This window comes from Spinacia oleracea, chromosome 1 (assembly GCF_020520425.1).
Source record: "Spinacia oleracea cultivar Varoflay chromosome 1, BTI_SOV_V1, whole genome shotgun sequence".
Taxonomy (NCBI): Eukaryota; Viridiplantae; Streptophyta; class Magnoliopsida; order Caryophyllales; family Amaranthaceae; genus Spinacia; species Spinacia oleracea.
Genome location: NC_079487.1, coordinates 67,014,690 through 67,086,778, shown reverse-complemented (window position 1 = coordinate 67,086,778; position 72,089 = coordinate 67,014,690). Strand labels below are relative to the sequence as shown.

The following is a 72,089-nucleotide window of genomic DNA, read 5'->3' as shown; positions in this document are numbered from 1 at the left end:
AGCGCTAATACCCTGGCTACGGATTTTTGCAGTTCCGATTTTCAATTTTTAGCTTTATTGTTTATTTCGATGTTTTGAAGCATTTTTGGTATTATAACAGCGTTGTTGACCTTACACTAGATGTCTGGTTTCGTTAGTTCTGCATAGAACATAAGATTTTTACACAAAACTAAAAACGAGTATGGATTCAGATATAGATGCGCATTTAGTTTTATGCTAGTCTCTAAGGTATAATAGGTTGGGTGTCAAAGTGAACCAAACCTATCGCCAATTCCCTAACAGGCCCTTGTCAGAGTAGCCAGGTTCATGACGAATTTTATCAAAGCCTATCCGATACGTGCTGGAGTGACATATATCGTGAATGGACTTAAGAGATAAGCGGTTTAATTTTGGTGGATGTACGTGCTACATTGCGAACGTGTCGTGTGGACAACATCCGAAGCGCATGCATCCCCGGGCTGATAGGTGTCCGTATTCCCAACTTTCGAGATGAAACATTCCAAGGAAGCCAATATTAGGTATGCAGTTATGTCGCTATCATTCGTCACATTTAATATTCAGGTCGTCCCAACTTAATAAGGAAATAATTATGGCATAGAGTTTGATTTATGCTATAGAGCTTCCTCACCGACGCACTACTTGTACAGATTATTTCAGTATTGTCCACATCGGATTCGCCACTGTGAGGGGGTCGAAAAACATAACTCGTGTTTTAAAATAGTATACGGCCTGCACAAATTTTCCCTCTCTGGATGTGGCAATCATATTAAGTAAAGAGGAACTAACTGTGGGCGAGTTACCCTCTTTTTACTAGTATTTAGGAGTCGTCATTCAGTTTTACAATCACTTTGCAAAAAATTGACAAAACCCGGTTATCGTAATATGTATGGAATGCAAACATATTTGAGTCACAATGGCCATAGGTTCCCTTGTGATCCCTCTTATGGAGATCGCTCAACGTACATCCAGTGGAGTAGAGATTGAGAGTTCGGGGGACGTTTACTAATACGGGGAGTGCCCAGCATTAGCCCACGTGGTAGTCCTTACTAGTTCAAGGAAACGACAAAATGGACATGCGTTAGACTACATTGCTAACCTGGATTGATTTTAATGCACAGGTAATTAACTAAACAACGTCAAGAAGTGATTTAAATTAATTCTAGGTACCTTGCAATAAACCGATTTATCCAGAGATTATCTGATTTAGGCGTGATTAATAAAAACAGATTTATATGAAAATATTTATATGGTGAGGAAAGCAGTAAGAGGTAGATTTCAGGTTACAGTATAGCGTAGGCTATACTGCGGTTCTCAAGAATACCTACCACTTGACTTCGCTAGCTTTGCTTTTAGTGTTCGAACTTTCTGGTAACTGACTGAGCACGGGACGAGTTTCTTCCAGAGTTTTGTGTGTTTACGCTAGAGATTTGGACATAACTTAGGCAGGACTTGGACTAGATCGAGCAGTCGTGTAGGCAAGGTCTGCTTAACATTGTGTTAATACGGTAGACAATCGCGGGTACCAGATAGAGAGAAGCTTCTGTCAATACTCAAGCTTAGGGTTTTATGTGGGGATTATGTGTTATTTTCCTGAATCCAGAGGCTCTATTTATAGTGTAACAGGCCGGAATAGGATAGATACTGTAAGAGACAGAATTTCACTGAAATGCAACCAGCAGCGCCAGAATATTCTAGCGCTCTGATCGGGAGTGCTATAATATTCCAACACTGTCCAGGTAAGCGCCAGATTTGTTTCGTGCTGAGTCATTGACCTCTGTTTAGAAATTTATCTTTGCCGTGATTGGGTGAGAACCAAATTATAGCGCCAGAATATAGTGGCGCTGGCTTTGGTGCGCTGGATTAATTGTGACGCATGTGTGCCTAGCGCTAGAATTTTCTAGCACTAGTGTTTTACTTCACTTTTCCACTCTTATCTGATTTTATCTGAATCTTGTATCTCACTCATGGTTTTATCTCTTTTAAGGATATCAGTTGGAATACAACTTCTATCTTTCTTCAAGGATTTCGTAATGCAATGCAATCACTTGAAAATCTATCTTGTAAGGTTAATATTCTGGGCAGCAGATAAAAATGTTAGTTTATATAAATAGCAGTTACTAGAAATGGAAATATGGTTTTCGTGATTATTAGCCAGTCACAAGCTGTTCATCGCATGTATAGGAAAGCTTAGTCAAGCAATGTTTAATTTGGTATGATCATCGAACACACCGCTTCGGGCCTAGGGACCAATATGGGCGTCTATAATAGGATATACAGAAGGGAAAAGGAAATGGATAGGAGGAGATTAAGTAGCAGAACAACATACCTTACTTTGGAAAAAGTGACTACCCGAAGGCCATGACTACCTTTTTTCGGTGTAAATATATCTTGGACAGTTATTATATTTAGTAGCTACTTAGGATGGAAGTTACTATAAATAAAAGTTACTATAAATGGAAATGTGGGTTTGGGAATGAGTCAGTTAGTCTTAGAACATTTGTTGCTTGACTATGAATGTGTTGACAAATGGATGTCTATTTCATCACTAAACTTATCCCTTCTGGCTTGGGGTCCAATGTAGGCGTCTACTGTATGCCCCCACTTTAATTAAATCTGATTAAGACGATGATCAAAGTATTGCGGAGGGAGTGCGTCTAACAAATCTAGTTTTGGGTAACCTACTCGGGTGCGAGGGTCTTATGAACCCCCGGGTGATAACATTTGACTTGAGGGTCACCACTTGGAATGACAACATCTCTCCTCACGAGTCATTGGAGATATGCTGACTGGACTTATACCTTCTCACAATGTCATTGAAGGTGTTCAAATAGACAGAACTTTTCGAATATGGATGTTTGAAACTTGTTTTGACTTATACCAATTGAAAACTTGACGGTCCTGCTTTTTGAAAGAAAGCAGAATACTTTACTTGAATGGTCCTGCTTTTTGAGAAAGAAAGCGGAAAAGTTTACTTGGTTGTCTTGCTTTTTGAAAGAAAACGACGAACTTACCACCTTATTTTTTAGAGAAAATGGGAAAAACTCAACGTAACTCTCGTTTTTTAGAAGCGGAAAACTTAGCTTAAGTCTCTTTTTTTAGAAACGGAAACTTAAGTCTCATATTTTAGAAACGGAAACTTTCAACTTACTCTCATTTTATTTATAAACGAAAACGTTGAACTTACTCTCGTTTTTTAGAAAATGGAAACTTGACTCTCGTTTTTTAGAAAAGGAAAATTTTGAACTTGAAACTAACTTAAGAACTTTTGTATTTTTTAGAAATAAGAACTTCCGATGAAAATGATTGGGGTCGTGGTCGATTAGTGGATCACCATTATTTCCCAAGAGGTCATGGCCTGTTGGTTAACTCACGACACTTATTTACTTTTTGCGAAATCTAGGCCTCCCTGTTGCCTGTTGGTGGGCCTTAAGTTTCCTTATTTAGATGGAGGAATTCCAACTAACCTGAAAGAAAAAAAGAAGTGCGCATTTAAGTTTTCAAGTCAACAATATGCTTTTATTTATTTAGAAATGAGATTTAGGCATTACGCACAATCTGATTTGTACTAAATAAGACGAATTATATAAGAGTTTATATAGGAAATGAATTAAGATAATTCCAACAAATCACAGTTTCATCCTACGAGTTTGTGTGGAAACTGTTATGTTGGGCGCATGAAATTTCTTGCGTTGCTGACGTTGCATGAGATTTTTGTTGCACATACTTCCAGACGCAAGAAAGTTCTTGCACTGGTGTTTCAATTTTCGTAGACTTCTAACTCGTTCTGTTTTTCAGACCAGTTTAGGATGCGCTTGGCTCGGCTATATAAATAACGACATGTTGTGCTCATTGTTCTTCACCTTTGCTTGCTTATTCGCTTTTGCTTTATATTTTGAGTAATCCCAAGCCCCAAGTTCTTAGTTTATGTGTTTTTATTATGTCTTCTCCGGCCATGTCTCTTAGTTCCACTGTAGGTAAGTGGTTACGTGCACTTAATCCCGTTGAGAAATCTCTGCTAAAAGAATATAATTTATATGCATTCTTAGGTTTACTGCAAATAAAAATAGCCTTCAGTTTTCTCCATGCTTCTATTAATGTTTGGGATCCTGATCACCATGTCTTCGTTTTTTTGAAATAATGAGATAGTTCCTTTGCCTGACGAATTTGCTGCGATAACTGGTTACCATGTTAATGCTATTCCTGTCACACCTGGCACGATCGAAGAGGGCAGGGAAACAATAGGGAAGTTTCTAGGTCTAGATGATGGTGCTATCAATGACATATTAGGAGAGAAGAATGTCAATCTCACTAAACTCATTAAACGTTGCAGTGTCCCTATGAACCACATAACTAATCAAAATTTTATTGTGCGGTCTCTTTGCTTTTGTTTGTTGAATTGCTACTTGTTTCATAATAATCTCTATTATATAAGTGAACAGCTGAAGAATTTTCGGTAATCCCAATTTTGGTGTTCCCCACCTAAAAGACTAAAATACCCTCAGATTTTCATTATTAAATTGAATTAATTAAAATCTTCTACTAGGAAAGTATATTGCAATTGATTCTATAATGACGCAAAGTCAACAAAATTGCCTACAATACGGATTCGCAAAGCACACAAAATTGCAAGAATCACAAAGGTCAACATAATTTCCTGTAATATTAATTACTTCTCAATTATATTCTTCAGTTTCAACTCTCCAATATAATTAAAAGTCAAGAGAAGTAAAAAAATGAAACAACAAAAAATATTCCAGAACTAATTACAGAAAACTAAAATAACTCCACTAGCTTTTGCCATTGAATTTAGGATTTTTTGGTATTTACTACCTTAAAAATACACCTCTTTTTTGTTTACTACCTTATGAAAATTTTATTTTAAATTACTAAATTAAAGTTTCATTTTTTTTGTACTTACTACCACTTTACAGTTTTTTTATTTTAAAATTGAGATATCTCTTTCGTTTCTTAATCATTTTAAGTGATTCAAAACTCAATCTTCTCATTATGTGTAAGGATTCAATAGGGATCTTGCTTTTAACATTTTTTAAAAGGTAAAAAGAATTAAAAATTCTTTGTAAAATTTTAAAATTTTTGTGAATTATCAAACGAATTATTTTGAAATGACGTTCTCAATTAAATCTCTGTAGAAAAAGGAAAATAATGAAATCTGAATCACTTTAAACTATTAAGAAACAAAAGACATATCTTAATTTTAAATTGAGAAAATTGTAAAGTGGTATTAAATGAATAACATTTGGAAGTTTAAGGTAGTAATTCAAAATAAAAATTTCATAAGGTAGTAAACACAAAAGTGGTGTATTTTCAAGGTAGTAAATAACAAAATTTCCTTCAATTTACTGAATTTTTTCTTGATTGATAATTGCCACAAATAAATTAACGTAGTCTAAACAATTTAAAGAAAAAGAGTAAATCAAACAAACACAATTTTGTATTCAATTATTCATCCTCAAAAACCCATATTACTGTTTCTCTCAGAGGTAGGAGTCGGTCGCGCCCAATACATGTAAGTATATTCTTCTCTTGAATCAATGCACAAACTAAACAAATAAAAATAGATATACTTTTGAGTCTAATAAAACAAATCAGTAATGTAAAAAAAAGGTAGTGGTGTTCTACCTAATTGGTTGTATATGGTCTCTTTTGAGTGTTGGAACTTATCTTGTAATACTTTTAATTTTTTTTGTCTCCTATACTGAAAAACATTGATCATTTTAGAATAGGGATTATTGGTAGCTAGGTACAATATAAATATGTATACTAAAACAATTGAGTCGATTTTATGCAGGTTTTTGTTTGGGCGGAAAAATACCCTCCTCGTGACGTGGAAATGTGGACCATTCAAAGGGTCATATGATAGCCATCAAGACAGTAATAAAGGCTATGGGCATTGATCAAGGGAAATGGATAAAGTAAAGGAACGGTAACAATTATTAAATGCAAGGCTGAAATCAAGGGAAGGTTAAAGTCATTAAAGACTAGGGGGCTTACATGCAATAACTCCTTGGTTTAATGATGGTTTTTATGATTACAATTCAATTACTCATGTATAAATAGCAGATTATTGCTCATTATAGACACGAATTCATACACTACCACACTTCATAATAATATACTACCCACCTCCCCTCTCCATAAGAATTTTTCATCTTTGCTCCCATCATCTTTATGTTATCTTGCTCATTCGGATTGTTAGCACCCCCCTCCCTCCGACGAATTCGACCCTAGGAAGAATTTGTCCAAAATAATTTGGCGCCCACCAGGGGCTGACAATCAAGAATAACTTGATAATCTCATTCGTTCACTAAAAATAACCCACTTCACCACCATGTCTGCAAACCCAAGCTCATCCAATGGTGTGACTCGCCGTCTTAAGGCCATGGAGCAACACATTAGCCTCCTCCAAAGGAGAATGAAGCCCTACAATCGCAGATCAAATCCGCAACCTCCATCGCTGATAGAGGGGAAAACTAGGTCGTTACTAGTCTCCTAATAAAAAAAAAACCTAAACTAACCACTAAACACAAGTAAAGCGGCAAGTAAGGGTCGAAATCCACAAGGACTAAGGTGCGGTAATTTATGCTAATCGAACAACAAGCTAGGTCGGAATAGGGTTGGAAAAGTCAACTAACCAACTAAAACTAAACTAACTACCAAAGGACAAACATGGTCAAGGAATGAGATCAAACACCAACAATAATGAAACAAGTATACAAGCAACAATTAAGAATGATGATGCATAAGCAAAGTATGAATGATGCGTTGGTTAGAAATAGATCCCCAAATAACTACCGCCTTGGATCAATTCTTAGAATAGTCAAATTCGAACTCCCGTCCTACACACAACTACCCTTAGGTCACGGTTAAGCACAAACAATAGTCAACTTAGGTCACGATCCCTCGATTTTCCTAAAGTCAACTACCCCAAAATCTAAGTCATACACAAGTAGCTAATTTGCATACAACAAAGTTTGAGTATGCTCAAACAAACAATAATTTAATCTTGCAACATCACCAAATTCAAACTCATTTACCCAAATCAATCATTGTTAGGTTTTCACCCAAACCCTAACCAACAACACTACTTAATCAACATAAAAATAATAAATTTAAAGACTTTAATAACTAATAGCATGATACTAAGCAGAAACAACAACTAATTTGAAGATTAAATTATAAAACTAAACATGAAACTAATCTAATCAAAGAAACACATAAAACAATAAATAAGACAATAAATGAAGAGAGAAGAGTACAGAAAATCTCATTGATTAAATGATGGAAATCTCCAAAACATCAAGTTCCCCCATCTTTGATTCTTTAAAATCCAATTTCAACCCATGTTTCTCTCACTTTCTCTCTCCAAAAACTAACTAAAAACCCTAGAAAAATAGAGAGAAAAATAAACTAAATTATGTACATGGTAATGAAGTTGGTCCCTAAAATTAAAGAGTTAAGGCTATTTATGATAAAGGCTAAAAAAGAAAATAAAGAGAGAAAAGAAAAAGAAATTAAAATAAAATAAAAGAAAGAAAAGGAATTAAAAAACAAAAGGGGAGAGAAAGAAAAAAGAAAAAAAAACAAAAACAAAAAACAAAAACAAAAAAAGAAAAACAAAAAAAAAGATAATAAAAAGGAAAAGGGGAATGAATAAGTAATACGGAGTAAACTACGCAAATTTTTGGCTGTACCCCCATCCAAAACGATGTCGTTTTATGTTGTTTAAAATGAACATTAATATACTGGTACAAAAATGAACATTTATTATTTCGGAAATGAACATTTATTTATTTATTTGGAATGAACATTTATTATTTCGGAAATGAACATTTATTTATTTATTTGGAAATAAACTACAAAAATAAACATTTACTATTTCGGAAATGAACATTTATTTATTTATTTGGAATGAACATTTACTATTTTGGAAATGAACATTTATTTATTTATTTGGAAACAAACAATATAGGCGCTTGTAAAAACATAAAAGACCAATGAAGTGAACAATTTCATTATGAACATTAAACATATATTTATTGTGAACAAACAAATAAACAAAAAAGAACAAATAATTCAACAAAAAAAGAACAAACAATATAAAAAAGAACATAAAATTCCAGAAAAAAAAGAACAAACAATACAACAATTATGAACAATTTTATGATGAATTTTAAAGCCAACATGAAAGAACGAACAATACAACAAGAAATAATAAACAATAAAGCAGATAATTATTATGAACAAACAAATAAACAAAAAAGAACAAATAATTCAACAAAAAAGAACAAACAATATAAAAAAGAACATAAAATTCCAGAAAAAAGAACAAACAATACAACAATTATGAACAATTTTATGATAAATTTTAAAGCCAACATTAAAGAACAAACAATACAACAATAAGTTTGATGAATGAATTTAAAAAACAACAAGAAAGAACAAACAGTACAACAAGCTAGAAAGAACAAACAATACAAAAAGAAAGAATAAAAGATTAATGAAGAGTTTAATTATGAACATTAACCATATGATTATTATAAACAAACAAATAAACAAGAAATAACAAACCATATAAAAAAGAACATAAAATTCCAGAAGAAAGAACAAAAAATACAACAATTATGAAAATTTGATGATGAATTTAAAAAACAACATGAAAGAACAAACAGTTCAACAAGAAAGAACAAACAGTACAATAAGAAAGAACAAACAGTACAATAAGAATGAACAAATAGTAGAATAAAAAAGAACAAACAGTCGACAAGAATGAACAAACAATATGAGCGCGTCGTTTTTTGGGGGTACAGCCAGAACTGGTTGTACCCTGGTACAACAGTTAGCTATATAATACACTCTGTTGTTCTCTGTTTCTTGACATCGATTTTGGCTGAATTGTTGTGTTGTTGGTGCACGAATTGGTGTTTTGGTGATGATGGTTGATGGAGGGGAAGTGTGGTACTCGTGTGGAGGCGAAGAGAGTGCTTGGTGGATTGGAGTTGGTGATGGCTTGCGGTGCTAATGTTGTACGAGGTGGTAGATGATGTTGCTGGTAAGGTTGTTGTTGGCTGTTTGTTGTTGATGGAGACTTGGAGTAGGAACTAGGAAGTGATGGCATGTTGTGGTGTAGGATAGGGTGGAGGGTGGTGTAGGCTATGTTTTTGATGGTGAGAAGGAGGGAGAAGGGTGCAAACAATTGTTGGGCCTTGGTGTGGTTTTTTAGTAAGTCTTAGGCCCAAACCACCAAGATGACTTAAGAATTTGATTTTGGCTCGAAAACTTAACCCGGAACATGAAAATGCGCCTTGAAACACCTACACATAAGAATTAGAATACGAGGGGAGAAACGAGAAAATATAATAACTCAAAACAAAAATAAATAAATAAATAATAATAATAATAAAATATAAAAAAAATTGAAATAGAAAATTAATAACGAAAACTAAAATAATTAAACAATAGAATTATAAAATAAAATAAAATAAAATATGAAATTGAGATCTAAAAACTAACAAAAATAGCTAAAAACGCTAAACTAAGCTATAAATAATTACTCAGATCTAGCACCAACAGTATAAACTATACCAACTTGTCACCCTGCAAGCGTGAATCACCCAAATTCGACTCCAAGTTCAATTGAATTTAAAAAATTTGGGGGAAAACCCTAATGTTTAGACATTAAAAATCCTCAAAATTACAACACAATCTTACTCAAATCTTCCCTAGAAGCCTCGAATTATGACGGGGATTGAGTGATTTTTGTTTCCTTGTTGAATTTTGTTGCAGAGAAGAAGAAAAAATCGAATTTTTCTTGGTTTGGGAGGAAGAACGGAGGGGAGGAAGGAGTTTGTGAATTCTTTTTTTTTTTTTGCTAGTTTTTAGTTTTAAGGGGGAAAATTAGAGGGAAAATGATGAAGTAAGAAAAATCGGCGAGTCAAAGGACGGATAATTGGAGTCAATGTCAGAAAAGAGGAAATGTTTGTCTCTCGCAATTTTTTTTACTTAAGGTCTTTCTTCGCAAATTTTTTTAAAGGTTGTTTCTCACAAAAGACGGGTTATAAGAGGTTTTTTGGGGCAAAAATTTCTTACTCTATACGACACTACAAATGTTTTAAATGATGGTCTTATGGCTATAAGACTACATTTGTGGTCTCGATCTGACGAAAGGTTTTCGGTAAGGGGTCTTACAGGAAAGCAACTATTACATTATTAATTGTACACATTTTTTTTAGTGAGTTTGTATACCCGTATTGTATAAATATCAATGTAATAGATTTTAGCCCGTGCGATGCACGAATTCTATTAAATTGATAAATTAAAATAAAACTCTTATATATACCAACTGATGTATTTTATATATTAGATTAGATGAGTGTTTGATGATGGATTGAATTTCATTTTAAATTTATTTTTTTAATGGTTGGAGTTGTTGATTTTGGATGGAGTTGTATATACGTAGTATTCCTAATTAATTAATAAAAATATCTACATGTCACCTAATTATTTATCTACGTGGCACTCAACTTTTTTAATTCATAAATAATTTTGAAATCTTATTTTTCATTCGCCAAAACCATTAGATTTCCTATGTGGCGCTCTAATATTGGATTAGTGTTTGATTTTGGATTGAATTTTATTTTAGATTAGTGTTTGATTTTGGATTGAAATTTATTGAAATTTATTTTGATTAGTGTTTGATTAATTTATTTTAGATTAGTGTTTGATTTTGGATTGAATTTTATTTTAAATTTGTTTTTTTAATATTATTAGAGTGTTTGATTTTGGATGGAGTTGTATATATTGGTAATTTATTAATCGAAATATCTATATGTCACCTAAATAATTATCTACGTGGCACTATAATAGTTCAACAAATATGTCTATATATATATATATATATATATATATATATATATATATATGGGGTCCGGTAAGAACACCTCCTTATGTAAGAACACTTCTTACGGTAAGGACACTTTCACACTCTCAATGTTCTAAATTTAATGAAGCATGTTCTAAAATTAGTTAACCATGTTCTAAAATTATTCAAAAATATTTTAAATTTGTTCAACCATGTTCCAAAATTATTCAAGTATGTTCTAAATTTGTTCAACCATGTTCTATATTTATTCAACCATGTTCAAAATTTTCAAGCTCATGTTCTAAATTTATTCAAGCATGTTCTAAATTTATTCGACGATGTTCTAAATTTGTTCAACCATGTTCTAAATTTATTCAAACATGTTCTAAATTTATTCAAGCATGTTCTAATTTTATTCAAGCATGTTCTAAATTTTCAAGCTCATGTCTAAATTAATTCAAGCATGTTCAAAATTTATTCAACAATGTTCAAAATTTATTCAAGCATTTCTAAATCCATTCACTCATGTTATAAATTTATACAAGCATGTTCTAAATTTATTTAACAGTGTTCTAAAATTATTCAAGCATGTTAAAACTTTATGCAAGCATGTTAAAACTTTATTCAAGCATGTTCTAACTTTATTCAAGCATGCTCTAACTTTAATAAAATATGTTCTAAATTTATTTAAGCGTGTACTAATTTTATTCAACCGTGTTCGAATTTTATTCAAACATGTTCTAACTTCATCCAACAATGTTCTAAATCCTGATATACGCTCAAACGAGATCTGATTCGCGGCCACCAAAATTGAAATCGTTTTTTATTTTTGAATTGAGAAATTGGTTGATTTAAGAATCGAAGAATCGGCTGATTTTATAATAGAAGAAATCGATTAATTTTAGAATCTCGATCATAAAATCGAAATTGATTGACTTTAGAATCGAAGAAAGGAGGAGGATGCGAGAAGGAATTGATTTTGAATTGAAAGTGCTGATTGAGGAATTGGAGAATGAAGGAGCTGAGGAGGATGCGACGTCGCCGGATTGCTGCGAGCGGCGAATTGAGAGCAGTGCCGGCAACTACGAGCGGCGAGCGGCGAGATTGAAATCGATTTTGGCGAGATTAAAATCAATTTTGGCGATATTAAAATTGATTTCGATTCGATTTCGAAGAATTTCAGGTTGATTGAATTAAGAAATCGATTGAATTGCTGAATTGAAATTTTTTTACCTGATTCGCGAACCACAACTACCGCCACCACCATTTTTGGTTCGATTTCAAGTTCGGCGACCAACGATGGAAATGCTGGGAGCAGCAGCGAGCGGCGACGGCGAGCAGCGAACTGAGCATCGAACTGAGCAGCGACATAAGTGTTCGAAAAGGAGAGAGAGAGAGGAATTGAAGAGAGAGAAAGAGCGCTGGAAATAATGAAAAAAACAGTGAAAGAATAATTAAGTTGGGATACTTGTTCATAAAAATTACGAAAATGCCATTACCATGTAGTGTTCTTACCGTAAGGAAGTGTTCTTACCAAGTGTTCTTACGAGAGTTTTTCTATATATATATATATATATATATATATATATATAGGACCAGGTTCTGGTGAGAACCTCCCTTAAGATGAGAACCTCCCTTATAATTAGAACCTCTGATAGTTGTTGGATTAAAACAAAACGGACGGAAAGTAAACATAAGATCAAGAAAAGTAAACACAATATCGACAGAAACTAAACACAAGATCGAAAAAAGTAAACACAACATCGAGTAAAAGTAAACACAATATAATCAAAAGTAAACGCACTATCGACAGAAAGTAAATACAAGATCAAAAAATGTAAACACAACATCGAGTAGAAGTAAACACAATATAATCAAAAGTAAATACAAGACCAGAAAAAGTAAATACAAGATTAGAAAAAGTAAACACAACATCGGATAAAAGTAAACAAAAAATAATGAAAAGTAAACACAGCATCGACAAAAAGTAAGCACAACAGCAGAAAAAGTAAACACAACATCAACAAACGAATAAGAACTAAAAACCCTAATTTCACTTGTTCGAAAATAAAAATTGAAAAGGGGATTACCCGAGCAATGGAAGAAACGAAAAACAAATCCCAGAATATGAATTCAGAAGAAGAAGATAAGAGAAAGAAGGAGGAAGAGATTGAAAGAGAGAGAGTGTTAGAGAATTCGCAGGGGAGGAGGGAGGAAGAGAGAAAAATAAATTCTGAAAATTGAGGAGTTGGCGGAGGTCATTCAACGCGGATCAATTACCATTTTACCCTTACTAATTTCGAAATTTCGGGTAGCTTTACAGCCATTAGATTCAATTGATCGACGGCTGAGATTAGTTCTCAGTTCTCATCTTAAGGGGGGTTCTCACCAGATCCTGATTCTCTCTCTCTCTCTCTCTCTCTCTCTCTCTCTCTCTCTATATATATATATATATATATATATATATATATATATATATATATATATATATATATATATATATATATATATATATATATATATATATATATATATATATATATATATATATATATATACTTATACGGGAAAATGTGAAGAGAAAAAGGAAAAATATTTGAAAAATAAAATTCAATGGCATGTGTATAAACTACAATATAATCAAAAGAACACACAATAAATTCTTTGTTATTGAGAGGGTAACATAATTATAGAGAAATATGCTATATAGAACAGTGTAATTTGTATTGATCTAGCTAAGTAGCTTTATACAAAACTTACATGTGCCGCAATCTAATTACAAGTCCTATGCCTTGGCTTGTTGGACCCAAAAATCTCAAAATAAAACTTGATCTCTTTCGTTTAAAGCCTAATCAAAACATTTCCGTACATAAAAAAATTAAGAAAACTTGATCTCCATTCTAAAAAGTACGTAAATTCTCTATTTGGAATTAATTATCATAGTAATAATATGAATCAAACTATTGACGTACGTAAGGTAATTCTCTGTCCATAATTAATTATCATAGTGATAGCGTGAATTAAACTATTAACTTCGGTCAGATCCATAAAGGCAGTAGTCGTAATTACTTGATAACGCAACGGATAAAGGTAATTCAAGATCATTACTAGCTAGTCAATTTGATCCTTGACTTGTTTGGAGAAACACACTCATCGTCTCTCTTTCTCTTGTTAATATTTGTATCTTCAAAGTAGTCAAGTTCCTTAGATTTGCTCCTCGTGAGATGTGGTTTAAGCTTATGCATATCTGATAATTGAACTGGTTTTAAGAAAAACTCTTCTGCTCCCTCTTCCAAACACCTAACCAAGGAATACAATGTAAAATATAGTATTAGAAACATGCACTCAATTATTTGGAATTAGTTGGTACCCATGTGGCAATGCACGGTTTCTTTAAACAATTAACTTATTCAAACGCTGCATTAATACAGGTGTGGTAAAGGCTACTTTTAAAGTGGGCATTAGTTAATAATTTTGATTTTCAGTATCCCACCAAAAAAATGAGTTGAATTTAAAGGTAATAAATAAAAGTGGTCATCGCTTTTGAGTCAATTGGAAACAACCTCTCTGCAATTGCATGAGTAAGGTTGAGTATAACCGACCCCCTTACCCTGCTTTTACGGGAGCTTGAGACAATGGAGTAATGATAATGATGATAATGATGATGAAATAAAAAAGGGTCATCCCGTAATTGGCTCCAAATTTAATAAATAAAAGTCATAGGGAAATAGATTAAATGAAAAAAAAAACATAGGGAAAAAGAAAACTGTGTTTTAATATAATATGGAGTATGTAGATAGTTGTCAATTAATTATCTCAACCTCAGGTCATAACTAGCACTAGATCGGTGACTAGAATGTGATCGATTCTTAGAAGGAACTCTTTACAATCATTGTGCTCTGTGCTTAGATATAAATATTATCCTATTTTAAATTCTTAGTTAGGAGATCGAATCATAATTAAGTTATAAAGCATTTACTATCGATTCTAAAATAGTGAAGTATATTTGACTATCGATTATGGACGGAAATAATTGTGTATGGAAATAATCAGTTTATAAGCATATAATCCCATTTGATTATGGAAAAAAAGGATGGAAAATATTGAAATTGCCTTACCTATTGATTCTTGAGGGAATATTCTCAGAAGACATGATTACCACTGGAATATCTTTTAGATATTTAGATTCCTGAAAATTAAAAACAATAAGACATTTGTTATTCTTCTTCTCTAAGAAAAAATAATCTGGAAGATAAAAAAACGTGAATATCCATCGTACAACCGAGAAGAAGGTACACCAGGTTGGCCGGTTGCACGTAAAGGTACATGTAAACGAGTCGTTTAGAATTTATCTCCTTAAAAAAAAACACATTTTTATTGTTTAAAAGTATATTTTTACACAAAAAGTACATCCGTTTTAAAAGAACGAAAAATGTATGTGCTTTTATACTGTAAAATGTGTTTTGAAACTGTAAAAATGTGCTTTTAAACCGTAAAATGTGCTTTTAACCCGATTGCAATTAGAGTTACATACAAACAGGTGCACCTTCTAATTTGTGAACCGCCTATACTGCGCACGGTATAATGTATAACTAGTGTGTAGCCCGGGCGATGCCCCGGTTACTACATTCAATACTTAAAATTTTAGATTTTTCTTGAGCTCAAAATTTGACCAAAATACATGTATTTCATAAAGTGAAAACATCCATGAAGTTCGCCAATTACAAAGACACACTACGTCATTTATCATGCTAAGTAATTTTTCAATTAGATCATTTTACCATTTGTATAATTTTTTTTCTAGTGGAACTAAGTTCTTCAAATTATTAAACACCAAATTATATATATATAAAGTTTACGTCAACATGTTTTTCTTGTTTTAATGCTATAATTATTATTAATTTTTTCAAAATAGTCCAAAGAAAATAAAATGTCATGTAAAAATTTAGTTGTGTTTAGACTTATGTTAACATTTATTTATAAATTAATGTGAATAAATAAACAACAATTAGTGGTTGGTTAAGATGGTAATGAAACTTATCATCTACACATGAGGTGTTGTGTTCGAATCTCATTGCATTAGTTTTGGTTGTCTATGACATGGCATAACACTCGGTGAGTGGATGATGTGGCGTAAAGGGGGAGTACTACGTGCCACATATACATTTTTCACAACGCCTTTTAATATATTATATAGATTGGTTTTAATGTTTGAATCAAATAGAGTACCTTGATCTTCCTGAGCAAATCATAGCCGGTAATCCCGGGCATGCAGTAATCAGTTATGATCAAATTAATTTCGGTATCCTGTAAAATTGCAATTCAAAAGATTAATTAGAAAACTAAATTTATTTAAAATAGAGAACTTAAGCTTGTACTCCCTATGTCTCTATTTGTTTGCCTCATTAACAAAATGTGTTTTATTAACCCTTGAGCCAAAATTTTACAAGGAAATTGTAAAGACCTATTACTATATTTGGATGTAGGGCAATTTGTAAGAGACGGATTGAAATAAAAATAGGAACAGAGGGAATGTACAGTATAAAAAAAAAGTCCTTACATGGTGAACATTATGAAGACTAATATTAGAATCACAATCTTCATCTTCAGTCTCATCTAACAACCCTAGAAATTCCAGGGCCTTATTGCCTGAATCGACTGTGGTAACTGCAACAAATTCAAAAATCGGATGGTTGAGTAACAAGAGAAAGTCTCTTTAGTACGAATTACGAAGAGTAACATAAAGAGAAAACAACGTTACCTCCAAAAGACGAGGATTTGAGAAGTCTTTCAATCAACTTTCTATCAATGAGACTATCATCAACAGCAAGAACATGAAATTGAGCATCTAAAGCCATTAGAAAATGAACCAAAAAGATTTGAAACAAAAGTTGTGGAATTGAATAATTGGCAAATTATGAAGTTACATTTGAACAGGGAAGATATTTATATGATAAAATGTATGATACGTAATCTCACAAATCTCAAAATTATATCATCATCAGACATTTTATGATACGGTATCTTCATAATCTTCTTTGATTTTTGTGAAGAAACAGATAAAAAGATTAAGAACAAGAATATATTATTAAAAATTATGTTATGTTATTATATTATATGATACGATTATACCAAGTATTATAGTATGATATAAAGTTACATAATCTACATTATTACATGACCCTTTCGAATAAATATTAAGCCATAGGGTTTTATTTTACATATTTTAATAGTGTAGAAAGTGTTAGGAATTGTATTGTGGGGGTGGGGTCCTAATATATTAGGGTAATTGAAGGGGGTGCACTCTATTGGCACGTGAATTGAAGTTACAATCTCCACTAAAAGGCAACAAAATAATTACTAGTGTCCTTGTGATTATTGGAATAATCCCTAAACAAGATCCCCACATCAGATTTCCAAAGATTTGGGATTTTTTTGAGATTGAAGATAGCACAAGTGAATTATAAGTTTTCTAATTTAAAGTTTTTTTTTTTTTTTGGCAAATGAGGAGCAAGCTCCGTACAATTCAATAAAATTAAACTATCAGGCGTGGAATAACCACCCCAACAATCCTCAGGGAGGAGATAAGCTATTTCATGTGGAGGCACATCAAATAACACCATCTTCTCCTCAAGCAAGACTCCTAAGTTAGCGAGTTTATCCGCCACTCTATTACCCTCCCGATAACAATGAGAAATACGAAAATTACAGCCAAACTTAACGAAATTAATCTACGGCATTTATTCAATATATGGTAGCACTCGCCTCCTTGGTAATCTGCTTTACGAAGTACTTCGATGCAAGCTTGGTTGTCCATCTACAGCTCTAGCTTTTGGATGCCCATGTTCACTGCCATTTCAAGGCCCATTACTGCTGCAAGTAGTTCAGCCTTATATGATGTGCACACACCCAAACTCGCAGCCATTCCCTTGATAAAAGCTCCTCTACTATCACGTAGTACACTCCCTCCCCCAACTGAACCTGGAGATCCCTTTGCAAATCCATCCGTGTTTAAGGCTACCCAGTCCAATGGTGGGGAAAGCCAGCGAATGTACACCTCTCTTCTTGGAGCCCGCGCATTGTGATTTGAGCTACTTTCTCCCTTTGTGTTAAACATTGCAGCCCATGTCTCCTCAACACGGGTCCTTAGAAAGGTTCTAGTGTCCACTAGTATGTCAGTATGCCTTCTAAAGGTGTGGTTGTTTCTCCATCTCCAATTCCACCACATTGACACGACGAAACAAACAAGCCATTTGTCTGAGTATATCAAGCCTTCTGCCTTGATGTTTTTTTGAGCCAGCTTGACAAATTTCTTGTGTAGAAGGATGGGTAGAGAGCAGCTCCTCCCACACTTGTCCATATTGATTGTGCAGCAGGGCAGTCCTCTTAGCAGGTGCAACATTATTTCATCTACCATGTTGTTGCATCTTGTGCATCGAGGGCCATCTGTAAGTTGTCTCTTCATTCTATTCGAGTTACAAAGCAGCCTATTATGTGCCACTAACCACATGAACACTCGAACTCTTTGCTGTACTGGGCATTTCCAAATTGCTTCCCACTTTGGGTCACTTGGTATAGAGTCATCATCCTTCATAACGTTCATTGCATATTTGATCGAAAATCCACCTGTTTTTGAACCCTTCCAATACCTTAAATCCCCAGCTTCAGGATCCTCGACCAAACTGTGTGCAACAATGTTTTTGAGCGTATGGTTTGGTAGAATGTCTGCAAACTCATCCCACTTCCATCCTGTAACACCCCGGTCTCTAATTCAAGTATTAAAGCATAATTAGCAGCGGAATTAACCTAATTTGGTCGCGACATTACCTGCCGTAACCCCCTCTTGGGAATTACAAGGCAACTATCATAACATAAGCTATTAAAACCCAAATTAATATAATAATCCTTTGTATTCCCAAAATAAAAGTACATAACTTACTAAGAGTCTTTAATTAAACTATTAAAACATTAAGCATAAGCTAGGAGATTAATACTAAGGTGAAATTCCTCGCCACTACTCGATTCAATCGTTCCCCGCAGTACCTAAAACAGAAAACAAAACGGTGAGCCGAAGACTCAGTAGCGACTACCCTAGCAACGTAAATTCATTTCAATTCATTTTATTTAATAACACAGGGAGAATAGAATAATGTAAAACATTTTATAAAGTCCTTTATTTAATTCATTCATAACTTTAGGGTGCACATGCTAGCCGTGGCAAGTACAACATGGTGGAACGTCTTCCACGATGGACCGATGTCCATAAACATGGGGCCTTGGCCCGGAAACATGAGAGCCTTGGCTCAATGGGCGGATGCCCCATGGGTACATGCATGACCGAGAATCGTAACCTGTGAACATATACTGCCAAACGGACTAGGTCTTTTACTTTCATTTATCATGTTTCGTTTAATTTTACATTTTAACCTTTTTACTTCAGTTGAAGTAACATGTTTCCTTTGGATCATATGATCAAACATCTTTTCTTTCATGGTTTCTTATAAACAGCATTTTATAAGAAATTCAATCAATCATAATATCATTTTATAAGAAATTCAATCAATCATAAAATAAGGAATAATTCCATCAAATCATATTATAATAAATTATTCAATCAAAACATGATTCATTTCCCGCAATTCAATAAAACATGTCAAAGCATTTAGATCATAAATTCAATCATATTGTCATGATTTCATAAACACATTTAGAAGGGAATTGCGGGTAATAGCAATAGTCGTTACCTCAATTCTCAATTCGCTAGGGACTTTCTTTGGTTCGTTCGTCCTGAGCTCCGAGTCCGAATTCTTTCAAAATATTAAATTATTGAATTAGTACTTAAAACGATAAATATTCTGAAATCAATATTTCATAATTAAGTTTATAAATAATGAATTTTCAAACAACGAACTTTAATAGAATTATAATTTCATAAATTTAACGAAAATATTATTGTTAATCGAAATTTCAAAAATATAAATTTTTAACTCATATATCGCTTTACATGAAAATTACTTAAATTCCCTTTTTGTTAACTCAAGCTAGTAACTTAATTTTAGTAAAATCGAAAATTTAATATATTTTCCTACCTGAAATAATAAACAATTTTATTAGTAATTATTTATATAAATATATATTAAAATACTTTATCAAATTTATTTAGAAAAACATGGAAAGTAAATTCATAAATCAGAAAAAAACAATAGGAAATGAGCTTACCAAAACCCAAATATTAAAATTGGACCCAACCCTTTTGTTTTGGATTGGCTAAAAAAAAAACGTATTTTTGGTTTCTGGTTCCTGGAAGTCGACCATATAGGGGAGGGAGTGCGAAACAGGGGAGCACGAAGGGGAGGAGGAGAGGAGAGGTGAGTTGGGCGGCGCAGAAGCACAAACCCGCGCCGGAGGCGACAGTGATGGTGGTGGTTGTGCGGCGGTTCACGACGGAGTAGTGAGGGGAGAGTGGTGATTTGTGCGAGAAAATGGGGAATTTTGTGTGTGTTTTTGGTCGGTGGTTCCGGGTTTCGGTTCAACGGCGACGGTGGGTAGTGTTTATGTGGTGGCGGAAAAACAAGGGGAGGGTTGTGAGTGGTGGTCGTGGCTGCAGCTTGCACGGGTGAGGGCGGAAAGCAGGGGAGTGAAGACGAGGAGGCTCTGCGGTCCGGTTTGGTCGAAGGAAAGGGGAAGGGAGTTGTGGTGGTGGTGTTCGACAGAAAAATCCGGTGGTGAGGGTGGGTGTGATGGACGGTGGTGGAGCGTGACGGTGGTGGTGCAGCGAGGTAGAGAAAGGGAAAGAGACAGGGGAGGGGCAGGGGAGTTGCGACGGGGGAAGGAGAGGATGGTGAGGGGAGTGGGGTGTGTGTGGTGGTGGATGGTGGCCGAGGCAACAGGTGGTGGGTCTGGGCGGTGGTGGGTGATGGTCGCTGGTGGTGGTGGTGGTGGTGGTTTGAATCACAGAAACAAAGAGAATGAGATTTTCAGTTTTGGTAATTGATTTTGGTTTGGGGAAATTGGTGCAATTATGTCTGATTATAGGGTGAAGAAGAGTGAAGAAGAAGAAGAAAATTTTGCTTGGGGTCCAAGGAGTGTATTTGGACTGAACTTGAGGGAAGGAATGAATCTCTTCCTGGTTTATACGTGGAGAGCAAGGGAAGAGAAGAAAAATGAAATTTTGCTCTTGAGGGGTAATTTAGTAATTTCACAATATTAGGCAAAAATTCAAAAATTGTTGTTATTTTCAGAAATTTATAAAAATAGAAATTTTTAACTAAATTAATCTTTCGTAAAATATCGTTAACGAAAAATAAATAAATTTAGTTTTCGAATAAAGATAAGAACGTTTCGAAATTATTAAAAATCCAAAATGAATTACAAAATAACTAATATTTAAAAAGTAGCTTAATCTCGTAAATATAAAAAAAAAAATTATAAAATCCGAAAAGTAAATCGTGTAACAATCTTAAAATTTCAAGAGAAATAAAACTTCGTTAATTAAAAAAAAATAAAGTTCGAAATTAAGATTTAAAACGATTTTAAGCTAAATAAAAATAATTAAGTATAATTAATCGGGTTTTAAAAATTCGGGGGTATTACACTCTTACCCCCTTAGAAAAAGTTTCGTCCTCGAAACTTGAAAATTAGATTTATAACATAATTGTTGAAAATTGGAAACGCTCAAATAAAAGTATGATTTTTTGTTTTAAAACCAAGATCCCTCAATTTCAATTCTGAAAATGTTTAGCCTTCATTCCGCCATCATCTTTTAGGACTCCGCTTCAACTCGAGACCTAGAACAAATAGTAAAGAATACAAAAGGGGCAAAATTATATGTTGATCCTTAATCGTCATTAAGGTCAATTACATTCCGCCATCGTCCTTCGTATCTCCACCTTACTTCATTAAATAGGACCGAGGAGCAAAGAACATAAAAGGGGCAAACTTGTTAGCATAGACTAGGTTCCCATTTTACTTTGTGAGATCTTGTTTGAAAATATTTTCTACCAAAAATAGTGACATTTAATGCAAAAATTAAAATTCTGAAAATATATGTATATATAATGAAAATAAATATTTATCTATCAATTGCAATACTCAAATAACTATAAAAGTGATTTATTATAATAATCTCGTACTCTGAGCTCAGGAGAACTTCCATTGGAGACGTCTTGCATGTATAATGTTTAGTTATTATCAATACAATCATGTCATCATAAACGTAATCCATAAAGCATATCATAAAGACATAATTCTTAATGAAAATTGCACATTCATCATAAGAAAAACATTCATATCATAATCATTTGATCTAACACACGAGCATGGTTGATTCATAAAATGTTTATATAAAACGTCGTGATTCGTACATTATATCATTCTTAGGCGACTTATTTGGAGATATTGCGTTTTCGTTTGCTCTTGAGCTTCTTTGTTGCAGGGATCTTGTCGTTGACTTTCTTTATTCGATTCGTTTTGATTTCGATCTCCGATCTTTTCATCTACGTTGAATAACTTCGTTAACTGCGTTCGTTGCAGGGGTTCCATTTCAATCACGTGGCTAGAAATATATATTGTTAGACATACGACTTCGTTACTTATCCTTAATATTTAAGTCAACAATCCTCGGATTTTGCGGATAATGCTAAACCATCAAGCGTGCCTTTATCAGGAACCATCTAGCTCCTAGAAAACTCAGTTCAGACTACCTGGTTTTACAGACATGACATTTTGTCAATTTTATTCTCAACTCCATTGCATTCCTCAATCATTCATAATTCTTTGCGAATTTCATAACATTCATTGATATCATCAACCCGATGGACAGAATTATCGATAACTTATTTCAATACTTTATATGCAACCTCAATTTCATGTCCTCACCATAAATCGTACTTTTCCTCACAACATTTTGCAAAACCTTACATTCTCTAGTTCAACTTCCTTTATGGAGATTATCAAGCATCCTTTTAGATAAATACACAAAAATAATCCCTATTAAAGACGCGGAAAGGTAAACCAAGAATACCATCAACGAAACTGACATACTAATTCTTGATTACTTGTTTTGGTATAATCCTCAGAACTTCATGTGTAAATTTAATTTCATCTTTTCACCATAAATCATATTCTTGCATAACTTTTATAAGTTCTAGCTTAGCTTCCTTAAGATATCTGAATACACACTTAGGTACCTACAACCACAAAACAATCATTATGAAGAGTGCGGGAAAGTAACTCATAAATCAATTTCAATTTGAATGCTCTAAACCTTGAATAACCTTAATTTAATTGGTGATTCGCCACTTATAAAAATACAAACTCATGATCTTTCGGTACTCTATCCTTTAACCTTATTGACAGACTAATTCTTGATAGCTTATTTTGGTAAAATCCTCAAGAACTTATTCATGTGTCAACTCAAATGGGTCATTTATCATAACTCATGTTGGGTTAATAACTTTTCTGTATAACTTCTTAGCTTCCTTAATAGGGGCATATCAATCATCTTTTAGATAATAGACTTTTGTACTTATAAACACCAAAATATGCATCGGAAAGGTAAACCAAGGATCACTTTTATTCATAACGTTAACACTTTAAACTTCGAATAACCTCATCTTAATTGGGGATCAACCACTCATGAAATACAACCTTATGCTTGTTTGGCACTCTAACATTTATACCATCCTTAAATCTTTCATTAAAGTTCCTTAAAACAATGCATATCCACAAAATCTTTGAGTTCGAACCATGCTTAACTTAACTCCTTCTAAGAAAATAGTAATGCTTAAACTTTTCCTAGACTGTCTAGGGTAGGAAACTCATAATAACAATAAAAGTGAAATCAAGGGAAGTTCAGCTTCAATGCGAGGGACAACTAAATTAAAATAATATCAACGTTGGCGTCATCTTCGTCTTTCATCATGTAAGCTCTTACATATGTTGGTGGGCGAAGTGGATTATGATTATCCTTAGCATTGTTGTTGTTTCGTTCATGATTGGTCGATGTTGATGTTCCGGTATTCGTTGGGGGTGGTTTAGGACAATCTTTAACGAAATGATCTTTTCATCGACATCGATAACAAGTTTTCGTTTTAGCATGATATTCGCTTCCATTCTTTAGAGAATTTCGAAAGTCTCGAGTAGTTGATTGATCTAGTCTTCAAATTCCATCGAATCGGCTTGCGATCATAGATTGGTGAATTCAAAGGTGAAAACTTCTTAAATAGTGACGCATTTCCGTTCGTATTAGTAACTTTTGTTTTTCGAGAATCTTTAAACACTCCAGTTGACAACGTACGTGCAGTTCCTAATCGTTCCATCATCTCCTAGTGGTCTCTTATAGATTGGTTGTCATAGAAATCGTCATGGGAAACATCATTGTGGACGACGTCATCGTGAATTTGCGCTTTGTTGAGAGCTTCGTTCGTGGCATCGTTAGTAACCTCGATAATCGATATTTCGCATAACATATTCACTTAAGAAAACATAAACAACAGGAAAATAATCCCTTTTCAGCCCGTTCCTACACTGACACTCATTTCATTTTAACTTAACATGATTTTAGAATATTCCTTTTTAACTCATTCTTTAAAATACTTTGCTTAAAGCCTAATGAATTCTATTCCGTGCAAAACCCGTAAGGTTTAGCACTCATGGTCCAGAACCTTTGCTCTGAATACCAAACTGTAACACCCCGACCTCTAATTCAAGTATTAAAGCATAATTAGCAGCGGAATCAACCTAATTTGGTCGGGACATTACCTGCCGTAACCCCCTCTTGGGAATTACAAGGCAACTATCATAACATAAGCTATTAAAACCCAAATTAATATAATAATCCTTTATATTCCCAAAATTAAAGTACATAACTTACTAAGAGTCTTTAATTAAACTATTAAAACATTAAGCATAAGCTAGGTGATTATTACTAAGGTGAAATTCCTCGCCACTACTCGATTCCATCGTTCCCCGCAGTACCTAAAACAGAAAACAAAACGGTGAGCCGAAGACTCAGTAACGACTACCCTAGCAACATAAATTCATTTCAATTCATTTTATTTAATAACACAGGGAGAATAGAATAATGTAAAACATTTTATAAAGTCCTTTATTTAATTCATTCATAACTTTAGGGTGCACATGCTAGCCTGGCAAGTACGACATGGTGGAACGTCTTCCACGATGGACCGTTGTCCATAAACATGGGTCCTTGGCCCGGAAACATGAGAGCCTTGGCTCAATGGGCGGATGCCCCATGGGTACATGCATGACCGAGAATCGTAACCTGTGAACGTATACTGCCAAACGGACTAGGTCTTTCACTTTCATTTATCATGTTTCGTTTAATTTTACATTTTAACATTTTTACTTCAGTTGAAGTAACATGTTTCCTTTGGATCATACGATCAAACATCTTTTCTTTCATGGTTTCTTATAAACAGCATTTTATAAGAAATTCAATCAATCATAATATCATTTTATAAGAAATTCAATCAATCATAAAATAAGGAATAATTCCATCAAATCATATTATAATAAATTATTCAATCAAAACATGATTCATTTCCCGCAAGTCAATAAAACATGTCAAAGCATTCAGATCATAATTCAATCATATTGTCATGATTTCATAAACACATTTAGAAGGGAATTGCGGGTACTAGAAATAGCCGTTACCTCAATTCTCAATTCGCTAGGGATTTTCTTTGGTTCGTTCGTCCTGAGCTCCGAGTCCGAATTCTTTCAAAATATTAAATTATTGAATTAGTATTTAAAACGATAAATATTCTAAAATCAATATTTCATAATTAAGTTTATAAATAATGAATTTTCAAACAACGAACTTTAATAGAATTATAATTTCATAAATTTAACGAAAATATTATTGTTAATCGAAATTTTAAAAATATAAATTTATAACTCATATATCGCTTTACATGAAAATTACTTAAATTCCCTTTTTGTTAACTCAAGCTAGTAACTTAATTTTAGTAAAACCGAAAATTTAATATATTTTCCTACCTGAAATAATAAACAATTTTATTAGTAATTTTTTATATAAATATATATTAAAATACTTTATCAAATTTATTTAGAAAAACATGGAAGGTAAATTCATAAATCTGAAAATAACAATAGGAAATGAGCTTACCAAAACCCAAATATTAAAATTGGACCCAACCCTTTTGTTTTGGATTTGCTAAAACAAAAACGTATTTTTGGTTTCTGGTTCGTGGAAGTCGACCATATAGGGGAGGGAGTGCGAAACAGGGGAGCACGAAGGGGAGGAGGAGAGGAGAGGTGAGCTGGGCGGCGCAGAAGCACAAACCCGCGCCGGAGGCGACAGTGATGGTGGTGGTTGTGCGGCGGTTCACGACGGAGTAGTGAGGGGAGAGTGGTGAGTTGTGCGAGAAAATGGGGAAGTTTGTGTGTGTTTTTGGTCGGTGGTTCCGGGTTTCGGTTCAAAGGAGACGGTGGGTAGTGTTTATGTGGTGGCGGAATAACAAGGGGAGGGTGGTGAGTGGTGGTCGTGGCTGCAGCTTGCACGGGTGAGGGAGGAAAGCAGGGGAGTGAAGACGAGGAGGCTCTGCGGCCCGGTTTGGTCGAAGGAAAGGGGAAGGGAGTTGTGGTGGTGGTGTTCGGCAGAAAAATCCGGTGGTGAGGGTGGGTGTGATGGACGGTGGTGGAGCGTGGCGGTGGTGGTGCAGAGAGGCAGAGAAAGGAAAGAGACAAGGGAGGGGCAGGGGAGTTGTGACGGGGGGAGGAGAGGATGGTGAGGGGAGTGGGGTGCGTGTGGTGGTGGATGGTGGCCGAGGCAACAGGTGGTGGGTCTGGGCGGTGGCAGGTGATGGTGGCTGGTGGTGGTGGTGGTGGTGGTTTGAATCACAGAAACAAAGAGAATGAGATTTTCAGTTTTGGTAATTGATTTTGGTTTGGGGAAATTGGTGCAATTATGTCTGATTATAGGGTGAAGAAGAGTGAAGAAGAAGAAAATTTTGCTTGGGGTCCAAGGAGTGTATTTGGACTGAATTTGAGGGAAGGAAGGAATCCCTTCCTGGTTTATACGTGGAGAGAAAGGGAAGAGAAGAAAAATGAAATTGCTCTTGAGGGGTAATTTAGTAATTTCACAATATTAGGCAAAAATTCAAAAATTGTTGTTATTTTCTGAAATTTATAAAAATAGAAATGCTTAACAAAATTAATATTTCGTAAAATATCGTTAACGAAAAATAAATAAATTTAGTTTTCGAATAAAGATAAGAATGTTTCGAAATTATTAAAATTCCGAAATAAATTACAAAATAACTAATATTTAAAAAGTAGCTTAAGCTCGTAAATATAAAAAAAAATTAAATTATAAAATCCGAAAATTAAATCGTGTAACAATCTTAAAATTTCAAGAGAAATAAAACTTCGTTAATTAAAAAAAATAAAGTTCGAAATTAAGATTTAAAACGATTTTAAGCTAAATAAAAATAATTAAGTATAATTAATCGGGTTTTAAAAATTCGGGGTATTACACATCCCGCTCCAGGTTGCCACATTTCCTCGACTATTCCACCATCTATGTTGCTTGGTAAAGGTCCATTTGCTAGTTCTCGCAGTGGTTGATCAATGGCCTAACAATGATCCCAGAAGAGTGTATTCCTTCCATTACCTATTGTCACTGATGATCCCTTTTTCAACCAAGTTGCATTGTCTGTGATCCCCCTCCAAACATTTGATATGTTTGACGTAGCAACGAACATATCAATGTCGCATCTCCCCTAGCAATGTTAGTGCCTGATCACTCAAGACCACAAAGAGTTGGGCTCTGATATAACCCTCCATCCTAGTTTTGTGAGGAATGCAGCATTTGTTTATCGAGAGGATCTTATCCCTATCCCACCTTTGTTGCATGGTAACTGCAAGGTATCCCATGACCATATCAACAAGACAACATTCTAAGATTTCATGGCATGATTTTTGAAAGTTGATTAATTCAAGACACATGGGTCTTGCTTGTTGAGCATGACATAGAAATGGAATATTACTAGCAGGTTCTAAACAATTACGTTCATGGGCCAAATATAGATTTTATGACTTACCTATTTCACAAGAACTTGAGAAAATATGGCTATATTTACTCAAAGAGAAATACATGAATGCTTCAATGCGATTCACAAAATGACATAAAATCAACTTGGTAAAATATTTGGAACTTCTAGACTAGATCAAGATTATGTTTTCATGAGCCAAGAATGATTATCAATATTGTGTATTACAATCAAAGCTCCACAAGAATATGGTATGTCTCGTTGGAGAAATCGAGTTTTATTCGATTAATTATAATCACGACTATCTTCCTATATAGTATATAAATGATACTCTCAAACGACTATCACACTAAACTAAATTTGTCAAAGCTAGAGAAAAAGAAATCATAAGGATTGAACTCTGTTTGAATATATCTTTTCAGCATATATATCTAGGGTTGTCAAACCCAGTGGGAGTTGGTGTTTACATCAAACAAAATCAAGAGTAGATATATGTTTCTTTATAAGCGACTCATAGAAACAAAAGGTATTGATTCTACCACAAATCTGGGAACATATGGTTTTTTCTCTAGATAGTGTCTTTTAGGAAACCATCTTATTTCCAAAAAGGTAAGTGCGAGAAATATGACCTCGAAGTGACCTCAAAATAACTTCGAGTCAAGAAACAAACAAATGTAGGATACTTAGGAGCCTTTGGAAGTGCTCCACACATGAAGTCTTTGGAAAATCTTCAAGAAGACTTTAGAAGGGCTTCAACAGAATCCTAATACTCAAAGCACTTGAGTAATGTCTTTATAGACACTAACGTTTGATGTTCAATACCTAGGTAAATCGTATAAGAAATAAAATTCAACCAAGAAAGATACATATATATATATATATATATATATATATATATATATATATATATATATATATATATATATATATTGAGATTAATGAAGCCTATGAAGACTTTGGAAGAGCTTGAAGAACATACGACTTACAGGTAAGCTACGACGAAAATTCCTAAATATGGATTATGGTTTGAGGCCATTAAAATCGTTTTAGGCCATTAAATCCAAAATATCTCCATCTTAAAAATCAAGCCTATGATTTGGTTGTTTTTGCATAAAGGGTTTACACCCATTGGTTGCAAACATGTTTTCAAGAACATACAAAAATGATATTGTATACGCATACAAAACAAGAGCTAGATAATGTTGAAATCTTTTTCACCAAGTCGGAATGCTTGAACTATTTTGGATAAATCTAGCAATCATTGCATATGGTAATATGGCAATTAGAAAACGAAACATCCTCCTCAATTGGACTTGTTGGAAGAAGTTATGTAATTACACAATGTAAAGGTTTTGGATGCTAGATAAAGAAGCAAGCTTAAGAAATGTATTCATAGATTAATGCATGAAAGTGGGAATTGGAACATACCTTTCAACAAGGCTATTGAGCAATCATAGCTTTGTGAAAATATGGATCATCTTATAGTTGAAGAGTTTAGTGGGAGCTAAGTCAACTTTAATGGTTCTATATATGAGATACATATCTCTCTATTGAAAATAACATTCAAATTCTAAATGGTTGGATTTGAAAGTATTTGTCAATATTAGAACCATGGCGAAACTTAGATTATATTGGGTTAAAGATCCATTGGATAGGATCTAAAGAGTTGTTTGGATTCGGTAAAAGTAATTACTGAATCAAACAGAATTGAGAGACTCAAAAGAGACTCTCAACCCATATGAGTAAGTCTAAGTAATGAATGTTTTAACCAAGTGTAAAGCTAGGATTTTATTACTAAAGTTAAACATGAAGGACCTTGAAGAGGAACCTTCACCTTATATCACATGGCAATGCCAAGATTTTAGCAAGATTTGGTATCTCGTGAAACCAAATGAGATAAAAGTTACATGGATAGATTTTAAATTGCAAATGGTTTTTTCACTACAATCAATCATGTGTGGTGTGATATATAGATCGCGTTCCAAGATAACTCGTGAGTGTTGAATCATGACGAGTTTATACCAATCTCTCTTGATCTAAAATCAATGATCATTAGAATAATATCAAAGGCATCCACTACATTTGGACATGTAGGATGAGCACTTGATAAGAGGAAATGAAGATGAACTAAAATTTTGATGCTACATGCATTGCCTAAGAAAAAGATGGATATGGTTGTTAGGCAAACCACAAACATACATGGGAAATTAAGTGTCGTGATTAAAAGGTGGTAACATAGGTTCAAAACCATATGTGATGCATGGGAAACTGAATCAATGATTAGTTCCAAGTTCTCAGTCGAAAGATGGATCTCCCACATCTCTGTGAACTGGTTGGAGTATTTCCAAAGGGAAGCATCATTTGCAATTCTAAATGATGAACTCATTATTTCCCAAGAAGAAATAAAAGGGAATTGTTTAAATATATTTGAAGTCAATGAACTCAGGATTAATCACAAGTATTCTATTTGGATGATTTCCTATTTTAACTATGAGAATCATTCTAAAAGCGATGAAAGACTAGATCATTCTATAAACATATTCAAAGAACTTTTCATCTTACATCGAAAGGCTTTCAATAGAAAAGATTCTAATAATAGAAAAGTATGATAAACTAAAACTCTTCAACAAATGAGATACAACACTCATATGCAGAAATGGAATCAAGTTTGAGTTCCATGCATGTTTTAAGTATTGGGTGAAAGCCCCATACCTGTAAGACATCAAATGTTTTAATTTTTGGGTTAGAGGCCCATAAATTGGAAAGAATTTTGTTTAAACATTTATCATATATGAAATTATTTTTCATACTCCCTTTGTCCCTTAATACTTGAACTATTTTGACCGGACACACTTGCCAATGCACAACTTTGACCACCAATTTCTTTAACTACATATTATAAAAACTTATAAAAATATTAATATTTTGAAAATATACATTAAGATGAAGCCAAAAATATATTATATACTAACATTTGTTTTCATATACTAGAAATAAAATAGGGTCAAAGTGAATTATGTGAATAGTGCAAAAAGTCAAAGCAGGTCGAGTATTAAGGGACATAGGGAGTATTTCATATTATCATGGTTTAGTATTAAATGATGAAGTCCAAGTGATTCAAAAACATTCAAATGGGATATCAATGATGGATTCCATGATTAAGAAACGCCCCTAAGTGCACTTGAATATTGAAACACAAAAGGATCCCTAATCTAGGTCATTGAATAATTAGACGAACAATGACTAATGAAATTTAGATTGCAAGTTGATTTATAGTTCAGTTTCTTGAACTAGATGGGACATGGATGTCATAAATTATTTGCACAGATACATATTAAAATTCGTATCAGATCGACCATGAGAACCCTTTAAGAGATAAGGTCATGTAATAAGTCGTTCTCATTAATGGTGATTGGAACCCATTCCTCAAAACCTGAGTCGTTATGGCTGCTTGTTTGAGAATTAGTTCTCTTTGATGCTCGCTAAACGTCGCACCATAAAAGGAGACTATAAAAGCAGTATTCAGGCTAGCTATGAATCAAAGGACGTTGTTCATAAGTTACAAGAAGGGATTGTCCTCCTATCTTTGATAGGATATGATGTTGTTGTTGTATAAGGTCTCTCAAAGAGTTAGATACTATGAAAATGCATGTCCATGCTCAGATTGGTTAAGGCTTAACCATCTGTAAAAGTTTAACAGTTAAACTTAGTAATTCGAGAAACACTTCTGGACCTAATAAGGATGGCTTGAATCTTACCTTATGTTCAGTAAGTAACACTAAGAGACAAAGGAATTTGAATTCACACTTGTCTAAAGGACAAGTGGGAGACTGAAGGAAATGTGTCCTTCACCTAAGGTGCGTTGGTCCAATACTAAGGTTCAGATTAATTAAGGAATAATTAATTCAGTGAGATCAAGTGATCGGAAGAACTAGCTGGAGCATTGCTTATTAATTAACAACTTACTAGGCTCACAACTTACTAGACTCACAACTTACTAGGTCCGTTGGTCCAATACTAAGGGTCAGATTAATTACGGAATAATTAATTCAGTGAGATCAAGTGATCAAGTGATCGGAATAATTAATCCTTATTAGGCTCACAAATTACTCTTGACTAAACCTACAAGGTCACACCAATGACATAAAACAGATAGCCGGATTAAAAGAATCCAAAATTCATTTAATGGCTAATCGGGAATTTAGTTCGGAAAACGTAAATTTACGATAAGACGTTGGATCAGAATCGTATATCGTATTGCGTATATTCGTAGGCCGGGCCGGGCGAATAATCGTATCATACGACATTGGATAGTCAAGCCCACGGGCAAGGCAGCAGCGGCCCATGGCATTGGGCGCGCACGCCAGCAATATATAGCAACAGCAGCAGCAGCGCGGCCTCGCAAGCCCATGCCCTGTAGGCCTGCGCGCGGCTATATTACGTGGGCTGCATTGCTGACCGACTAATGCTCTATGCATTTGGTCGGTTAGCATATAATATTCCCTAGTGGTTATTCTAAATGACCTAATTCAGTTTTCCATACTTTACATATAGAACCCTAGAGCATCTTAGAACCCTAATTTTTAGTTTTTCCTCCAAGAGTGAGATTTCCCAAAAAGCCAAAATACCTTGTGGAAGTTCTAAACTAACGGAATCAAGGCGGATGTGAACATGTCGGCGGACTATTGTAGAGGAACTACATATGGAGTTCTTGTTCGTGTTCGTGAAGCAAGTCTGAGTACACGCGCCGAATGTATGTATTGCTTAAACTATATGTTTTACATGGATCCTGGATTCAAGATTATTCCGCTAATATGTTAATTAGATTGACTTTAAATCCCATCAGTATTTTCTATGCTTAACAGCTACCTAAAATAGTAACCGTATAAGATACATTTTCAAAGTGATTATGTTGCATTACAATTAGTCCTTGAAGAAAAGATAAGAGTTGCACTCCAACTAGTATCATTAAAGAGTTAAAACCGTGAATGAAATAGAAATTCGGAATAAGAACGGAAAATCTGGAATCCCGCGAAAATTCTAGCGCATGGCATACACCCGCCGCAATATTCCAGCGCTCAAACACCAGCGCCATAATTTTATGGCGCTACAATTTGATTCTTAGCCAATCACGGCACAGGTAGATTTTTGGATGAGCTGTTGTAGACACCTACTTTTGTCCCCGTTCCCGCAAGGGAAAGGTTCGATGATGAAAGCATAAAAACTCCACTTGACAACGCATCTCCAATAAAATAAACGAATCTCGATTCCCCATTTTATTTCACCCGAAACCTGCTATTTGTGGAAACCTGCTAAAAATAGTAACTGCCGTAAAAGGTAGCGTCTAAAAGTGGCAAATCATAAAAGATAGAAACCTGTCAGAATTAGGTGTTGCACTCCAACATAAATCCTAAACGAGATAGAAAACTGCGAGAATCCTATTCCTAATATGATTCGGAAATAAGAGTTACGTATTAATTAAAATCCTAACGAGCCTAGAGTTCGTAACGGGCCCAGACGCATTCCGTCATAAAATTGATACGCGCTAAAAGACTCGATTAAGTCTCAAACTCTACGGATTTCAGGAATCCGAATCTGACCAAAGAATTCGGCCCAGACATCACTTTCAACGCCCAGAGCTGGGCGCCGAAATCTTTGACGCCCAGCCCTGGGCGCTGAAATTACATGGATCTCTATTTTCAACGCCCAGCCCTTGGCGCCGAAATCTTTGACGCCCAGAGCTGGGCGCCGAAATTACCTGGGACGTGTTTTTTCCTAATTCTTTATGGATTAGAACTCTGCAATTCTATCTTTCCACGAACTCTTCCCTATAAATAGGCCCCTAGTTTCGACGTGAAACAACACACAACAACACATAATATATTCTGAGTATTGACTCTAAACCCCTTAGCCTAAGCCTCTCGCTGCGAAACTGTTCACGCGTTCTGTCGCAATCGATCCATAAATCGAACAGAACGTATCCTGTCCCATAATTGAGATTCGTTAAATAAAAAGGAGAAATAGCAAAGTCAAAGTGGTTAGTTTTCTGAGAACCGTGACGCACCTCTCAAGGGTGCGTCGTAATGTGTCCCTTTTCGATGATTTAACTGCTTTCCTCGCCCTTTTTATGAACTGTTAAACTAACCTAATATGATTGTTCTATCACGCCTAACAAATATAATATTTTTGGGAAATCGGATTATCATGCTAGGTCCCTTAATGCTATTTAAATCAGATAATCACGATCGAATTAGTATTATATGTTGCATATTGCTAAAATCAATTCAGATTAGTTTAATAGTTAACGCATGTCCCTTCAATTATTTATGCTGAGCTAGTAAGGATATCCTGCCTCTGGAGTTATTGACGAGCGAATTACTCCTCTCGGTAGTTACAGTCCCCCGAACCCTCAATCTCTACCTTGCGGGTGTATATTGAGAGATCCCCACACCAGGGATCACAAGGGAACCTACGGCCGTCGTGGTCAAACATAATTGCACTCCCTTTATGTCACGATAACCGGGTTTTGTCAGTTTTTCTCATTGTCGTTAAAAACTGAATGGCGACTCCTATATTACTAGTCAATTGGGTGTATACTCACAGGAAATCCAATTACACTTGATTGAATAAAAAGAATCGTCACACCCACGAGGGACAAGGTCACGCATTAGCCTCGCGCTTTTTCGACCCCCTCACAGCTGTCGGTGACTCAGCACTAATAATCTGGCGCTCTGAAAGCCAGCGCTTCAATATTCTAGCGCTCAAATGGTCAGCACCACTTTTTTCTAGCGCTGCCATTTGATTTTCATAAAATCTTGAACTCTTCAAACTTCTATCTTATTTAAACTGGTTACACTATAAAAATCTGGAAAACATCACGAATTACCACCAAATACCTAAGCTTCACTCTGTCCTGTATTCGCAATCGTCTGTCGTATTAACAAACTGTTAAGAAGACTCGCATAATCGCTCAGCCTAGCCTGAATACTACCAAAGTTCTAACCGAATCCCACGCCTAAGCTAAGGAATTCAAAGGAAACTCTGGAAGAATCTCACCAACCAGTCAATCAGTTACCATGAAGTTCGAAACAAAAAAGGAAGGCTAGTAGAGACGATTGGTTAATGTTTCGGAGATCCGCAGTATAGCTTACGCTTTACTGCAACCTGAAATCTATATTTTTATTCCTTTCACCACAACTATAAAACTGTTCATATAAATTTGTTATATTGCTCACAACTAATAAGATAATTCTTGGACAAATCTATTACTTCTAGGTACCTTTAATTAACCTAAATCACTATTTTGACGATCGTTAGTTAATTATTTGTGCATTAAAATCAAATCAGATTAGTAATGTAGTCTAACGCATGTCCCTTTCGTCGTCACATTGAACTAATAAGGACCGCCGCGTGGGGTAATGCTGGACACTCCCGTATTAGTAAACGTCCCCCGAACTCTCAATCTCTACTCCGATGGATGTACGTTGAGCGATCTCCATAACAGGGATCACAAGGGAACCTACGGCCGTTATGATCAAATATGTTCGCCTTTCGGGCATATGTTCGTCTTTCGGGCATATCACGATAAATGAGTTTTGTCATTTTTCTTCATTGTAGTTGTAAAACTGAATGGCAACTCCTAAAGACTACTAAAAAGAGGTTAACGCCCAAAGTTAGTTTCGCTTTTACTTAATATGATTGCCACATCCCGAGGGGAAAGTCGTTCGAGCCATTTTCTTAGGAAAAGCACGCTCGTCCTATTTTTCGACCCCCTCACACACACAAGTAAGATTAACAAGCCTCGGGGGTGTTTTAGGAAATTTCATCTGATGCCTAAGTAAGCACTAGGTTTGGGAGTAAGGAAGCACTCTAGGTTAATGTGTGTGAAGGCAATAAATGAACGTATATTGGTATGTGCACTATTTATAGTGTTTGTGTAGTAAATGCGGCTGGGCTTTACTACAAATGGGTCGTAGGCCGCTTATAAGAGGCGTAGAGCTTTAGAAGGGAACGTTATTTTATGTTGTATTAGCCAAGTGGACTTTTGGGCAGCAGACCCAATTGATAGGCAATTGGGCACCCAAACAAGTTGTATTTGCCAAAACTTTATACATTTCTACCAAAAGCAAATCATATCTTGTGATGATTTTTACAATGTTTTCTAGAACATATGTTTTATATGGGTCATAATTTACAATCAAAAATTTATAACAAGAGTCTTTACCTAAATTCAAAAATATATTGACAAATTTTTACTAAAATAGTAATCTATTACTATATACTACTCCCTCCATTTCTTTTTGATGTATCAATTTGGAATCTGGTGTGGTTTTTAAGAAAATTGGAATATTGGTTTGTATGGGTATAAGTGTAATGATTGGGTGTAAGAGAAATGATTGGATGTAAGAGATTATAATAAATAAAGGCGTGAGAAAATAATAAAGAAATAAGGTAAGAGAGAGGAGTGATAATGATGGGTGATAAAGGAGGTGAGAGAGTGGGTATATGGGGAAGGGAAAAGAATTAAATATTATGGGTGGGGAAAATTAGGTGGGAATATGGGTAGAATCTTTAGGTATTTTGGTAATAAGATAGAAATGTAAGGGTATTTTAGGATAAAATGTATGTCCAAAAATAGAATAGATTCTAAATGGATACAACAATATGAAACGCTTAAAATGGAAACGGATACAACAAAAAGAAACGGAGGGAGTAAAAGAAACACCAGGAATGCCACGTGTCATTTCCTGGTGCGATCCCGCCAAAATGTTTTTTTAATTTTTTTACTTTAATATAAATAAATTACATTATGTTTTTTTTAGGAAACTAAGATAAAAATATATTTTAATTACCATAGATGTGTACTGCATAATATATTATTCGAGGAAAGCTAAATCAATATTATTTTTTCCTTTATGATATAATTTTATTTATGTATTATTATAACTTTTTAATCTGATAAGAAATATAAAAATATTGATAAATGAACTTCTAATGTTGGTCTACTATTAATAACATAATACATGGTAACTGGTAACTAAGAATGTTAATTAAAATAATAATACATGGTAAGTAGACTAACATATAAGTTTATTTATCAAGATTTTACTCAATTCAAAATATGTTGTATTTGACTAACTCGGTTATTCTCGGGTCTTTTCGAAAATTAGTCTTGAGTCATTCGAGTTTGGTTAACGTTGTTAGATCGTTCTACATACAAGTAAACGACTATAATTTTTGACTTTGTATAGTAATATGCAAATTTAGTTCATTTGAATATTTTTTTTAAACAACTTTGAATTTATACTTTTTCATATATCCTTTTTACTTTCATGTTTTCCTAATATCACAAGTTTTTTAGTTACTATTAAAATAATAAATTATTATAACAAAAAACCAACTCATTTCTATATCTTGTGGTAATTTAGATCATATAATCTACCACACATATTATGTTTTACACAAATTTAAAATTTTATTGTGTCATTATTTTTAATTGAAACCTCATTATTTCTCAATCACATATAACATATACAAATAAATTTTATTTCATTAAAAATATTTACTATTTATAAATGATTGTTTACGAGTAATTAATATTAATACATCAATAAATTTAATAACATATGTGTGTTGCATGGGTCTTAAGCTAAGATACGTGTTCGGTTAATGAACTATTCTTTTTGTTCATATGTCTTACACTTAACTTATTTTTCTTAAACCAACATTTTTGTTCAATTTTTCCCCCGAAAAAGTGAAAATAAAATGAAAATAAAAAGGTCTAAATTTGTATGATATGTACGTAGTAAACTATCATGTTTAATTGGTTAATTTAAACTAATTATATTTTAGCCAAATTCAAAATTTTATACGTCGCTATGTTTTTATATGGACTAAAGCGGACGGTCTCTGTTCTTTTGCGAAGCTCCCTAATTTGACGAGAAACTATACCTAATTGTTAATGTCATGAATAACCGAACCAAGACCATAAAACGTGCTGAACGTCAGGAGTGAATTGTAAAATATTGGGAAACTCTAAGTAAGTTGTGGATTTTGAATGACTTGGGGTATGAATGGAATGTTTCCGATATCAAGGAAATTAAAGTCAAAAGTGTTGAATTTGCATGTCAAGTCATTGAAACTTTAAAACATTTTAAATACCTTGAAATTTTGTAAGACGTGAGCAATTTAATTACAAATATGTAGGATAAGAAAAAAGAAATAAAATAGAATACAGATAAGGGGGTTGAGATAACTAAGAAAGTGTGGTGACAATTAAAATGATAATGAATGATGTTAAATTTTTGAAGAAGATTAGAGAAAGAAAGGTTTTTATGATGAAAAGAGATGATAATTCGTATAAACTCTAACTGCATTGAAGCAGAAAGTTATGGAAGAATTCAAATTTGTTGTCGAGATTGGGAAATGTCTAAACAAGAAGCATCGTATTTCGTAGGAGATGTAATGGTTTTCTTCATTATGTTTTAAGTTAATATTTTTTAGGTGTTATGTAGATTGTTGCTAAAAATATTTCATATTTATAAATGATTGTTTACGAGGAATTAATAATACTACATTAATAAATTTGATAACATATGTATGTTGCACGTGTGCTAAACTAGAATACATGTTCGGTTAATGATGTATCCTAAGTTTTTTTTTTCAATTTTTACAAAAAAAAAGTGATAATAAATTGGAAATAACAAGGTCTAAATTTTTATGATATGTATGTAGTAAAACATCGTGTTTAATTTGCCAATTTTAACTAAATATATTTTATCCAAATAAAAACAAAATTATACGTGGTTATTTTTTAATTTTTACTCTCATATTTTCTCAATCACAAATAACAAATACAATAACTTTTATTTCATTAAAAATATTTCATACTTACAAGTTATTATTTACGAAAATTAATAATTCTTCGTAAATAAATTTAATAACATTCGTGCGTCGCACGAGTCTTAAGCTAGTTAAAAAATATACGCACGAACTTTCCCTCAACAAATAAAAACTTATCTAGAGTTTCAAAACAAAACAAAAATTCTAATTTTAATTTTAACTAAAAAACTTTATCTCAATAGTTTGGCCAAAAATTCAAACCCGCGACCTAAACTCAATTTTAAAACCACGGAGCCAAACGTTTGTTTTTATCATATAATTGTCTTATGACATTATATTTTTGTGTACAGTAACATACAACTTAATTTTTTTACATTTTTTTAATGGGATCGTATAAGTTAAGCGAGTACCTTTATTTACCAAAATTATCAATTCCAACATTTATCATATTTTTCCTCCCGAACAAATGTTATTACAGCTTTACATTACCTCAATCGTCAATTTTTCAGTTTTTAGTTATTAAAATTACGTCGTTGCAATTCTTTTGTATCTCATTTGTGTTCCCGGGAGAAATCTCCGAGACTAATTTTTGCTTCTATCTTAATTTCGTTTTGGTTTCTAGAGTTATGCCACATCTACTAAAAATCATACTAAGGACGGTAGTGAAAAAAGAGATCCGACATCTGATAAACAAGTATATGACCTTGATTCTATTCCAGAAAATGATAGGATTTCTCTTAATCTCAACTTCGATGGATGTTGTTTTTTTAGCAAATATGTACAAGTGGTATTTTTCTAGAGATTTTTCTGTACAATGTGACTAGAATTGTAAATTTATTAAACGTTTGTCTAAGTTTAAGTGTGGTCAATATCACGTCTACCCTGGTTTGAAATTCTTGATTATTAATATTTTATTGGGGGGACACGGATATAAGTCTTCTAATATATAACCCTAAGTTGTACTTTTTTGTTGTTTTAATTGGCGGGGAGAATGGTGGTATGTTCGTGATTTCAAACAGCAATCTGAGTTCTTACGTCCAAACATAACAAAGTTTATTGGTTATGATAACGACACAAGGAACTCGGCAGTCCGGCCAAACTCAATTTGTACGTAGTTCTTGAGTGTATAATGGATTTTTAGGAAAATTTTTCAATTACTACCTAGGTTGTTAGCGAGTTTGTTAATTACTACATAGGTTGTTAAAAGTTGTCAAATGCGTAAGATTACCTACATTTCTAACAATTAATGTCAATTGCTACCTTAGTCCAATTAGTCCACTAATAACATCATAATTAACACTAGATTATAATTTTATCATTTTAATTAATTAATAAAAATTAAAATCCAAAAAATTTTCTCAAAATTAAATCCCAAAAATTTTTAAAAAGTTAAATTAAAAATTTCAAAAAAATGTAATCTTTTCGGATTTTTTTTTCGGGATTGATCATTTTGGGTTTTTTGAAAAAAAAATCAAATATTGGGTAATTTCGGGGAAAAATCCAAAATATCAAATCCCAGAAAAAAATTCTTTAAATTAAATCCCCATTCTTTTTGGTAATTCTGGGAACTTTTTTTCATTTTTTAAAATGTTAACTAATTTTGGGTAAATTTTGAAATTTAATTTGGGATTAAATTTTTTATAATTAATTACAATGATTAAATATAATTAAGGATTAATTAAGATGTCATTAGTGAACTAATTAGTCGAATTATGGACTGAGGTAGCAATTGACATAAATTATTATAAAGGTAAGTAGTAATTGACAAATATTAACAACCTAGGAAGTAATTGACAATTCTAGTAACAACCTAGGTAGTAATTGGCAAACTTTCCTGGATTTTATAAGGAATAAAAAGTCATTGTATGAGACTGAAGAGTCATTCCAATTAATAGCCATGTTCTTTTGTGAGCCTTTGCGAGCCTGTCAGATTTGACGACAAACTATACCCAATTATTGAGGTCCTAAAGGACCGAACCAAGACCATAAATTTTTATGATCGTTAAGAGTGAATTGTAAAAAATTGGAGCGATTTTCTTCAATGTTGTTTAAAGGACGTCAAATTCCCAAAATGCACCACTTTTTAACTTAATTCCCACCATACCGTCCACGTCAGCATTAAAACCGGTCTTTTTTTTTTTAACAAAGCGGTACTAAACCGCTATCTCAGGTAGCGGTTGACTTAAGTAAACTGCTATCTGAGATAGCGGTTTACATAAACCGCTATCTCAGCCGCTATCTCATATAGCGGTTTATATTTCCTAAATCAAAACTTATAGTGAGCTTCCAAAACAAAAACTTACCGTACCCCCGTTATGTTTTAAAGCAAACTGCCATCTGAGATAGCGGTTTTGTTTTAAAGCGAAACCGCTATCTCAGATGGCGGTTCAACGCTGAACCGGAATCCCTTGCTTACGTGAACGGTATGGTGGGAATTAACTTAGAAAGTAACGTATTTTGGGAATTTTTGAAGCTTTATGCAATATTGAAGGAAATCGCTCAAAAAATTGGGGCACTCTAAGTAAATTGTAGAATTTGTATGACTTGAGATATGAATGGAATGCCTTTGATATCAAGGACATTGAAGTCAAAAGTGTTGAATATGCATGCTAAGTCATTGAAACTTTAAAGCATGTTAAAGACCGTGGAATTTTGTTAGTCGTGTGCATTTTAATTACAAAGATGGATGATGAGGAAAATGAAACAAAAGAGAATATAGATAAGAAACTTAGAGATAATTAAGAAATTGTGGCGACATAGGAGTATGAGAATGGAGAAAGATAAAGTTTTGGAGAAGATTAGAGATAGAGAATTTCTTAGGAGAAAGAGATATGATAATCTGGATAAAGATACTCTAACTGATTGAAGCGGAAAGTTATGGAGAAGTGAAATTTGTTGATGAGATTGAGAAAAGTCTAAACAAGAAGCATCGTAGTTCGTAGGAGATGTAATGGGTTTCATCACTATAAGTTAATATTCTTTAGGTGTTATGTATGAAAGAAATATTCCCTTGATCCAAGTTTGGATTTTATGCATTTAATGCGAAGTCTAATAAATGTTGTTCAGTATTAATTAAGCAAGTTAATTATTCAGTGAGATCAAGTAATCTGAATGCCTAGCTAAAGGCCACTTCAGTTCAAGTGGAATTAATATTATTAATGCCACGATTTACTCTTGACTGAACCCGTAGGGTCACACAAATAATACTCGAACGGATCAAGTATTTAGGTGAATATTATATTTAGTAAATACTCTAATAATGGATATTCGGAAATGATGGATCTTGGTTTCAGTGGGAGCTAAACGAACCATCAAAAGGCAAGACAAGGATATTTGCCGGAAACAGAAATATCGTTCATAACAGAAGTATAAATATTATCGAAGTTGAAGATGTTGCCGGAAACGGAAATATGGTTCGTATCGGAAAACATTATCGAAGATATAAATATTGTCCGAATCGGAAATATTACCGGAATAGAAAATATTGTCGGAATCAGAAATATTATCGGAAACGGAAATATTGTTCGAGTCAGAAATAATTCCGGAATCGGAAAACAAATTGGAAGCACGAAGAGCGATAGGTCAGCACGCTAGGCCAGCCCATCGCTCGATGAGCCATCCCGCTAGCCAGCGCCCATGGGTCTGCTCTCATAGGCCAGCGCCTGTGCACAAGGCCAACGCGCAGCGCCAGCCCACAAGCAGCGCGCGAGCAGATGGTCAGCATTGCAAGGCCAGCGCGCGGCTTGTGCACAAGCAAGCCCAAGCGAGGATTTGACTTGTGTAGCACGAAAGTTGGCCAGCCATTCCCCAGGGTTTTGGGGTTTAGGAATTTTCCCGAAACTTCCTAAAATTGCTTCAAAGGTTTAGGCAGCTAGGGTTTTCCTATTTCCTATAAATATAGTTCTAGGATCAGAAAACACACACGAGCTTTTACATCCTTGCCTATCACATTAATGTGAGATTCCGAATTAATTATACCTTAGACAAATTCCTAATTGGTTGAACCTAAGGAGGATATGATCGTGTTGTGGACTTTCTACAGAGGAACGACATTTGGCTTTCTAACTGGTTCTTGTTCGGTTCAGGAGCAACAAGGGAAGGCACGCATCACAAAGTATGTAATCTGAATTATGTAAATTGATTATGTGCATTTAACACGGATTCTGGCAATTATGGTTTTCCGCATGACATTGAATTGTTCATAACCTAACAGTGGTATCACGAGCCTCTTGTTTAATTGCATAATCAATTATTAACATGGATTAAATTTTATAAATTTGCAAGGAATTGAAGGGGTGAATTTATTTGGTGGTAATTAATTGCAAATTCATGCGATTATTTAATTACTAGTCTTATATGTACGCAATGTGTGCAAATATAAGAAAGTAGATATGTATTATTACATTTCAACCCAAATAACATTTGAAAATTTATAAAACGCATTAGACTTTTCTCTTGTTCCACATCCTAGAAAGAGGCGTTTTTTACGTCTATTCTCTTCCTAGAATCGAACAATGAGAAGGAGTACACAACAATTACCATATTCAATATTTCTCTTTTGTTTATAGTATATAATTGCTATATTAAAAAATTGTTTTCTATTCTTCCTTTCTTTCAAAAAAAAGCTAAAATTAATAAACAACGCATCAAAGATATACGGAGTAGATAGTTTTAATTTACGTTACCGGAAAAAAAAGAAAAAAAAAAAAAAAAGGCTAAAAAAAATTACAATATTTTATGGCCTATTCCTTTATTTTTACTTCAATAATTTGTATGAAATATTATCTTAAATTGTTCCAAATTAAATAAGTGTCTCGAAGTCAACATAACTTCTGATCCAATGCTAGAATTTTCGATCGTTTTTATCAGCTAAATTCTTTTTCAAGCATTATTGCTTCTTAAATACTTTCGATTTTAGAGGGGTTTTTTTTAACAACCATTCGATTTTAAAGTTAACTCCAATAAATTGAACATGAAAACCCATGACATGAGAAATTATGTTATTATTATTAACCGCTACATTTTGATTTTCTGGAATTATTAAAGTACAAATAACGTTCAGTTCTACACTTAATCGAATTAATCATCTACCATGTAACAACAACAACAACAACAGATCGAATTAATCATCATACAAAAACCCCATATCAAATGAAATTTCAAAATTTACCCAACAAATGGAATTTCAAAATTAACCCAACAATTAATGATGATGTATGTCTCGCCTAATCCATCTTCACACCATTTACAATATTGATTGCGTCACTTTTCATTACTACCTTCTCATCCCAAACCTTCTAGCAATAGCAATTCCATATCATAGCCAAGCCTTTAGCAATCACATTGGCGTCGACCAAGCAGATGAATATTAGGTAGAAGCACCCCTCTTGTGTGGGTGATGCTTGAAACTCACATCAATCATGACCGCATCCGAAATAGAGGAAGGTCCCTCACTTTACTTCTTCCGCCTCCCTTTACTCTGCGCCCTTCTCGCTCTCCGTGTGCCGGTGGTGCTTCCTCCTATCTTGCGCCCACCTTTTTCCTCTCCAACCCTAAAGTATAGCTTCTCCGCCGCCATTAACCCCATTATTTCGAGATCTCCGTCGACGGAAAATCTCCGATATCCAAACCTCGAGTTAACAACGGTGTTAATGTTCTCCGACCTCGGGAGTACTGGGATTACGAATCTCTCATCTTTTCAGTGGGGGTAATTTCTTGTTCCTTCTTACAGACTCCTTAAATTTTAATTTCACTTTAATTTTTTTAGGATTAATTTACATACCGATAGTAGTTTATGAGGAGAGAGAATTGATTTACTTTCCTGATTTAATCAATCAATCAAAATAAATTTCAATCAAATTGATTTCCTTTCCTAATTTAATCAATCAATCACAATTAATTTCAATCAAATTGATTTCCTTTCCTAATTTAATCAATCAATCACAATTAGTTTCAATTAGGTTGTAACTGTTGTTCTGTACAGTTGAATGTATGGGCCCATGAGGAAGATTTTAGACGTTACAAACGTTTGTTTTCGCGTTAAAAATCAGTTGTGTTATTGAATTAAATTGTTAAAGTGTGAAGGATAATTTAGTATTTTTGCTTGGGGACACGAAAAGTGGACTTACTGAAATGACCCTCCCCTCTTCCCTTATGTAATAGAGATATGTTCGTAGGATTTTCGGCAGTTTTATCAAAACTCATCGGAGTCTTATATTTTTATAGTGAATTCAAAGCCCAACTATAACTTTTCAGAGGTTTAAGTTTTTCGGATGCATGATTATAATTTTTAATGATTTTAAAACAAATATTTGCGAACCTTGTTTAATAACCTTGAATTATTAAATGACCTACTGAATATGATTAACAATTTAAAGATTTAAATTTTTTAATTATGCTGTCTAATTTGTAATTATAATTAATTTGTTGAATTTCGAATAAATTGAATTAGTTTCGTTTTTCATAATTAATTGATAATTTAATTGGGATCTCATGTTTAAAAGATCACCTAAAATTTTTTAAAGTTTGAATCTTTAAAATTTTATGAACCCTAATTTTAATCCCTAAAATTCATGTAATTGGAAATTGTTTTAATTAATAAATTTTCGATTTTTCGCCTAAATTCCTGAAATTAATATGATTTATTAATTTATCCTGATGCATTAAAGCGTATTAAATTCATTCGATCCCGGGAGCCCCACTTTGATGCATTAAAGCGCATTTTGTGATATGTTCAGGGAATTATTGATCATGGTTTACATTTCTTTCCTAGTGTTGCCTTGCGATTGATTACTTATGTTGATGCTAATTGGGGTAGGTGCCCAGACACCCGCCGATCAACTTTGGTTTATTGTTGTTTTCTAGGCTATAATTTAATTTATTGGTCCTTCATGCGCTAGCATACATTGTCAAGATCTAGTGCAGAAAAAAAGTACAGAGGCGTCGCAAATGTTGTTGTTGAGGCATGTTGGCTTCGTAATCTTTTACTTCAGCTACATTTTCCTCTCCGAAAGGCTACTATTATTTATTGTGATAATGTCAGTGCAATCTACCTCACTCGCAACGCAGTACAACACCAACGTACTAAACACGTCGAGATGGATATCAGTTCTGTTCGAGAGAAGGTTGCATTGGGTGAAGTAGTACGGATAATTCATGTTCCTTCGAGATATTAGTTTGCAGACATATTCACGAAAGGACTTACGCGAGACAGTCTTAGCGTACGATCTCCTCCCGCTATGACTGCGGAGGTGTGATAGAGAATAGAATTTTAGGATATAAATTGTATAATTCTAGTCACATTAGGTTTCCTAATATAATTTTGACGATTGTAACACTATAAATGTAATTAATGGAATACACTCAAATTCAAGGAGTTTTCACAAATCCAACGATATTTGATGTTGATATTTCTGAGAAGAATTCTTTCAAGGAATCACAAACCCTTTCATCAGGAAGGCTCTTACAGTTGTAGATACAGGTTTGATGTAAACATGCTCAAGGATTATGCTATGTAACTTTTTATATTCTGTGGAAGATGTGCTCGAAGTTGAATGGTCTTTGGACTATTTTTATTCTATATTCTTTTCTCAAAATATAAAATGCATTTATTTTTGTGAGGGAGGATTTCTCTTTTTCGAGAAGATTTCCTATAGTGTTTAGATAGAGTCCTAATGGTAATTACATTTTAGATGTTGTATGCTTTTTTGATGTCTTTTCCCACGTGCGTCGCTTACATTTTTAATCGTAAATAGGTAGTGTCCTTGATACTCAAAATGTGTTAGTCAAACTCATTTAGTTTTAAAATTCATTAAACGAGAGGAGCTAAAAGAATCAAACTTCATCTTGATATTGAAAATTGAAAAAATGCTCCCCCTCCCCCCCTCCCTCGAGACCACCCCCTCCCCTTTCTCCTTCCCTTTGTGCAGGTACCCTCTCCGACAACCAGCAAGATTCGGTCCCAAATGAATCGCCCGAGAAACCTAGCAATGCTCTGTGTTCGTCCTGGCCGTCTCATCACCTAGCCTTTCTTCTTCTTCCCGCACTCCATCAACCTCCTTCAAAGACATGCTTTAAGAGAAACCAACCTACGCGGGTCCAGTATCGGTGTCCTCCTCTCCACCACTGAAATTTGACCAGAATCTCCATTCTTTCCTCCTAATCTCATCAGAATCTTATTCTAACCTCTGCTCCTCCTAGTCGTGGTCGGTAATTGTGAAACCTTGTGGGCATCAAAAAACAATTCCTTTGGGGAAATATTTTGAGAAAATTACACAGTCATGGCTTTGGTTTTTAAATGGAATGTTTGTCTCTATTTCTAAGTGGTCATCGAGTTTTAAACCCTCGATGTCACCCATTGTGGAATTACTGGTTTGGATGTACTTGCCAGAACTCCTAATTGAATTCCACAGTGAAATCATGCTAAAGAAGATAGGTAATGTAATTAGTTCATACGTTAAATCAGATAAAAATTCGGTTAACCAAAACAGAGTGAGGTCGCCAGAATTATGATTTTAGTGGATATTCAGAAACCAAAGAAAGAGTTTATATGGCTGGGGAAAATTAAACAACTAATTGTGTTCAAAGAATGGTCAGAGTTCTGTAACGACTGCAAGTCTTTCAGCCATGACCATCTTTTTTGTCCGCAACGAGAAAAAACGGGACCAAAACATGAGAATACCACAATCAATACTCACCAGTAAAAAAATAGAGTTGTAGCCCAGAAGCCTTCAAAACTCCTTCATCGTATCAAAAACGGCTCAACGGGGTGGCTTCTTAGGGCAAAGCAACGGAATGGAGGGAAGTTCAAAGAAGTAACCAACGGTCTCTTTCCCATAATCTACCAAGAAACCAAATTGGTCCAACAAAAGATTTGATTCAAGTTACCTCGGTTAATACGGTAAATAAATTTGCATATATATTTGGAGGTGGAAGACGAACCACGAGACGAAACGTGTCAAGGAGAGCTGACTCTACACCATAACCCTTCCAATCCTACTAAATCTTGTCTCCTTTCTAAGTCTAACCGTCCACTTGTCAAAAATTTGACCAAAATAAATTTGTACCCCACCTTCCCAAACAATACAACCAAACCAGCCCACCTTTTCCCAAAAAAAACTTGAATTTTCCATCTCTCTCCTACCCAACATTACCACTTTCTTTCAAACCATAAATAATGGTTGCCTGGATCCCGTCGGAGAGTTCCCAACGACCCCAATACCTCAAAGATCCAATATACCACCAAGGCTTCAACATGCCCAATTAAATTCCCAAACCAATTTCAGATAATTCTAACCGACTTCCACAACATCTTAACCCTAACTCCACCCTCACTGACCTTCCCGGAGCTTTGGCCGAACCACACACAATTTCTGGTGGAGACTCTCCACAAAGACGAGTATATCGGGATCACGAAGTGGGCCATCAGGTCCATAATCCTCAAACCCAAAGTCATTCCGCAGCTCTTCAAGAAGTTCTCAATGGTGGACCTAGACCAAACGTTGACGGTGGTTCTGGCACACATCCCACGGCTGTCGGATGTGACTACCTTATCTCCGCCGTTCGGAATCTTACTATCTTGGTGGAAATATTAAACTACTTCGCGAACGACCCACAAGCACTACCATGGAAGTTGCAATTCCTAGCGGATCTGGCACCCATAGTACCTCAAGAAAAAAAGCTACTATCAATTACAAAGAAATGGCTAACGGTACAAGCTGCAAGCGGGACAAACAACCTCAAACTCATGCACCTAGTCAACCCAACCAAACAAGTACAGATGAAATGTGCCTGGGGAAAGGCCAAGAAACCGTGGGAGGATATGTTTGTGGACTGCATCTTGGGAGTGAATATCAAAGAAAACGAGAGGAAGTTGTTCAGTGGGATATCAAGGGATTTTGTCACTTTGACAAACCGAACACCTCAAGGGATCTCTGCGGAGATCGAGCGGCTACTAATTATTAACCCATGATTAATGATTCTATTGTGGAATGCAAGGGGTATAGGTCGGAAGGGTTTTAGAAGAAATATTAACCAAATCATTAGAGAGCACAATCCATCCATCATCATCCTTACCGAAACTAGAGCCCAAAGAGATGGGGTTAAAAAGAGCATGGAGGGGCTTCCCTACGATTCATTTGAGACTGTTGATCCGGTTGGTGTCACCGGCAAAATTTTGGTGTTATGGAGTGCGAACTCAACCACATTATCCATTATTGCTAATGAACCAAGGGTATTTCACGCCACAATCCAGGTACACAATAACTCCCCATTTTGTCTTCTTGCTGTGTATGCCCCCACCAAATTTAAAGCTAGATTAGAATTGTGAAATGCCCTTAAATGTTTCAGAGCCTCAGTGTCTCTGCCTTGGGTTATGTTGGGGTACTTTAATGAGATGGCCTATTCTCACAAAAAGCGTGGAGGAACATCCCAAAAGAATATAAAATGAGAGCCTATAGGGAATTTATGGATGATTGCAATCTTGTGGAAATTGGGTCTATAGGTAGTAAGTACACTTGGTTTAATAAAAGGAAAAGTTATCCAATTTTTGAAAAGTTAGACCGTGTCTGGGTTTCCCCATCATGGTTGTTAGCAAACCAATTTCTCAAGTCAATAACCTGCCTCGTTTGTCCAGTGACCATAACCCTCTTTTTTTTTCCATCTCAAATAAAGAGAATCTTCGTAGAATCAAGGGTTTTAAGTTCGAACCAATATGGTTCTCTAAACCTACTTTCAAGGACTTGTTTGCGGGTAAGTGGGTGGGGGTAAATTCCGAGTTACATGTTAAGCTGAGCCACCTAGTAGGAGAAGCTAAAATTGTGGGCTTTGGATTGTTTTGGGGACATTTTCAAATCCAAAAAAAACACTTCTTGCAAGAATCAAGGGAACCCGGTTGGCATTAGAAAGAGACCCCTCAAATATCATTATTTTTGACTTGGAGAATTCCATCTACTTTGATCTTGACTCAATCTTGAATAGGGAGGAACAATTTTGGGCTACAAGGGCTAGATCTGATTGGTTACTTATGGGGGATAGAAATACAAAAAAAAAAAAAAAATCACCTCTCCACTATCCTTAGAAGAAATTAAAATAATCGGTTTTTTCATGAAATGCCCCTGAGGTTTAACGAAATTCACCAAATACCCCTGCGTGTTTCAAAATACATAATATACCCTTAATTTTTTGTACTTTTCATGAAATACCCCTGGACTTACATCCGTTAGTCCTTTGTTAGCATGAGTTTGCCTTTTTCCCTTGTGAGTGATTTGGCGCGATTACTTTGCTTAAATCCCCATTCATCTGCAACTTTCTCTCTCCTCCCACTCAACCCACCCAAACTTTCTCTCTCCTCCCCTCACTAAACCAACACCACTCCTCACCGCCGTCACCACTTTCGCCCCTGCTACCGTCGACGCTTCTTCCAAACTCTCCATAGATGAGCCTCTGTTCTCTCACTTCACCCAACCCCTGCAACCCACCATTATCACCGCCAACAACAAAAACGGCGGAGTAGCCAAGAACTACACCAAAAATTACAACCCTAATTTCAATTCCAATCATCAAACTCGCCTAAAAAATCTTCAATTGGTGTTGCCATAGCTGTTGTTGCACTCTCATTTAGCCTCTTATTATATCCACCTGTTTCACCTGAGGTCTTTCCTTTTCCCCTAATTCTTTTGATGGGTAGACTTCAATTTTTGATGACGGTTGTTCTTTGTTTGAGCTGAATTGTGGGTTGAATTTGTATCTCGTTGATGATTAAAATTTATTTAGCGGAATTTGACTTATGCATTGGATGGGAGGTTGAGTTTTCCTTGCATTTCTTGTTACTCATTTATCAAAAGAATTGGGGAATTTAGGAGTTAAAATGATGAGATCTTGTTCATTATTCTGGTATGTTTTTTGTTGGCATGGTTTATGTTTAATTAGTTTATACCCAGTTCATATTTGTAGATGTAAACCGTGAATTATCTTGCTTTTCACTTAGTTCTTATTTATTATTAATTACTATGTTCTGGGAGTTGATGTGTCTGTAAAGAGTGAGTAGAAGCAGAAAAAAAAAAAATTACTCGCAATAATGTTTCTGGCCAAAAATAACTCTTGCTTTTGACCTAAGTCATTTATGCCATGGTGTCATATTAAATGCCAGTATATTTTGCAAGTACATAACTTTGTTAAGTTGATGTTGTATTCATTTGGGTTTTTTTTTAGATAAAATCATAGAATTGATGGATTGTTGGTTTATTTACATAGATAAAAGAAACTGAAATTCCGGGACAAGATTAACGTGGAGGTTAGGCTATCATTTCCTAACTGTGAACTATCTGATATTTATTACTGCAATAGCTATACTGGTTTATGAAGCATGAGTACATGAAGTAAAAAGAGGTCAACGTGCAACTAGAACTGATAAAAGTCCGTTAGCCAGATTAACGTGGAGTAAGCAGAAAAAAAGAGGTCAACGTGCAACTAGAACGGATTGGGCTTGAGATTCTCACTTGATGCCAACATTGGTATATTGTTTATATTGTTGGAATAAAGGGTGCATTTAGAAAATATATTGTTCTTGGGTCTACTACATAAAAGTTGTAACCAACTCAATACTTGGTATATTGTTTTGTTTTGTGTATAGTGTTCGTTATAAGGTAAATTGGTAACTAACTCAATAACTCATTATCCTCTCTTGAAAGAAGGTACGACTCCTTGAGCATATTTAGGTTGCTAATCATAAACGTATATGTGGTTATCTCGTGTGTGTGTTGTCCCCTTGGGAGCCTGGGCCGTGTCTTAGCCCCTATGCATATCATATCATATGTAAAGCAATGTGTTCACCATTAGTTTGACGTAAAATTGAATTTCTTGCTTGGTTACATACCTATATATTTGTGCATCAACATTTTTACTTCTCAGTCAACCGAATCGAGGAGTTGAGTACATGCATGTTTCTGTGAACCGGCGAATAGCGGTCTTAATTCTGGGATGTTATTTCTCTTCCTTGATGTGCAATATGCTATTGTATGCATATTATAGTGTTTTGTTGTCGGGACTAGTGAATAGTACAGCCATATAAGGAAAGAAAATCCTCAAGGATGTTGTTATCATAATATGGAGAATAAAGGGAATTTGGGGGAAAGGAGGGTGATCTATCATATCTGGGGACTGGGATGTTTGGTATCATAGTATCATATGCATGCTATGGAGGATGAAAGGAAGTCCAGTTAATGGCATTGGCAGCATACTCTTCCTATCTTCAAGTTATAGTATATTGCAAGTGGAAAACAATGTAAGATTATGGTATATGGAGGATGGAGGATGGAGGATGGCATACAGAAGCAAAGTGTATATTCACACTATACATGATTTAATTGTCCTTTGTGTCTATTGACAACGTAACACGCTTTGGATACATTGATCATGAAAAAACATGTATGTGTGCGCTCGCGCTTTGACAGGAAATTAATGGCCGGTGGACTTCATCCTGGATATTGAATTTTTTTTTTTTTTGAAATACATGATGAGACTAATGTTTATATATTTGCAGGAGAACTGGGACAACCATATTCCTACAACAGTACCCAGCTTATCGCAATTTAGAAGGTGGACCATGGTGCACCTTAAGAACACTAGTATATAATTAAAAGAACGTCTAGTTACGTGAAAAGAACATGGATATATATTTTTTATATTTTTAATAAATAGTGAAATAATATGTTATTTTTTATAACAAAAAAGTGAAACATTATATCGTATGTTCTTTTGTCGTAGTGTCATGTTCTTTTGTTTATGCACATGTGTTCTATTGGTGCTCACTATGCACCATGGTCCATAGTCCACGGATTCTGTAATTAAACCAAAATTAGAACAAACTTATCTGGATGATGAATGAATTGATTGATGAACAATTGTTGCGTCTTGGACTCCCACTGTCCTAAAAGACAATTCCACCTACTCCCCGGTGCAGTAGAACAGAATGCGGTGCAGTAGAACAGAATGCGGTGCTGAATCCTTTTGGGCAACAACTATTGAACTATGTATTGAGATATCAGTTCAGAAGTATAGACATTATTGAGCTGGTGCTGAAACAACAATGCATATTAAAAGGTTCCCATGCACCTCCCAACCCTGGGCAACAAAATTTGAACAAAATGTTACTTTAAAGTACAACATTGCTCAATAATGAATCTGAAACGAAGTAGCAGCAGAACACAACATGGTGTCCCTCAAGGATATGGATATAGAGAGAACTGTAACAACAATTGAGCTTAGAAACTTGATGCAATCTTCAACATTGTCAAGATGTACAATTCGAATATGCATTGGCTGATGAATATACAAGAATAGCATCCCACATTCGAAACTGACAGCCTACTCTCAGGTATATACAATTTCTAACTTCTAACTTTTAAGGAGAGAGACTCTCAACTCTGAACTCCCTCTAGAAACGAAGAAAAAGAGCAAGGAAAATACACTTGTTATGAGCAAAAATGAAAAGCCCAAATGAAAAGGATGAAGCATGGATAACCAACTGCTTCTACTCATATAAAATTTTCTAAATCTAAATTTGTTAACACAAACCAGAGACTTCCTGAAGCTTGGATCCTTGTTAACATTGGATATATTCTGACAACTCTCAATCATTGGGGTCAGGTTAAGCTTTTCTCTAAATCAATGTGCTATGCCTTCCCTTCCAACGCCAATCCCAGCCTTGTCAACCATGGGAACATCATACTGCTGATAAATTCGAGCTCGGTTAGCAGCCCACCACTGTTCCGCTTCCTTTTCACTAAACCGCTTTCGACTGCATCACAAGAAGGAAATATAGCTTTAATTTAAGAAGAAAGAAAACTCACAGAATGAGTAAAAAAGGGGTTGATACTTTTCAAGAGAGTCGAATGATGTAAATTGGAGCAATGTAAGAAGATACTTGACTTTTGAATGGTCACAGCACCACTTTCCAAATTTAGAGAGTAAAAAAGCACATTTTGAGATGACAAAGAGATGCTTGGAAAATATTGCACAGTAGATGAGCACTTAAAGAACAGAATATCGCTTCTTGTACCTTAAGCTTACAAGAAAGCTCCACAAACAAGAAAGGCACTTTAAGAACCCTCATTAGTTAAATTGGGTCAGGAGCACTTGGGACATATTACAGGCTTTATTGTAGCAAGCAATCAGCTATGAGGTCACAACTAGTCAAATTCGTAATGCATGTGTTGCCAAGCATACACATATGTGGTACAATAGTCCCAGTAAAAGGATATTAGCCAGAAAGCTTATGTTAACAATCAGACAATGTCGTCGATTTTATTTTGTACATTGAGTGCATTAAATCAGATTTTGTATAAGATTATGTATCAAGAGCATCAACATTAAAATAAGCTCATGAACAAAGTACCTGAAGCGGACGCGCTTTAGATCTTTAATACCCCCGGGAAGTGACACAAGGGTAATGTACACACCAGGCTCGTCTTGCTCCACCCATTCAGATCCATAATTAGCTTCACTATCGGATGTTCTGATCTTATTCTTGGATGAAGCTTCCAACTGACCTGTTGCAAGGTTATTCGAGGCACGACTGCTGGGAGTAGTAGAGCCATTTGAAGTATCATAACGGTTTGACCAATTCAAACCAATTTCATGCACAGATACTGGACTGTTAATGTTAAGTCGCTCCATCATATTCGAAACATCATTGGAAGGATTTGGCCCAGGGGAACCGGGTATAGGTGTCTTGCTGTTTCTTACTGCTCCAAGAGGCAACCTTTCAGCCATCTCCTTCAACTAAAACCAAAGAAAACAAGAATGATCAAAGTAGTACTAAATAGTCTTGCAACCGAGTTCTTTTAATAACGGAAGGAACAGGATAAAATGGATGGAACGGGGGAGGGGGGGGGGGTTGGGGAGGGAGGAAGGAAGGTTTTTTAAATTATGGAAGGAACGGGAAATAATGGTCTCAAATCATATCAACAAAGTTTTACTCTATTTAAAGTAAATTCCAATCCTCCTTTCACATGTGGTTAGAAGTCTTCCTTGTGTATTTACTTGTTTTGTCAAAACAACATCATACTTCGTATAATTAAACCAGACAGAGACCTCATCAGCTAGGCCCCTCATGACTAAGGCATCGCAGTAGCAGGATAGATTGTACTAGAACTCTTTTGTCTGTTTTGAGCTACAACTCTTATTTTGTCTGTTTTGAGCTACACAATTATGAATCAACCTTGATGACTTTTATCAAACAGAATTTTATAAAACGGACAAACCGCTGAGAGATAATATCTTTTAGATTCAGTATATTATTCATTACATCAGCTAAATTTCAATGGTCCAACATAGTAGATAAGAGGCCAGCATCAAAGTACATTGACGGTTCAGATGCAGTAGTTTTTAGGTTTTACTAGAGAATGCATCACTAAACCCTCTAGTCCTCTACCACTGGCCCCATGGAGCCCGATTCTCCATTAAAAAGCAAGCTGATGTTTTGTACATTTCAACCCTTTAAACAGTTACTTTTAGAAGTATATGATCTGACTAAAACAATCACCCCTCAACCTTCTGGGCATAGCCAAGAGCTGTACAACCCGGATAAATTTCTTAAGTAGAATCTCACGGTTAGGGATGTCAATCAGCCGATAGCAGATACGAACGTGAAGAAGCTCGGTCAAAGCTCGTTCATTAATAAATAAACAAGTACGGACAAAAATTTCAAGCTCATTTAATAAACTAAACAAGCTCGAACAACTTGATATTCGACTCTTTTCTCGCGAACAGCTTGGTTCGTCTTCGTTTATAAGCTTGTTCACGTTCGTTTACATGATCATTTTAAGCTCGTTCAAGCTCAAGTTTTAAAATTCAAAAAAAATGATTACTAGTTTATTTTAGGATATGAGTAATACGTTTAAGACAATTATAGTAAATATCACAAAAGAAAACCATGATTTATTTAGGAGATAATGAGATATAAAATAGTATTACTAAATTCACTATTGAAACTTCAAATAATATTATATTTATTAATATGTTCTTTTAAATTCGCTATTGCTCGATATCAAGGTTTGTTTATCAAAGACTCGTTTATACTTTATATTGACCTATCTCGGCCCAAGCTTGGGTTTAAATGAGCTACTTGTGAGCCAAGCTCGAACAAAAAAGAACTTAAACGAGCCAAGCCCGAACAAGGAAAAACGTAAACGAGCCAAGCTCGAACATGCAGAATGGAAAGAAGTGTGGTTGAGCACCGCTCGAGCTCAAGAAAGTTTGGTTGAGCACCGCTCGAGCTCAAGAAAGTATTGGTTGAGCAATACTTGGCTTAGCCCAGCTCGTTGAACTTGCGTGATGCATCTATAATATCTTCAGGAAAAAGGAGAGCATTGCGAAGTTGAACATTTAACCAAATCTATAAACATATACCACAGTTTCCGCGGATATTCAAATAAATAACCATCTCAACAAGCGTTAATCATATTCTTATGCAACATGATTGGTAGAAAAAGGAAGTTGTATTCCTCAAACTAGATTGTCTCATAATAGATAGATACAAAAGATATTGAATCAAGATATGTATAGTTCTTACTTGTGCAGTAAGTGACTTGATTACTTCCTTTGCAGCCTTGCACTTTGCAGTCTCTTCTCCTGCTATTGCAATAGCTTCTTTAAGCTGTTTTGAAGTTTTTTCCAGCTCAACGTCTTGAAGATGTGTTTTTCGTGTAAGTTCTTCCACCTGCATTATGAATTGGAAAAGACCCTTTAATTGAAACTTCGTCATTCTTTTTAGATAAGAAAACGATTGCATTGAACTCTATAAGAAACAACATTTACAATGGAGGACTGGAGTCATCTTAACAGATTTTTTTCTTTGAGATGAAAGAGCATGCAATCCACACTGAGAAAATCCCAAGTAATCCTGAGAAGCAAGTGTCCCAAGGAAAGTAGGAAAACCATCCAATCCCAAGAAGCGTAGAACATAGTATTATAATGGAAACATTTGTCATTCTTTGTAAGCCACAAGAACCACACAATTGCCCCAAAAAAGCACCATCAAGTTCAAAGTTCAATCTTATCCCTCCTAGAATCAAAATAAACAATCTGAAAATGCTCGAAAGAACAATTGGGCAAAGGAACCTAAGCTTTCCTCATTCACCATGAAAATCTGCATACTTTTAAGGAACATAAAAGGGTGGTTGTCTCACAATGCAAAGACAATCAGCTCTTGCTTCATCATTCCAAAATACAAACACCTGCGTATTGGCTCTATGTCTATGAAGTCTACCACTCTCATATTCAAAACAAAGATAGAGTTTATCAAGTTATCAGGGTCGTCATTCATCTAAAAGTTTTCACCTTCTCAGAGTGTAGACTACCCCGTAATAAAGAAAATAAGAAACATATTTGGCTTATGAGGAAAAGAAAACATGCCACTAAGTTTATCCTCCTTAGTCCACATTTAAAATCAGGACAATTTACAAAAGCACACGACAAGAGAGAACCCTTATAACCAATCAAACTGCGTTAGCTGAAAATTCCAAGAACCATATCTTCACAAAAACCAAAGACTGGGCGCCTGTAAAGATGAGTACTGATGGGGAGTTGGTAAGGGGGTGAGGTTCTTAAGGGGACTACAAAATTCAATTACACAACAAACTGCTGTCCATAAACAGCAAGACCCCAAAACTCAGTCATTACTCAATACTCATTAGGCCCCCTAAAGAGGCCTTTGAACCAAGCTGCAACCAAATTCTCCTACACCGCAGCATAGCACACGTTAGGTTCCCCAGATAAATTACAATTTCCATTGTCCTAGCACTTCTGAGGTTGATATCTGGTACTCTCCAAGTAAAAAATCCCTTTGACATACTGGACATACCAAATACGGAGTATAAAAGAAAAATGGTGAAATTTTAGACATTGGAGATGTTCTTTGTGTACATAGAGTGTTTATTATAAGCTACCAATTCAACCAAAAAACATTAGATCTGGCATTTGGAGTGTCAAGTTGTCAACTGCGAAAGAAGAAAAGCAAGAGCTCAGGGCCTTTATCTGTGCACAAGAAATATTTAATTAATTTGACATTCCATTGTAAAGTAAATATGGAGTAACTTTTTACAATTCAACATACAAAATTAGTTTATCCCATAAAAGGTATTAGTGACATAGAATATTCAACCCAACCAAAGTTCTCATGGAATACATACTTTGTGTCCAATTATCCATACTATGTTTGGTACCCAAATGCACTACAAATTAGGTAAACATGGTTCCAGCCCACAATATACTTAAAAAAAAGGGGAGAGGAGCAGGAAGATTCATTTTAGTTCCTTGGAAACTGCTTACTCTCAAAGGTCATTTCAACCCTTTACATAAAAATACAGATACAAAAGATAGATTGAACGGACAGTTTAAAGTGAGAATTATTCATGCGCACCTGAGCTCTGAGTTTAAGAACATCTTGACTGAGATGATCATTTGTCCTTTTAGCGTCATCCAAAACTTTGTTGGGTGAAGAAAGTGCTACCACTGTTAGACTTGGCGTTGCAGCTCGAGGTGGGCTGGAACGCCTTGATGTAGGTGAAGTTGCTCGAGACACTATGCGTGACCCAGGAAGAGAAGCAGAAAAGAATTTCTTTGATGACCCAGATTTGGAAGTGCTAAGTGCGCTCCAATGAGTAAATCCATTTGGGAGGGGTGACACACGACTACTGTTGAATTCTAATTTCTTGTTCCTCTTGGAAGACACACTTTCTATATCTTTGAAGGACTCCGTTGTAGAGTATTTACCTAATGGTATAAGGGCCTGTGGACCATTTTTGTCCTCATATTCAATGTTTTGGTTAGTTCGCTGATTCATACTTCCTCTTCTACTCAAAGAAGAGATAGAAGATGAGTCATTTTCTATAGATTTCCTCAGTTTGCCAAAGCAATTATCACAGACACGATATGGTTTATTAGGATTCGGCGCCATTGAAGCCTTAAGGGACTTTCTGCTGCTGCATGAATGACAAAAGACAAGGCCACAATTGTAGCAATTATGTCTTTTTTTCTTGAAATTAAAAGCTACACGGCACCCAGAGCACACAGACTGATCAACACCTGATACCCACTTATGAAGACAAACAGCTGCAGTAAAATTTGTACCACACGCAATACTTTTGACTTGTTTGTCTTTCAACGCTTCAACTAATGTTGGGCTATTTCTGTCATCTGTATCCCCATGACCTAATCTACCATTTGCCCCTTTACCCCAAGTGTAAACTTCAGTTCTTGAAGTTAAAGCAGCAACATGATAAGCCCCACAAGAGATCTCCTCAACAAAGCTTTTTACAAGTTTTCCATCCACCCGAACAGGTAACTTCCCATCTGCTTGTGGGTTTCCTAATTGACCATAGACGGGGCTACCCATAGTGTAAACTTGGCCAGTGGTTGTAAGAGCAACGGTCAAGCTATGGCCACATGCAACCTGACAAAAATTGGGTTCAACAAGAGCTGCAACGCAGGTAGGCACGAGTTTTGATTCCTTATCACCATGTCCAAGGCGACCCTTATCCCCATCCCCCCAAGTAAATAATTTGCCTGAGGAGCAATTGCTTGAACTTGAAGATCCCACCATAACTTCAACAATTGCAGCAGTATGCCACACACCACAAGCTGCACGAACTGTTCGCAAGCCCTTAAGAGACTCAATTTCTCTTGGAGCTGAGAAACTTTTACGATCCCCATGGCCAAGGACACCAAAGGTTCCATCACCAAAAGTGAACAATTGTCCAGCCGAGGATACAATGGCAGTATGCCAAGGTCCACAAGATATTGACGAGACATGTATGCCTTCTAACGGTCCAATCAGCCTCTTTGGAATCCAATGACTCATTTCATCACCTTGTCCAGAAAGACCAAAACTGTATTTTCTGCCACCCCATATGTACAAATCCCCAGAAAGTGATACAGTACAGGAATGATTTTCTCCACAAGCAACTAGTTCAATATTTGTGCTCCTTAGAGCATCGACAAGCTTTGGATGAGAGACATCAGAATCAACACCATGACCAAGTCTGCCACCTGATTCTTCCCCCCACGTGAAAACCTCTCCTTGTTTTGTCACTAGAGCAGCATGTGTTCCACCACATGCTATATTCTGAACATCAAGAAGAACAGCTGAATCTAAAGTTCTGGGCCTACATGAGTCCAACTTTACACCCAAACAACTTTCAAGTCTATGGGCTCCACCACCCAGAATACCATCTCCTGTGCCTTCCCCCCAAATGTAAACATCCCCTAGAGCATCACCATCATCATGACCAGAGCCATGGCTGGATGAACTAACAGCACTTGAAAGACTAACACGAAAAGTATCGACGCCATTACCTCTGCTGCGTCCATTTAAACCATCAAAACCTCCAGAGGAAAAGGAATGAACAGAGCTAGAAGCTGATTCTGGGGGTATAAAACTTTTGGCAGGTACTGTATACAAAATTACATCTGAGAGTACCGTCTCCAACCCATTTTTTTGAGGACTCTCGTATGGATAAAGGGGATCCAACCCATCCTGGTGCAACACAAAATTAGGATCTCATTAACATCACTAAATAGTCAAAACTTAATTAGGTGATCAGCAATTAGGAAACTACGAAAGACCACCTTTTGCGAACCATCACCACTACCAAAGGGAGAGCTCAAGGGAGAGCTCCTCTGGGTTTGAGCTTTTGGACTATTTGCTTCAGATGATAGTCCACTTCTTGAATCCACTCTCACCCTTCGGTTATAACGTGCTATAAGTGCTTTTAAACCAGTGAACCAGACTTCAGCTTCGTCTTTATCCTTACAAATCTGCAAATGAAAAGACAACCACATTCTTTATCTTTTTCCTTCCCTAGATACAGGCAAAAAAAGGCCGAAACCAGCCTCATCAATTAGACTACGACGACAACCAAGCATGGTCCCGGAGGAATGGAACAGAGCTGGTGCCACTATACCGCTCTTCAAGCAGGCAGCATAATACATCAAAAAATCAATGCATAATTTCAAGTAGAAGAAGCAGCGTTAGAAAGAAGGCAATCCCTCCATACAGTAAAACATATCAAAGACACTTATTCTGAAGGATACCATAGACACTTGGATGCAATTAGTCAATACTCATCAGTCTCTTTATTCTAACCAATATACCTCATTTTACCATTGTACACGACAAGAAACATTTCAAGCCGAAGCAAAGACAGATGGAACTACTAAAATAGTTGGGTCTCTCATTTAGATCACACCCATAACAGCTTCATGTCCCGGATCTAAGAAACACACGAAACTGTGCCTCATGTATAGGTAATTAGCACCGCTATCTTCAGTCCTTCCACAAATCCAGCTACAAGCTTTTTAACCCACAAGTTTACAGGAAGGATCTGGTATTCCTGTGATGACCACTGATGACTCCTCAATAATAGATTAATAGATTCCTGAGAAGTTACAATATAGGAGTATGGTGTTCCCCAATATCATGATTTCTCACCAGTTACCATGCACGTTACATTGTTTGGTGCCCTAATCCCGTAGGAGACAAATATGTGGCCACCCAAGGGATTTAACAATTAAGTTGCTTTCATGTATAACAGAAGTAACAAAAAATATATACATATATGGAGACAACTCACCAAATCTAAAGAGCGATCATTGTATATCAGAGAAAATGACTGGTATTCCTTCTCAGGTCGAGGGTATCTTTGAAATATAGGCTGCATAACAAAGTTTTCATCAGCATATACTTATATATGTGAAATTTTCAAAAAGTAATCATTTTTGGTGTCCTGTCTTGAGATCCAACCAACACAAAAAAAAAATTAAGGAATGGCAGTAAGGGTGGGGCCGTGGGGGGATAGGGAACCTGTAGAGTTCCAATATAAAGCATAATACATACTTTGATGCACTATAAAATTGTAAATCCAGCCAACGGTTTTCCAGCAAGGAAAAAGAAAGCGTAACTATTAGATAATGCCGCTGCAAATTCCTTCAAATATTAAAGCTGCTAAACATGAGTCAAATAAACAACATTTTTTCCTATTTTCTCTCCTCTTCCTTTCCTGATTCTCTGTGTTGATGGGCGTAAACTTTTTTGGACATTAATTTATGAATATACATGCCAAGAAACAAAAGCAGGCAACAATATCTCTTAAGCATTAACTCAAGGGAACATCCAGCACATATAGTGAGACAACAAAGAAGAATGCAAAGACCAAAATACCATTCATGATATTTTCATTAGTTAGAAAAAATTCAGTTGATCGCATCTTTAGAATTTAAGGTCAATTCATCCTAGAAAGCTGTCGCACATTTGCTTTGGCACGCCCTCTATCCCAGTATCCATTTATTTCTGCGTTTCCGTATTATTTACTAGATGGCTTTTTCCCCTAAAAGTCCTTGGCATTTATAAATGATAGAATACATAGAATTTAGCAATAGTGCACCACTGTACAACCTCGAATTAAATAGTACCACTAGAGCTGTTAAGGTCTGATAACTTACAAGCAACTGCACAAAGTACGGCAACAATATAGGTAGACGATTTTGAGAAGAGAAGTGCTTACTGTACGCTGCCCAGGAATTATTCTGTTAACGTGACTGAGCTTTAAATTTTTCTCCTCATTTCCAGAGTACCATACTAGAAGAGATTCATCCTGATATATATAAAATAATAGATTGCTTATTAGAAGCTTTTGGAAAGAGCAAAAAAAAAAACTATCATGAAACAACAGCATAAGCAAAACAAAAGATTTATCTTTTAAAGACTCCATTTATGCAAAGGTAAAACATGCGGAAAACGCATAAGATTGTTTAGTATAGGAGTTGGGTTAAAGAAAAGATCCCACTTCGCCTTCTTTCACAAAAGTTATACTTACATAGCATAGATGCCCAAAATCAAATTACTGAGGGACAGGAATAAAGAACAGAACTTAGAAAATTGAAGTGATCACCTAATTCTCTGAAGTTACAGTTGTATTTGTTCTTTGAATTTAGAGATTTTTACTAAATTTAGGGTGCAGAGAACAGAGGCTAACATTATGTATTGATAAGTAGCGAAAGACCAATAACGACGTCAAGGGAATGTTACGCATGTACAAAAGGAGGGTAGGGAGAAAAAAAATCTATGGCCTCAGATTACAAACGTCAAATTGCACAACATTGCAATCATTTGAAAAAAAATTCAAGCACAAATTTGAACTTCACGGCGGAGCTTTCATGTACTTCCTCCATTGTTTAATACTTGCACCATGTGGACTTTTGCATTATTGTCATGTGTGATCTTGATAAATTTGCCTTGATGTATACTTTCAAAATACCAACTTCTTATATTCACTAACATCTAATCAGAGATACTGACGACAAAGATACTCATTGGTAAGTGTGAAATTTCAAATGGTGCAAGTAAAAAAGAACAGAGGAAGTATAATAAATGGAAGATGTTGTGGAAACCATTGCAGCGATTTTCTCAGGTGCTTAAACCATTATTTTCTCAGAGATGGAACTGCACCTAATGATACCTAAAAGGGGAAAAGAGAGGGAGGAAGGGAGGAGGGGTTAATAGGCCAGAATCTTAATCTCTACAGTATTTTAAATAGAAAATGTATGCTATGCATTACCTCTTATAATCAATATCAATGGACTCTCATCATGTCCATATAACGGAACAAGATTCCCCAAAATTAGAAGCAATTCCCTCTTGTATGTCTGTTTATAAAAAAAAAGGTATGCTGGATTTTTGTTCAGTGATAAGCAGCAATTTTGGCATCAAGAATTCCATTATTACCACACGGACTAAGGGAAAGTACATCACATGGTTCAAGGCCACAAACGCTGATTCTGCATGTTACATGCTCACAAGTGAAAGAAAGGGGCACCTCCAAGAAGTAAAAGAAAACCCCTGTGTTTTCAAGCCATCGGCAACGTGGTAAAAGAAAAGTCCCGTTGAAGTATCAAAAGATGAACTAATTGATTTAAAAGAAATAAAACTTGTCCAATGACAACCAGAAGAGAAAAAATAACTACTGATAAAATATTCTCCATCCGCACATATAGTTCACAATTATACACTATAATATATTATATATACTTTTTTTTGACAGGAACAAGCATAAACTACATAGAGTATAATAAAACATCAATTGCGAAATGTAGCAGTACAAAAAATGTCAGTAATGAACAGTGTATAAAAAGCGCAAAGCGCACTAAAGTGATATGAGTCCTAGAGCCTAACACTTTTTAAAAATTAAAGGTTTTGTTACTTTTATGCATATATATATCTTACTAAAATAACCACAAAAATATATAAACATCATATTTGTTTCCAAAAATATACTCCCTCCGTATTTTTTCAGGAGTCACACTTACCATTTCAGGCGGTATTGTATTAGTACACTTCCATTTTTAGTAATGTTTCAACCTCACCTTCTAATTATTTAATATATCTAATTTCCTCTAGGGACCACCCCTACAATAAACCCCTTCTCTACTTTGATTAAAATACTTTTCCCATCATCTTTTTTCTATTTCTTTATTACTCCCTCCCCCACTTGACCACTTGCTTTATTATTTTTATTAGATTCAACTCTCCTTCCTTAACACGCAGTCGGTCAACATGTGACTCCTAATAAAATACGGAGGGAGTATTACTCTTTGTTTTAACAAAAATAAAGCATATAAAATACTCCCTATCCCAGATTAGTTTTTACACTTTTCATTTTCGTTCGTTCCAGATTAGTTTTTTCTATTTTGGGAAAGACCCGACAATTATTTTAGTACCTCTATCTTTCTACTGTAAAAAGGTTGGGCCCCACATTCTCTCATATTCAATTAAAAAAATACTCTCATATCTTCTATCACATCAACTATTCTATAAAATAATAACCCACTATCTTCTTTTAATTTGTTTTTCCAATAAATTAACATTTGATAACCAAACAACAACTTATCTCCTAAAACTATGTGCCCTGATAAGTGTCAAAACTAATCTGGGACGGAGGGAGTAGTGTTTATCAAGAATCTAGGGCCGGTTGTTGTGATTGTTGTCTTCTTCTTTTGTTTTCTTCTTTTTCCTTTTGTTTTGACTCTTGGCCCACTTTCTATTTGTTAAGGATTAATAGGATATGGTCCAAAACACAATAACAACATAAAAAAAGAAGCTTCCAATGTAAAATAAATAAAAAAGAGAAAAAGAAATTCAATGAAGCGCAAAAAAGCACGCTTCGTGAGTTCGGCAAGCTTCATCCTAAACGCTTCGCCTACGCCTGATTAAGCGCGCTTTAAGCCACTTTTTTAAACACCGGTACTGACTCATGAAAGTCTCATATTCAAGAAACAAATTCAACCACTACAACAACTACCAAGATATTTAAACTTTAAGAGCATTACAAAGAACAAATAACCATTCAAGAAATGTACTAATGAGCTAAATCTAAAGAAGCGAAATAACTTACATTAGACAATCTAAATGGGCAGAACTTTGGCTTCCCTCTACGCCCATACTTCAGCAAATTTGTTCCCTTCTTCAAAGCAGTGATTGCCTACCATGGATAATCAAGTCTATTAGAAACTTAGAAGCTTAATAGAAGTAGCAAGGAGAAAAGAACACTTTCATCAAGATTAGGAGATGTGCTATTTAGCTAGTAAACATAAATCATCCACAACTTTTCCACCTATAAATAACTTTCAGAATTCTGAAAACATACAAGAAACCTTTCGCCAATCATTTTCTTAAAGTTATAGAATTAACACCTACTACTTTATTGGTGACTTGTAGAAATGAAACTAACAGAACATGAGGTGGTTGCATCCTGCACAACAAGGCATTCCCTGTTGCAAAAAGTGACCTCTTGACAATATTCAGGAGTCCTTGGATGAACAGTAGCCGCAAAGAGGAAACATACAAGATCACACCAACTGAATAGATTAACACTAGTGACATAAAGTGGCCCATGATGATCCACAATCCTTTAGGGGACATCAACGTTCTTATCTGGAGTAGTAATTTGTTACAAAGATTTATTGCAATCAAAAAAGATATGTAACCCCGTAACTTCCACGGCTTCTCTTGTTAATAGCTGTCCATCAGTTACTTTCAGTGGAATGAATGCGAGCATGCACATGCTCATGCATGGCGTATGGTGGGGTTACTTGTACGAGAACGTCAATCCAAGACTAAATTGGGCTCCAGAAGCTCACCTTTATCCTTCTGTCATTATATTTCATGAGGATTTATTTATTTTAGTTGATTAATGAGGTTTCAGGTCCAATAAAAATACATCACCTGATGCCTACCTGAATGGAAAATATGTAGCAGCAGTATACTTAATCTAGATTCGCTAAACCCTAGATTATTCTCGTGCTACAAATGTGAACCATTGTTAACGGAAGTTAAAGGTAGCGCTAGGAAGAGTTGCAACTAGGTCATTTTTTATAGGGTTAAGCATTCAGCTTAAGTACCCCCAACAGATAAATCTATAAATATTGCATTTTTTCACTCTCCAAACTCTAACTGACTGATCAAACTAACACCAAATAAAAACCACGAGATAAGTCGTAGTTCTGTAACCTCGGAACAACTAAATGATTACTCGAAATGCCTCCATTCTCAACAGACAACCATAAGAAAGCATTTAAAACGTGTTAATTGTGGCAGATTGATGGCAATAATTGAGAAAATATACAACTAATAAACATCTTCAAAAAGCCACAAGTAAACGTGCCAGCATCTAGATGTCGTTTAGTACGCAGAAATATAGAAACAAATAATTCCTTCTAATTCAATGAATGATTCTTCTCTCTCAAACAAAATGTATAATTTATAATTTATCCAAAAATTATCAGAATAATTGCACAATTATTGACAATCTAGTACGCTGAAATCCGTACCAAATATTGCATGTAAAATTATCAAAAAATAAAATAGTATAAAAAATAAAATAAATAAAATAGTGAAATTACCAACTCAATGTCTCTCTCTACAGGACCAGCCCTAGCTTGATCGGCATTCATGGTAGTGTAAACCTTGAACAACAGCATTCACCATTCACCGACCACTTTCTCTCTCCGAAAACGCAAATTCCGCCATTTTTTGACACAAAAGTCCTACTCAAAATCAGTCATCAAAAACAAAACACACTCACATTTTGTGCTTGAACCAGTCCACTGAGCTTCAGATTCATACAAATTCCAGCTCAAAAAACGGAGAAATTTAGAAACACACTGGTAAAAGTTAGTACAAAATTCCACCAAAAAGCAGGAAATTAGGGTTCGAATTCGATCGCTGGAGCTGGAGATGAGAAGATGAGGTTAGGGTTTGATGGAAGAAGAAATTGAAGGCAAGTGGAGTATCAACGAATTTGGGGAAGAATTTGAGGAGAGAGAGAAAAGGAAAAAGAAAAAGAGAGAATTTTAATTTTTTTTGCAGTATCAACAGTGCTCAGCTACTAGACGGAGTCAGGAAAAAATTGATGGGAGGAGAGAGAAAGAGATAAATACGGAGGTGATTTAGCTAAAGCAGAAATGGTATACACTCTATAAGAAGTTGATTTAGTTAGTTACAAATTTCATATTTGAGAGTTAATGACTCTCTAACCTTTATTAAATTTATACTTCCTCCGTCCCTTTTTATTACTAGGATTCAAGTCGCTCGACTAGGATGCCCCCGAAATAAGTGATGGTTCTTTATCAGCAAAATCAAATGCAGTAGAAATAAAAAAGAAATAAGCAAGAAAATATACAAGGATAGCTCAATTCCAATTATATTTGGTATCAAAACTTTTCGTTTTCATTTTCAATCAATTATCATTTCTTCTATTTATTGCAATAACTAACCCTTATTGCCAAACAGAGAAATGTCGATAATTTTTGGTTTCCCTGCTGACGGTATCTACTTTCAATCCCATTTTCACTAAGTTAGTCTAAAAATTCCGAGAATTGCAGTTAGTTGCAGTAGATCGAGCTTATCATAGGGAAGTTTGAGCAGGGAAAAGGTTGGTTCTGTTGTATTTTTTTTTTTTGTTCAATAGGCTAGCCGCAAGAGAACATGAGACAGGGTAGACAGCTAAACCAATCAAATCAAATCAAACTGACATACCCATGAACAACTATAATTTGTATAAAATGTCAACTTCACTAATGAACTACAAAATAAATGCAGTTACAACCTTGATAGGTTGGTTAAAAACAAAGTTATACGTATCTTTAGCCAATCCATGCGTATTCGAGATTGACAAACACGGCAAGTGTTTTGTTCACGTCTGTTTTAGACCATTACAACAGTTGAAAATACCCAAATTAAACAAACTTCCTAAAGGAAGGGGGCCTTCTACTTAAACATCTCTTGGAATTGAGGCTAGGCACTGGTAGTTTGGCATCACATGCCCTGCTTTAGCATCCACGGGTTTGATCACAGTCTATCGGCCGAAGCTCATTTGATAGTCGAGCTCTTCTGGGCTCATTTTCCACCTTTCATCTATGGCCTTAATTAGTGCATTATCATACTCTCCCTTATATGCAAACCCATCCTTGTACTCATCAACTTGATCTCCGAACAGTGTGTCTTGCATTTTGTTCCCAAAGGAAAACATTCCTTGAATATTAGAACCAAATCACATAACAGTTAGGATACAAGTTACACGTACATGCTATAAATTTATAATGTTGCAGTAACTTATAAGAGATAACCATAACTCCCACGCTTGCCATCCACCCTGCAAATAAATCAGTTTACGACTTTTCATCACACAACGAGGATCCTATATGCTGAGAATCTCATGCTTTCACTGGATCCTATATGCAAATTGATATCAACGACTGTATACAAGGGAACTTCATCACACAACTTGTATACAAGGGAACTCCGTGTAAATAAGCTGAGAATAGAACATATGTAGAGTACTACATTACTATGGTTCATTAGCGTTTCATCGTTTTCCTAAAGTACAACACATATTAACTTTAACATACTGATTGAGAGCTAAGATCAGTTTAAAAGTTTGACAGCTTGAAGAGGTCTTATCATCTGTAAAGAAAATTTTGAGAAACTCCACGGAGAAGCTGGACTTCCTAGAACAAAAGAAAGAAGAGATAGTGTGCACTATTGGAACTGAGAGCTTTGGGCAGATCTTTAGAGCTTGTTATTATTTTAACCCTCTTGTTCTGAACTCAGACATATATGTAACATAATTTGGTCCTCTATTGACATTAAGTAAAAGGATGAGTATCCAGCAAAATATGAGAACAATCTAATGGACTAACCTCACTATTATTTTCCCATCTACTAATACATGGACGATACATGAGAGTGCTCATATTCTTCTCACCCTTCCTTGGGTTTGCAAGAACACTCCCATTCTCATTTAGAGAAGCCATGGTAAATCCAAATTAATCAGTCATTGCTGGAACTCTTGGACCTTGACTTGTGCCATGAAAATCAATCTGCAAGGAAAGGCACAAATTTGTGAGTCATACTCATACGACTCATACAGCAACAAAGACATCAGAAAAGAGAGACAAATATAGTTGATAGTTAAACCTCTATATGTGAGTATCCATCATGTTTCATATTGGTTATGCTTCCAACTTCCAAGCATGTTGTCACATAAACAATATTTTGTTCCTGACTGCACCATTCACCAAATTCTCTTCATAATCCAGCATTCAGCAACCACCATCATTATTTCGAGTTTCGACACTACTCCCTCTACACCATTCACCAAATTCTCTTTATTACAACTAACCCTCAAACGTCTAACAACAAAACTATGGAACATGAAAACACGAAAACTAATATGACCAATATAAAGAAGGGGGTAGATATTAAAGCTGGTTTGTTTAACTCAGAACTATGTTACATTGCCATCAATAATTATGTTGAATATGCCAATATGTGCATTGTGCATTACCTTGGAACACCAAAGTTTCATGATTAATTGATTATGAACACCACACTTTTCTTAATTAATTGATGGTTGAAGAAACAAAATCATATTCTTTGATCAAGTTGGTGGTTAATTCGAAAACTTTGGAAGAAAATTGTTGGTTCAAAGGATTTAGGAATTGAAAAAAAAAAAGTAAGAAATTTTGATTACTTCAATATTCACTGAATATTATTTGGTGAAGGTTACTTCTTCACTCAATAAGAAGAAGAAAGCAAGTAGACTGAACTTGGTTTCAAGCTCGGCAAGAGTCGATAACTGATGTACCCACACAAGGATAATTTACAAATAACTGAAATCAGGCACATCAACAAAACTACACTCATTTCTACCAGATCAAAGACCCTAAAATTTTCATGTGCCCAACAACTCAAAAGCACAAAACTTCAATCGAACATACTAAAAATACCCAAAAAAGACTATAAACATTAAAAATTTCTAGAAAAGATGAAGTAGAAAGTACCCTTTTTTAGATCAGGATGAGAACAAGGGGTGGATAATCCAGTCATATCCAAGTACAAATTGTCAAACTCTGTGTCAATAGGATCAGGTATACGACATCGTTTTCTTCCTCCCTTGGTTCTTCTTCAACAATGCTCGAAATAATAGGTAGCAATCAACAAACCATCTGTAGGATGCTGGAACCCCGACCCATTGAATCAACTGATTAGACGGTAAAGATCTAAGTTTTATAGCTGATTGAAGGGAGGAGAGAGAGTTCAAGAAAACGAAGTGGGTTTTTTCTGGGAATTGTTTTTGACCAAAAATATTTCGTAGTGATGGAAGAAGAGAGAGAAAGTGAGGGGATCAAGATGAAGCTTTTATACTTGAATGAATGGAGGAGAGAGAATTGAAGTACGGAGTAGATAAACTGAGCTTTTCTGGGTTTTATGTACTCTGTAGTGATTGAAGAAAAGGAAGAAAGGGAGGGTTATACCGTAAATGCAATACATAAGGTCAAATTCGTAAAAACACTGTTCTTAAGAAAAATCTGAATTTTTTGAAGAAGAAAATTAGGGGTTTAGTGGTCATTATACTGTTCCAAATAGGTAGTTCTTGCTTTTAAAAGGGTTATAGATTTACGTTTGACATTTTGCATGCGTTTTAACAATTATTAATGTGTATTGAGATTTCTCTATGTTTTTTATTTAAACAAGTCAAATTACGCTTATTTGTAATATTTTCACTTTTATCAAAATTCTGATATTAGAAAAATGAGAAAAAATTAATGTCCCAATAGAAAAGTGTGAGAGATTAAATGAACTAATTAATTTAATTGGTTAAAATAATCATTGGACACAAATTTTAATAGAATATTAAAGCATTTATATGATAATATAAAAGGCAATGTAAAGAAAATTTTGAGACACCAAAAAATGACGTATAGAATAAAAAGAGATGGAGGGAGTAGCATATTTTTGAATGAGAATTTCGCTCCTTATTTTTTTTTTATTATATACACAAGTATGAAAAACGGAGTTCCGAATTAATTGAGGTTGGCATGAGTGGTTAAGGGTCTCTTGCTCCTTAACCAAGATCTCGGGTTCGAGCCTTAGGTATGGAAAAAAATCTCAATTGGGATGGATGTTGCCCATCGAGGTATCTATTCAAACCCCCGCGCGAGATTAGTCTACTCGCCGAATGCAGTGGGACTCCTCGTAGTAGAACCAAAATAACATGAAAAACGGAGTTCCGAACAATAATTTTTTGTCGAGTTGTCAAAGATAGTGTGAGATATAAGGTTTAACTGGAAAATGATTGGAGGTTGATTAGTATATCCGGCAAATCATATGAATTTTTCATGGGAAATACCACATTCCTTTACGCAAAGTTATTGCATAGAGGTTGTCTTCTTCAATAATCGTATTCTTGATTCTTTATGTTTCAAGTTTTAGCATTAAAAACACCTTGTTTGTGAGTTAGTGCTTTCCCTTGTGAAATTGAGATTTCATCATTTTTTCGGTAACAAAATTTATTATTATGATGCCTTTGTAGTTTCGAAGGACGGAGGCAACTAAAGTAATATCTTATGATATCTTTAAGCAATCAATATTATGTTTTAAAAGGTATTATTTTGGGGGAAATTTCACGCAATATTTTTGCTTGTGTTGTGAGGTAACAAGAGAGAAGCGAAAAGTTTACTTTCTGATACGTAGAATACAATATAAAGCTTTCTTAATTGTGCAAATGAATTGGTCGTATAAGTTACACATGTAGATCATGGCATTTATATAATCCAAAACCCTTTATTCATTACTAATAATAGCTCTAATATTTACCAATATTAGTTGTAGGACTATGCGCTAGCGCGCACGGTCCCCCAATGTATACAAATTTCTTTTGTAAAAATATTACATAAAAGACATGAATTTACAATACATGGTAAATGTTAAAAAAAAT

At 35.0% G+C, this 72,089-nt stretch overlaps 2 protein-coding genes across 2 annotated transcripts; both read right to left on the bottom strand.

Annotated features, from left to right (window-relative positions):
- Positions 1-13,527: 13,527 nt before the first annotated feature.
- On the bottom strand, positions 13,528-16,921 carry LOC130465925 (two-component response regulator ORR9-like). The gene is made up of 5 exons (XM_056834715.1): positions 16,641-16,921; positions 16,440-16,546; positions 16,109-16,186; positions 14,998-15,068; positions 13,528-14,179 (listed from the first exon to the last, which is right to left on the bottom strand). The coding sequence occupies exons 1-5, from the start codon at positions 16,735-16,737 to the stop codon at positions 13,987-13,989; spliced, it is 546 nt and encodes a 181-aa protein (XP_056690693.1). The 5' UTR covers positions 16,738-16,921; the 3' UTR covers positions 13,528-13,986.
- A 36,091-nt stretch (positions 16,922-53,012) lies between these two features.
- On the bottom strand, positions 53,013-67,295 carry LOC110790823 (PH, RCC1 and FYVE domains-containing protein 1). The gene is made up of 9 exons (XM_021995593.2): positions 66,712-67,295; positions 65,205-65,291; positions 62,319-62,408; positions 61,389-61,469; positions 60,385-60,573; positions 58,178-60,292; positions 56,330-56,476; positions 54,152-54,537; positions 53,013-53,554 (listed from the first exon to the last, which is right to left on the bottom strand). Exons 1-9 carry the CDS (start codon positions 66,787-66,789, stop codon positions 53,422-53,424), a joined length of 3,306 nt encoding a protein of 1,101 aa, XP_021851285.2. The 5' UTR covers positions 66,790-67,295; the 3' UTR covers positions 53,013-53,421.
- Positions 67,296-72,089: the final 4,794 nt, after the last annotated feature.

Bases quoted from the DNA above. Each gene is read 5' to 3' on its own strand.
- LOC130465925 (XM_056834715.1), bottom strand. From the start codon at position 16,737: ATGGCTTTAGATGCTCAATTTCATGTTCTTGCTGTTGATGATAGTCTC. The intron at 16,187-16,439 runs GTAAGGACTTTT...GCAATTTTACAG, and splicing joins GTCTTCATAATGTTCACCAT to GATACCGAAATTAATTTGAT. The intron at 14,180-14,997 runs GTAAGGCAATTT...TTCCTTGGTTAG, and splicing joins ATTCCCTCAAGAATCAATAG to GTGTTTGGAAGAGGGAGCAG.
- LOC110790823 (XM_021995593.2), bottom strand. From the start codon at position 66,789: ATGCTGTTGTTCAAGGTTTACACTACCATGAATGCCGATCAAGCTAGG. The intron at 65,292-66,711 runs GTAATTTCACTA...TATCCATGGTAG, and splicing joins TAGAGAGAGACATTGAGTTG to GCAATCACTGCTTTGAAGAA. The intron at 61,470-62,318 runs GTAAGCACTTCT...TTTGTTATGCAG, and splicing joins TAATTCCTGGGCAGCGTACA to CCTATATTTCAAAGATACCC.